The 72089-nt window shown below is 39.0% G+C and overlaps 1 pseudogene; it reads right to left on the reverse strand.

The window, feature by feature from the left end:
- Nucleotides 1–40468: 40468 nt before the first annotated feature.
- Nucleotides 40469–41325, reverse strand: LOC143675619 (ribosomal protein S6 kinase alpha-3 pseudogene; annotated as a pseudogene).
- Nucleotides 41326–72089: the final 30764 nt, after the last annotated feature.

Consider the following 72089-nt stretch of genomic DNA (forward strand, 5'->3'; position numbering starts at 1 on the left):
CAAATGTTTATTTTTGTTCTTTTAAATAATAAACTTTATTTCTAGAGCCAGTTTTATGTTTACAGAACAATTGCACAGAAAGTACAGAGAGTTCCTTTATTCCTCCCCCACCTATACACACATATCACACTCCTAGTTCACATTATATTCTTCACACCTTTTATTAGTGTGGCACATTTGTTACAATTGATGACCCATTATTGTTACATTCTTAGTAACTAAAGTCCATGGTTTACATTTGTGGTCACTTTTGTATTGTATGCTTCCATGTTTATTTTTTTTTAGTAACTATTTTTTCAAATGTAATTTTATTGAGCTATATTCATATACCATATAATTCATCCAAAGTATATAATCAGTGGTTCACAGTATAATTGCATGGTTGTGTGGACATCACCATGATCAATCTTAGAACATCTGCATTACTATAGAAAAAGAAATAAAAGGAAAAAAGAAAACCCCAAACACCTTATACTCCTTCTCCTTCCCCCTTATTGACCCCTAGTATTTCATTCTACCCAATTTAAAGACTTATGATAAAGGTAAGTTAACTAAGACAGTGTAGAATTGTCAGAGATAGATATACAGATCAGTGAAATAGGATAAAACATACAGAAGTAGGTCCATAAAGACACAGGCCTACTTTTTATTTTTTAATTTATATTTTGCTTTACAGCTATAAAATCATTTTCAAACATCAGGGTTAGTGGATTACAGCTCAACAATTTCTGGTATTCCCTTCTAACTATTCTAACACATTAGATACTAAAAAGAATTATCTGTATATTGTCAGTAGTTATAATCATTTGTTAAATCAGAATTTCTGTGTTATACTTCTGCCCTCTCATTTAATCATTCCCTCAGTCTTCAGGGATATTTGGGCAATGACCATTTTAACTTTTTTGTGCTGAAAAGTGGTATTGACCTTATGGGATAGAGGAATGAAATTGGTTGATGTTCTGGGACGAACTGGTACCTCTAAATTTCAGGGTTTATCTGACATAGGAACAATCTGGATGCCCTATGCTTTTGAAAAAATAAACTTAGAAGGTAGACATTTGTAGAGACATAGGTAGAGCCCAGGGTATTCTTTAGGGTTTTCTGGAATACTATTGCTTGGGGCTTGGCATTCTGTGGCAATTTGCAATATTGTATAAGAGAAACATCCAGAATGACCTTGTGCCCTATATGAAATCCCTTAGCCATTGAAACTTTATTTTGTTCCATTTCTTTACTCACTTTTGGTCAAGAAGGCATTCTTAATCCCACAATGCCAGAGCCAGGCTTGTCCCTGGGAGTCACATTCCACGTTGCCAAGGAAACTTACACCCCTGGGAGTAATGTCCTGGGTAGAGGGGAGGGTAGTGATTTTATTTGTGGAGTTGGCTTAGAGAGAGAGGCCACCTCTGAGCAACAAAAGAGATTCTCTGGGGATGACTCTAATGCATAGTTATAAATAGGCTTAGCTTTGCCATTGAAGAGAAAAGTTTCATAAGGGCAAACCTCAAGATCAAGGGTGTGGCTTATTAAATTGGGAGTCCATAATGCTTGAGAGGATATCAGGAATTTCTCAAGTGGGGAAGATTAAGTGTTTCACATTTTTCCCCAGTCCTTCAAAGGGACTTTACAAATACTTTTTTAAAAAATGTTCTGTGTTAACCTGTACGAAATAACAAGATCTCATTCCCTATTCTAGGTCCCGAGTAATTAGATTGTTTAGATAAACTGACCTGACAAGTTAAATTAGATAGTATGCTACAGAAAATTTAGATTTCAGACAAAATAAGCATCTCTTCTTTTGGTCTCACACAGAAGTTGAAGTTGTGAAATACAGACAATATCATCCTTTACCCTGTGTGTTAGTTAGATTCAGTTGTCAACTTGGCCAGGTGAGCATACCTATTTCTGTTGCTGCAGACACAAACCAATGGTACGTGAATCTCATCTATTGCTAATTACATCTGCAGTCGGCTAGGAGGCGTGTCTGTTGCAATGAGTGATGTTTGACTTAATTGGCTGGTGCTTAAATGAGAGAACGCAATGTAGCACAGCCTAGCAGCTTGGCATTCCTCATCTCAGTGCTTGCAGCTCAGCCCAGGCCTTTGGAGATGCAGAAAGAAGTCACCCCGGGGAAAGTTGCTGGAACCCAGGGGCCTGGAGAGAAGACCAGCAGAGACCATCCTGTGCCTTCCACATAAGAAAGAACCTCAGTGGAAAGTTAGCTGCCTTTCCTCTGAAGAACCAACAAAATAAATCCCCTTTTATTAAAAGCCAATCTGTCTCTGGTGTGTTGCATTCCGGCAGCTAGCAAACTATAACACCCTGTATGCTGATTTATCTTAGTTCTAGCCAGATTAGCTTCATTTATGTCTCCAATTGAAGTCTGATCTCCTTTTTAGCTTCTTTTACAGTTGCTGTATGGAGTAATGCTGACTTTCAGAGCTGTAAATCCCTAACTCTGGGTGTCACACATCTACCCAAAGTTCCAGGAAACTATCAAGGTATACATAAAGGGTGCAGCATCTCAGATTTTAGAAATAACAGTTAAAACTCAGGAAAAGATGTGATTGCTGTATGAATTTACAATCTAGGAACCTTTACCATGAGGCTTATTGAATATTCTGTACTCCTTAAGCATTGATTGCCAAATCTCTGCCCACTCTCTATCCCCTGGCAATCTACGCTCTCAAATTCAGTTCTCAGAGTTTTCTCATTATATTTAGTTTATATCAGTGAGACCATACAATATTTTTCCTTATGCTTCTGGCTTATTTCACCTAGTTGCATGCCTCACAACTTGATTCCTTCTTACAGCTGTTCAATATTCTGTTGTATGTACAGTTTGCCTTTCCATTCCTCTGTTGATGGTCTCCTCCATCCATTGCAAATTGTGAATAATGCCACCATAAGCACTAGTGTGCAAATGCCTATTCATGTCCCAGCTTTCAGTTCTTTCACGTATATACCTAACGATGCTTCTTTGGGTTTTGATCAATGTGTAATGTCATGCATTTGCCAACACAGTATCATACAGAATAGTTTCATGGCCCTACAGATGCCCTGTGCTCCACCCATTTCATCTTCTTCTCCAACAAATGTCAACTGCTTGATCTTTTCCCCCTGCCTCTATAGTTTTGCCTTTTCCACTGTGTCTCATAGCTGGAATCAGACAGCATGTAGCCTCTACAAACTGCAATAGGCATTTAAGTCTCCTGCTTGTTTTTTTTATGACTTTCTAGTTTGCTTCAATGAATATTACTCCATTGCATGGATGTGCCATGGTTTCTTTATCCATTATTCTAATGAAGGGCATCTTGGTTACTTTTTATGCTAGACTTCTTAAATTGGTTGCTGCTTTGAGTTTTCAGGAATTTCTTTTAAATGACACTGATGAAATTGCAGGCTGTGATAGTAAATACAGTACTGGTGACAAAAGTGACACAAGTATTGTGGGAGTAGCCTGACACTTTGTATCATAGTTTGTGGTTATTTTTATTTAAGGATAGAATTGAAATCACAGTCTGTGAATCTGTGTAATTAAAAGCTGTGTTGTGTTGAGACTACCATATGTGATGATGGCAGTCATGGCTTTATGAGTGTGGGTATAAAGAATGAATTGAGATGTCCAGGGTAGGTTAGCTATTCTACAGTTCTGAAATTTATCTGTGTTGGCCTAAATATTTTTCTTTTTTCTATTAGTTATCTGCTTAGCACTAGAAAGTCCCTTTCAATCGGAAGATTGTGTCTTTCTTTTATTTGAAGCTACTTGGAGCTCACCTCTTCAAGTGTTGTCTGTCCAGTGTTTCTCTAGTGTATCCTGCAGCTCAAATTAGACTACTGTGGCCTTCTTTATCTCTCCTCAGGGTTCCTAACTTTCCTTTTATTCTTTTCACCTTGTAATGCCCCATTTTGAGAGGATTACTTTGCATCATTTTCCAGTTTAGTAATTTACTCTTCATCATTCCTCCATTCCTGTTTTTAGTATAGTTATTGAATTTTTATTCAACAATTATGTATTTTTTTCTTTCTAAGCTCTCCAATTCTTTTTTTTTTTCATAACAGTCCTCCATTGCTTCATATACTGTATCCTCATTCATATTTCCCAGAGGATATGAATTGCTCTTATTTAAAAGTCTTTTTCAGGATGCTTTATTATTTGCTTTCTCTTTTTCATGGTGTTCATGCACCTTTAATACCTGTGATTTCAGAACTCACTCTTTTTGCCATCGAGATTCCCTGGAGGGGGGCAAAGAAAATCTTCAGGGATGTGTACTGCGTCCTCAGTGAGATGAGGGCATGGGTGGAAAATGCCACCTGGTGGGGACTTGAGCTGCTCCTTCCTTCCCTGTAAACACATCTGTACCCCCTGAGCAGAGGGACACCCCCTCCAAAGGAAAACTCAACCTTTCAATCCCAAAGGGCCAGTGTTTTAGTGTTCAGCCACGTTAGCCTCGTGAGGGACTAGGAACGGGGGTGGGTGGACAAGTTTGTCTGCATCTTTGCTGCCTTTCCCTTGAATGCATGCATGCTGGCTGATGAGGAGAGCCAACCAAATGCATATACTTCCATGTGATTTCATGCTGGAGTTCAGGTTGAATGCAATTTTTCTTTAGGTGAGGATATCACCCAGATGGCTTCTACTCAGACCAGCTTTTGAGTTTTGACACTGACTCTTACTACCTGGGTGTCTGGGGGAAGTTACCTAATTCTTGCAACTCCAGTTTCCTCATCAATAAAATGTAGGTGATGATATTACCTGCCTCACTGGATTATTGAGAGGCTGAATATGAAGCATAATAAGATGATTCTTATGAGACTGTTATTGTTTTAAGAATAATTACTGAGATACTTTACCTTGATCTTCCTCCATTTCATTTTGTCCATGTCTAGATTGTTAACTTTTCCCCATATAATATGAACTCTTTCTAAATGCATACACATTTCTTTGGGAAGTCTAATGGTTTTTCATTACACCACATTACATTACATCGTGTTACATTACACATTAAATCTCTGCTCCTGCCAGTGAAAGGTTAGGAGAATTTGCCTCTGCCTTTAGAGGAACAGTTTTCTATGTGATCCTGCTGGTAAAATCAGAGGAGCACAGCAGTTATCCAGAACCCTGTCTTCCCCGCCTCGGCCCCTTCCAATCACTGGAAGGTCAATACGTACTGCTGAGGTGGCTGGAGTCAGCACTAATTGCACTTCTTCAACAAAACTATGCTAAGCCCTGTGATGATTAGACACTATTTCAGATTTTTTTTAAATATTAGCTTTTCTTTCCCTCTTGCACTCCAATTTGTCATTTCCTCTGATCACTAAAGATGAGAGAGGTAAACACCCCATTAACTCCAGATCCCATTTAATGGAGTCCTTTTTTTCCCCTCTGAGTTCGATTTCTCCACAGGGTACTTCTTTCAGGGACTCCTACATTCTGTCTCGTCAGTGATCCTGCGAATTCAGGATGAAGTCACCACCTCTCTGCATCGTTTTGGGGCTAACCCCTCCCTGCCTTTGGCCTGGGAAGTAAAGAGAACAGGACATGCTGTGCCTGTGAGAGGCTAAGGCAGCGCTATCTAGAAGGCTGTTGGGGATTTCTCCAAGGTGTGTGTTGGGGGGTGGCAGCGTGAAGCCCTGAACTCCAAACTGAATATTTTAGCAAAATCAAAATAGCACAAGTGTGAGGAACCACTGGGTTCACTCGGAAGTGTGGGGTCTAAATGGACACATCCTCTCTGCTTCTTACACTTTTCTTTTCACTCGTTTGTACACATTCATGTCTCACACTTGCTTCTGCCCTTTAAGGTCACTGTGAGATGAGCTGTGAGTCCTGGTCACATCTTAGGGTGTCTGCAACACTTTTTCCCTCGGGAAGGTAAATCCTAGAAGGGGAGGAAAGCTTGTTGGCACCAAACACTTGAAGAGGTTTATCCAGTAGAGACTGTGTTTGAAGTTGGCCCTGCCTCTTTTTTTTGAGAATACACAGCTTTACTGCTGCAGGTTCTTCGTTGGGTTCTAAAATGGGTACAACTAAGTGTCGGCTTTGCCAGTTTACCTCAGGCCATCCTTAGAAAAACAGAACCATTGAGATAACTACAAAATGATTTGGTTGCTATAACTTTCCTACAACTCTGATGAGAATTTTGTTGTTGTCAGAGTTTTTATAAATGGGAACTGTTTCTATAGGCATTTCTTTTCTTTAATCTTTAAATATGTATTTCTATATACAAATTCAAACCTTTTCCTCTTTACTAGTGTTTTCAAATGTGTTCCTTGTTTTCTGGTGGAGATATTGTTGTATTATCTTTTTTAGAATGTGTCAAAATAAAAAGAAGAAGAGGAAGGAGGCAAGAAGGAAAAAGGAGAGAGCCCTCCCCCGGTGCAAAGGGCCTAACACATTGGAAAAGCAGCTGCTGCTGGGCTGAGGCCCTAGTGAGCATCTGGTCTGGAGAGCTTTCCTCGGGAGAGGGTCTGACCCACAGCAGATGCATAGGTGCCGTGGGGGCAGTGCTGGAGGGGAGCTGTGCAGGTGGAAGGGCAGTTAAAGGAAATGACTCACTAAAATAGATTTGTAAAAGAAGCTAAGGGACATCCATTATGAAGCCAGTTGAAGGGTCAAGGGCAAACCTTGAAATGGGAAAGATTTGCAATTCTGTAGCTAGAGGGGATTCAAACCTTGAAATGGGAAAGTTTTGCAATTCTGTAGCTGGGACAAATGGCCACTAAACAGAGACTAACACAGATTATATTTCCTTTGAAAAGGATGGGCCAACCAAAAACTTAATTAAGGTAGGTACCACTCACGGGAGAATACAGGAAGCAAAGTAGCCATGGTTTTATTTTCAGGAATTGAAATTAGGTAAGTTTGGCCCTAGGAAATCCCAGAATTTTTAGATGTAGTACGGATCAAATAGAAATTGTTGGATTTTGTACTATTGAAGCAGGAATATGATTTTTTTGAGTTTGACATTATTTCTGTCATACTTTCCCCCCCTAAAATACTAAAATCTGGGCTTGATGAGGAATCTCCAGCAAAAGTATATCAGCTGTGAGGTCTCATCTCTTGGTCTAGGTTTACTTGGAAATCTTCAGCTTTCTATGTCAGTGATCAACAACTGGGAATCTGAGGGTAAAATAAGAGTGATTGATTTGGACAGCCAGAGGCTTTGAGTAAAAGTTGTCTTTGGCTATTCATGGGGAAAGGCAGTTTTGAGCCAATCCTGTTCAACTTTGGACTGAAGAAGTACACAAAATATCTTTGCTTACATGGTTTTCTGCTCAAATCAACAAATATTTTTTGAATATCTCTGAAATATAATGTGTTAGGCAATGGCCTGGAACCATAGTTGTGGACAGAGACTATACATGATATGTCACAGTCCCTGTTTCCAGGGAATCTACAGTCTGGTTGGGAGATGAGGCCTGCAGGCCTGAATATGTAAAGAAGAAGTAGGAGAAATGGTATGTCAAGACAATAGCTAAAGAGGTGCCCAAGAGGCAAAATTAGTTGCTTAATGAGTTATGAGGATAATAAATGGACACTTGAAGGAGAGGCTTGATAGGCTTTTTTTTTTGTATGCTGTATGGTGGGGTCACATTTCATTATTTTTCCATGTGAGTATCCCTTTATTGCAGCACTATTTGTTGAATTTTTATTTGTTCGTTTTCCTTTGTTTGTTTTTTTGGGAAGTACACGGGCTTTATCTGCATTTTTATTATGGATAAATCCAGTTCAAGCCCTCTCTCCCCCTTTAACCTCCAACCAACAGTGATTTTTCACTACCCTGAAGTGCTAAAACACTGTACCTCTGTCTGTCCTTTGTCTATCTACCCATCTTTCCATCCATCATTATTTTTCTGTCCATTCTCCCATTATCTGTTTATTCACCATTTAGCAGACATTAGCTGAAGGCCTCCAGTATGCCAGGTACTCAGTAATGATTGGGTTATTCAAGTTAAAAATTATGAACACTTTTCCCAGGAGTTCTTGGTCTAGGAGGAGGAAATAGCAACAAAGTCAACAATGAACCCAAACAGTTGTCACCTGATGCTCTGTATAGTTATTCCATGTGGGTTGATGAAGGCAGGAAGCCTGTCTTGCCTCTGTTTCAGTGCTTTGAGTATTGTAGGAGTTCAGCAAGTATAAAAAATATTTTGCATTGAAGACCTTTAGGTTAGTTTTGATCTTTGGGAAAAGAAAGAACTTAGTTATACAAATTTTGAAGGTTTTGCCCTGGCAGGATGCCATGCAGAAGAAATGTGGCCATGGTGGTGGTCCTTGAGGAGCCTGTCCTAAGAGGGCATTGGACTCATGGAGAACTATAGAGTGCACCCTCTTCTTGGGTGGACATTAGTCGTTGTTTGAACACTGGTTAAAATGGTTTCTTGAAGGGGAAAGAAGAGAAGAAATTGCACAAAAGTGTATTGTGCAGGGTGCACAGGTGATTCAGTGGTAGAATGCTCGCCTTCCATGCAGGAGGCCTGGGTTCAATTCCTGCACCACGCACCTAAAAAAGGCATGTGTGGCCTGCAAGGTTATGAAAAAACAAAGAATGTTTGGGGTGATAGGTATAAATGGCCATATGAGATTTGTTTTGCCTTTTTTTTTCCTTTTTAATGCAATTTTATTGAGCAGTATTATATATTCATATACCATATAATCATCCAAATTGTACAATCAGTGTTACAAAGTATCATCATATAGCTGTGCATTCACCATCACAATTGAGTTTTGAACATTTTCATTACTGCCAACAAAATAAAAATAGGAATAAAAGTAAAAATGAAAATAAAAAAGAATACCCCAAACATTCCATATCCCCATTATTTATTTATTTCTTGTCTTTTTTTTTTCTTACTCACCTGTCCATACACTAGAAAAAGGGAGTGTCAGTCACAAGGTTTTTCATGGTCATACAGATTCAACTTAAAAGCACTGTAGTTGTTTAATCATCTTCAAGAATCAAGGCTATTGTATTACAGTTCAACAGTTTCCTGTATTTCCCTCTCACTACACAAAAGCCCCCCAAACTGAAAAGGAATATCTATATATTGCATAAGAATAACTTCCAAAATGACCTCTTGACTGTATTTGAAATTTTGCAGCCATTGAGACTTTATTTTGTGTCATTTCTCTTTTCCCTTTTGGTCAAGAAGTCTTTCTCAATTCCATGATGCCAAAGCCAGGCTCATCCCCAGGGGACATGTCCCATGTTTCCAGGGAGATTTATACCCCTGGGAGTCATGACCCATGTAGGGGGAAGGGCGGTGAGTTCACCTGGGAAGTTGCTTAGAAAGAGAGGCCACATCTGAGCAACAAAAGAGGTTCTCTGGGGTTGACTCAGTATAATCATAAATAAGCCCAGCTTCTCCTTTGCAGCAATAAGCTTCATAGGGGCAAGCCCCAAGATTGATGGCCTGGCCCATCAAATTGGCAGTCTCCATTGCTTTCAAGAATATCAATTCTTCCCCGGGTGGAGAAGTTTAATATTTCCACCTTTTCCCCAGTCCCTCAAGGGGACTTTGCAAATACTTTTTAATCTTCTGCCCATATTACTGTGTGATATATTGGGGCATCACACCAAACTGTACAAACCAACAAGATCTTACTCCCTTGTTTGAGGTTCCATGAAGTTGTGCTGTCCAAATAAGCTGAACAAGCAAGTTAAATTAGATAGTGTGCTGCAAAATTTATAAATTTTGCACCAAATAATCATCTCTTCATTTAGTCTAACACGGAAGTTGAAATTTTAAAATACTGTCAATATCATCCTTTACCCTTTAGTCCTTATCTTAGTCCTACCCAGTTCAGCTTCATTCATATCTCTAATTAAAGTTTGATCACTTTTTCAATGTTTTTAACAGTTGCTATATGGGGTAATGCTGACTTTAATAGCTGCAGAATCTCCATAATCTTTTTTAAAATTTTTATTAATAAAACCAATCAACATACAGCACAAACATTCTTAACATATGAACATTCTGTAGTTGGTGTGCAATCAGTGGCTCACAATATCATCACACAGTTGTATATTCATCCCCATGATCAAGAATCTCCATAGTGATTGAAGGACACATTTGCCAGATAGAGAATTCTTGTGTTTTTCTTTATTTTTGAATTCACTGATTGTCTTAGTTTCCTAGGGCTACTGTAACAAAGCACCACAGAGTGGGTGGCTTAGAACAACTGAACTTGATCACCTCGCAGTTCTGCAGGAAGACATCAGAAATCTAGGGGTCGGCAGGGCCATGCTCCCTCTGAAGGCCATACAGGAGGCCCCTTCCTTGCCTTTCCTAGCTTTGGGTGCTTGTCAGAAATCCATGGTGCTGTCTGCCTCAATTGTCACATGGGCTTCTCCCACCCTCTGTGTCTCCTCTCCCTTCTTACAGGGACAGCAGTCCTATTGGATTAAGGGCTCACCCTGCTTCAGTGTGACCTCATCTTAACTGATTCCATCTGTAATGACCCTCTTTACTCTATTTCCAAATAAATTCACATTCTGAAGTACCAGAGATTGGGACTTCCACATATCTTTTTGGAGGACCTAATTCAACCCCAGCATTAATGGTGTCAGCTCCTTGCGCACTGTCCTCTCATCCCTGAGTTTAGCCCTCAGCTACAACTTGCCTCCTTTGAGCAAGAAAAACTTTTTAGGCTCACAGTGATATTGGTCACATTTTCCTCATCCAGTGTCTGTGGCTGAGAAGATGGTTCAAAAAATACCAAAAGGCAACAATCAATCATAATGTTCAATATCCAAGGGTATGGAATAAAAAAATAAAAGACTGCCAAAACCCATTGGGGAGAGGTGGATTGGCAAGGACATCTGGGATGTCCCTGGGTTCACTGTATGAATGCTGAGCTCATGCAGTGGGAGAGTAAGGTCAGGGATAAGAACCCATCCTGGGAACAGAATCACTTGCTGTCTGATTTGTAGATGGGGGTAGAACTTAGGGGCTTGGTGTTTAATAACTGATGCACTCCCTAGACACATGCTGTGTCTTTCCTTTGCTTGTCTATGCATGTCCATGCAGACCCAGATGACCCCTCCTCCAGGCAGCCCTTCATGACTGATCAAGATTGAGGAGATTTTCTTTTGTCTGGATGCATGGTACTTTATTTGCATCACCTTTTAGTTCATGAATACTTATTTTTTTAACCTCAGAATTATTTATATTCTTTTTTGATGTCTTCATTTGACTTTCATCATTGTGAGGGAAGGATCACTTATTTAATTTTGCATATGCCTTGAATGTTATACATTTATTATATTTATTTAGAATAAATGTCCATTTATTTATTGAAAATCTACCTATAAGGCTGTAGTAGGTTTGGGAAGATCCAAACTTGGGAAGAGTTCAAGTTTGGCCTCAGGCAGGCTGGGCCTGAAATACCAGATCTGAGTTATGAGACCTTGGGAAAATTATGGAACTTTTCAAAGATTCTGTCTACCTATCTATTAAAACATGAATACTATCTCAATGAGTTCCACATTGAGAGGAACTAGACAAGATGCAAATTGCCTGGTTTTTTTTTAATGAATACCAACTGTTTTATTGTTTTTTGTTGTTGTTGTCAAATAAATGAATGAATCAATGTAACTGTTATCATTTTATGCACGTATCTTTAAAACAGGTTCCAAAGATTCTAATTGACTGCTTCAGTTTTCCAGAATCTGCTTTTGGGCTGTAGATAGGCCAGGCTTGTCCTTAGCAGAGTGATCTGAAATAGAGACACTCTCCTGGCCATCATGCTGAGAGTGAGGTGGAACAACCCAGAGAGGAGAGGGCTTATTAGAAGGTAGCTGTGAGGTAGGGAAATTGGACTCAGCAGGCATCTACAAGTGTTTTCCCCTTAGGATAATTCATTAAGCCATTGTCTTAGTTTGCTAGAGATGCTATGATGAATACCACACAGTGGGTTGACTTTAACCATAAGTGTTTATTGTCTCATGCTTTGGAGGCTAGACTAGACATCCAAAGTCAAGGCTTCTTTTCTCCTGGGATTGGTGGCCTTCTGGTGAAGGCCATTACCTGGTGATTTCCCATCCAGCTCATTCTGACCTCTGGTTTCTACTGATTTTTCTGAGTCTGAATTTCCTTTCTTTATAAGACCTCTTGGTCATATGATTAAGACCTACCCTCATTCAATTTTTTCCCCCACCCCCAAACTAATAATAACATCTTCAAAAGGTCTTATTTACAAATGGATTCACACCATGGAGACGTGGATTAAAATGTGAACATATCTTATGCACAGGACATGATTTAATTCCCAAGAATCCACAGCATTTGCAGTGTGTAGTTTTAGTTTACAAAAGAAAACCAAGGCAGAAAAAAGCAAAAACCAAAACAAAAGACAAAACTCAAGTCTGAACAGGATGCAGCAAGTAAATCCCAGACTCAGGCCTTGCCCCGTGAGCCTGAGGGTAGTTCTGCTCAGAACAGTCAGCAGTTAAGACAAGGCAGGAAACTGCCAGCCACCAGCTGCTGGCTAGGCTGATGAAGTAATTCAGTCTAGGCGTGCCAGTCTTGCCATTTTTTTCTGGCTAGCCCTCAGCAGGAATCTGGCCCACCCACCTTCGTCTTCTGGAAGAAGGCTTTGGCACTCTGCTTATCTCCTCATCCTTGGCTTTGTGCCTTCTGCCTAGGCGTCAGCCTCTAGAAATGTGGGCTGATACCAGACAGTCTCTGAATAGGAGGGTGTTTGGGGCCCACCATTACCTTCAAGTTTCCAACCTTCACCTGCACTAACCTTAGTCTGGAGAGTGAGAATTTGGCTTTTTAAACAGACTCTCAGCCATGGTTGCATTTCCTTCCCTTTCTGCTTTAAGACCAGGCAACCTAGAGTAAAGCTTACCTCTTGCTGATTGGACCTTGCTGAAGCCCACAAGAAGTAGTCAACACCCAGTAACATCCTGATGTTTTTCTATCCATCCGGAGGCTCCAGCTTCTGTTGGGGCTGAAATTGCAGGGCACCATTCACCCTTGTGCTTTGCTGCTAACTAACAAGGCTGGCAACTTCCTAATCAGGGAAGGGGGAATCCTCACCATTCCTCATCCCAGCTCAACTCAGCCCAGTTTCAGTATTTTAGGATCCTGCAGTAGCCCACATTTGGGGACCAATTTCTCTTTTTGTCTGGAATCTTTTTTATAACTTCCTGGAATACTATTTGTTCTGGTTTGCTAGCTGCCGGAATGCAATATACCAGAAATGGAATGGCTTTTAAAAGGGAGAATTTAATGAGTTGCAAGTTTACAGTTCTAAGGCCGAGAAAATGTCCCAGTTCAAACAAGTCTATAGAAATGTCCAATCAAAGGCATCCAGGGAAAAGATACCTTGGTTCAAGAAGGCCGATGAAGTTCAGGGTTTCTCTCTCAAGTGAGATGGCACATGGCGAACACAGTCAGGGCTTCTCTCTCGGCTGGAAGGGCACATGGCGAATACGGCGTCATCTGCTAGCTTTCTCTCCTGGCTTCCTATTTCGTGAAGCTCCCTGGGAGGCGTTTTCCTTCTTCATCTCCAAAGGTCACTGGCTGGTGGACTCTCTGCTTCGTGGTGCTGCAGCATTCTCTGCCTTCTCTGAGTCTCTCTGAATCTCTTTGAATCTCTCATTCTCCAAAATGTTTCCTCTTTTATAGGACTTCAGAAACTAATCAAGACCCACTCAAATGGGTGGAGACATGTCATCCCCTAATCCAGTTTAACAACCATTCTTAACTAAATCACATCAACCAGGGAGATGATCTCATTACAGTTTCAAACATACAGTATTGAATAGAGATTATTCTACCTTTATGAAATGGGATTTATATTAAAACATGGCTTTTCTTAGGGGGCATACTTCCTTTCAAACCAGCACACTATTTATAATTAGTCATTAGATTAGACACACATTTGCATGATTGTCTGATTGTCAGATCTTCCCAGGAGGTCATGAGTTCAGCCCATGTCACTTGCCTCATTCTTGCTTCATCTAGTGCCTGACATACAGTAAGTGCTCAATAAATGTTGTGGACTGGATTTTTAAAAAGTGTCAGACTACAGTCTTGGAAATACAAATTTGAATAAGGCGTGGTCCCTGTCCTTGGGGAACACAGGAGGGGAGGAAGATATTTCTAGAAGTATTTTTAGTGCGATGTGATAAGTTCTTATTAAAGAGATCTAGATGAGGCTGAGAGATGATAGAGAGAACACCAGTTCTTCCCAGGGTAGAGGAAATCAAGAAAGGCTTCACAAGAGAATACAATGCTGTCACAGAGCATCCTAATTTAACTGAAGTAATGTATGAGAAAAGTAACCCTATTTTAATACATAGTTATAAATTAGTACAGTAAGATATTATTACTATTATTGCTACTGTCTACTTCTGCTTCAGAGTTTTCCTGCAGTTTATAGTAGTGGTTACCAAATGCCAAACTGTAGACTAGTGAAGCAAAACCCTGGAAGCTGGGACCTGGGTCTCTAACCTGCCTGTTTAGCCAGCTCCCCAGGTGTGGGGGCCACTGCTGGGGAGTGCAGTGCTCCTCCAACGTTAGTGAGCATCAGGGCACTGGGAGTGCTGGTTAAACCACGGACTGCTGGGCTCTGCCCGCAGAGTTTCTGATTCAACCTGCCAGGGCCAGGGCCTGAGCTTTTGCATTTCTAACATTCCCAGGTGCAGCTGAAGCTGATGTGGTGGACCTGTGATCACTCTTTGAGAATCCCTGCTATTTAGTAAGGTGATGATTTCTTGGCACTTCTGAGGGACGCAGTGCCCTACCCAAACAGACTTGTCCAAATAACTAAAGCTTATCTTTCTGAATGCCCAAATTGGTTCCTTTAAATCATATTAAGAGGACACTTTCGAAAATGAACTCTGCGTTTCTTTGCTTTTTTAACCCCAGGACACTGAACACCACCTAACCCTTTCTTGATGACTCAGGATGATCCAAATGAACATTCATTATTATTATGAATAGAATAAACATGGAGGTGACATTTGAATAGCACGGGCCATGGCAGGCAGGGCAGCCCTCCAGCATAGTGATGGAAGTGGGGGCTGGGGGGTTCCTGCTTGGGCAGGCATTACCCTGTTGGCTGCTGGATCGTGGGAAGGCCGTGGAGCTCCCGGGAGAGGGTCTGAGGGGGCTGTGCCTCAGGGGCCACCCAAGGGCTTGGGACAATGGCCATTTACCAATTGCTGCAGACACATTTCAATATTTCTGCGACCATTAGGCCATGCTAGTTAGCTCTGAGACTGCCCAGTTCGATCATGGATAGTCTTGATTGTGTAGTGTTTCTTTCTTCTTGTTATCAAGGCCTCAGCTACCATTTATTATTAACTTTTAATCATTTATTGAACAACTCCACCAAGCACGGTGGTTAAATGTAACGATGCATCAGGCATACAGCAAGTCTGAGCCAAAATGGAATATCAGACAAGCTCCTTCGTTTCTCAGAGACTCGTTTCCTTCTAGTAAAATTTGAATATATTCTTGTCCTAATATTGCAAGTAAGGAACATAAAATGAAAATGAATGTGAAAGCAATCAAAATGGTTAAGTATTACACAAATGAGAGGGATTATTATTCTTTTTATTGAAAGCATTAAAAATATGATCCACAGATAAGTGGCATGATGCTACAGCAGAAGCAGCATTTTCTCATGTATTTTTAGCAAATGCTTTTAAGTATCAAGTTATAAATCAGATCTGAAAAAAGGGCGAGCAGCAATATTTTTTAATAAATGCCCACTCAGGATATAGTAAATAGGCTCTTGGTTCTTGTAAACCACAGCCAGAAGCCTTTTCCCTCCCCAAATAACCATTTTTCATTGCTACCCTCCTGCTTCAAGCTGTTCTGTCTTTAGATGTGACTTCAAGTTAGGCTAGATTGTGAGTGTTGAAGAGAAGTGCTTGTTGGTTCAGGGAGGAAAAAAAAATAGATAAGCCTATAAGAGAGCATTATCAAGTGCAAGCAGGGACCACTGCCCCTCAGTGTATGAGGGGGATTACGTTTTTCTGTATGAATGAAAGGACAAGATTAAATACTTTTAAGGTGCCCTTTAAAAATAGCTTCTCTCCTTTTCTTTCAGGTTGGTTTGCCATTGCACTGGCTTCTGGGTCACACAGAAAGAAGCATATGGCTTATCAGTTTAATCTAATTCTCTTTCAGTAGGGAGCAGCTAAACCAGGCTGTGCACCATTTCCGAAGACCCTGGTGGAAATATCATCCTTTTCATTTTAACTTCCCCATACCCACCCAGAGGTGGTGTTTCCTTGGCAAATTGATTCTTGTTCCATGAACCAGTCGAACTCTGGCTATAATATTGATTTAAAAGAGACTTAATTGAAGCAGACTGTGAAAGAAAGCACAGCATCGTGGTGCATTGGAGAAAAACATAGGAACAAGTCTGTATCAAGTAGAGCTGGGAATTTGATCTCCAGAGCTGCCAGGAACTCACTGAGTGACCTTGATCTAGTTTTTAAATTCCTCTGCATCCAGATTTTTCATTTTGGGCCCGATTTCTACATGGGGACATTTGGTGGTTACTCTATACATGGCAATCATATTTTTCCTGAACACAGTAGTACTGCATGGACTGGCAAAATTCTTTTTCTAACATATATTTATTCAAAATGGAATGTTGCCAGCTGATTTGACTCCTTCTGTAGCAAATTGCAGACATGGCACTTTGAGGGCTGGGAATATAAGATTTGAAGTAGAGGATGTGAAGTTAGGGACTGCCCAAGAAAATCTCATGGTTGCTACAATATGTATGAAAGTTACCAGTTTGCTTTATTTCTCACAAGGAAGACAAAGCCTAAAAGCCTAAAAGGAATGGAAAGAAGTTTCTTCACTTATCTGTTTGAATGTTTATTGACACCTGCTCTGTGCCAGGCACTGTGTTAAGTGCTGAGGATATGCTGGTGAATAGGATATGATCTCTGCTCTTGTGGAACTTAAGGTCTAGTGCAAGATAGAGATGCAGAGAGAGTCTTTTTTCCAGTACAGTGGGGAAGTGCCCCTGCAGGGAAAGTAGAGGAAGCACACAGAGAAAGCACTCAGGCTTGGAGGCTGTAGAAGGCTTCTTGAAGGAAATGATATGTAAGAGTGAAGATTGAGTCGGTCTAAGAGAACCAAGTTCCAGATAAATGTGAAGAAAAGTAGGAGTATTTTAGGCTGGCAGGCCCTTGAGGAGGGAGAGAGAGAAAACTCAGCCTTGTTACAGGATTCAAACTTCATCCTCAAGGAGGTGGAGAATCCTTTGAAGGACTTTAAAGCAATAGAAGATTTCCAAATGAAATCTTGGGAATTTTTACTCCAGTTTTACTAAGGAGAATGGCTTGGAGATGATGGGGGAAGGGAAAGCATCATCAGGAGTGAGATAATGGTGGATGTAGCCAGGGAGTGGCCATTAGGGTAGAAGGAACTGGATGCAAGTAGGAGAACCTTGGAAGGTTGATTAAATGGGAATGAAGGAGAAAGAAGGATGCTGCTCAGTTCTCTGGTTTGGGCAACTGGGTGGATAAGGAACATGAGAGAAGGAGCAGTGCTTTGAGGTAGATAATTACTTTTAGTTTTTAGACATGCCTTGATGTGCCTATGAGAGAGCCAAGGCCAGGTGTCTTGTAGGTGTAGGGTGTAAGGGTGTGGGGCTGAGCAGTGAGAGAGTCAAGGTCACTGGTGGGTACTAATGGGAATCGATGTGGTCATAATAGATGAGGAGCCAAGGAAACTTGGGTAGAGTGAGGAAAAGTGTCCTGAGAAAAATTACTATGAGCATCAACATTTAAGGAACAAGCAGAGGAAGAGAAAGCTATAAATGGCATTGAGAACAAGGGGCCAGAGACTTTGGAATGTGGTCCCACTGAAGCAAAGGAGGGATGGGAGTGTTCCAGGTTGAGTGGTCAGCGGGGTCAAAGACTGCTGATAAATCAAGTAAGGTGAAGGAGTGAAAGGGTCCTTGGATTTCAGAAATGAGAGGTTGTGGGAGACTGATGAGAGCAGTTCACTGAGGGCTTAGTGTCTCAGTTTTCCAGTACTGCTAAGACAAATACCACACCATGGGTTGGCTTGGTCATAGGAATTTATTGTCCCCCAATTTCAGAGGCTGCAAGGTTGGCCTCCTCCTGGGGAAGGAAGGGGGGGGTTGGCAGCTTTCTGCCTGGCCTTGGCAATCCCCAGGTTCCTTGGCTTTCCCATCACATAGGTAACCACACCTCCTCTCATCTCTGTCCCAGGTTCCTGTTGATTTCCGACTTCTCCCTGTGGCTTTCTCTAGAAGGACTCAAGTATAAGAGTAAGACCCTCCCTGATTCAGTTGCCACACCTTGACTAAAAATAACATCTTCAAAGTCCTATTCACATCCACACCCACAGGAATGGAATTAAGATTGAGATCATGTCCCCCCCCACCACTGGGTACATAATTCTACCTACCACAGCTAGGTACCATTGCAGTGCCTGAGGAGACAATGCTCTCTGCAAGTTCAGCTATGAGGGAAGGCTTGGGGAGAAGCATGGGAAGATGCTGCTGACAAATGAATAAAAGCAGATAAAATGGAGTCCTGAAGAGAAATGATGTCTACTATATAAGGATTGGCCATGCCCTTACATGTAAGTTAAAATTAGAATACATAGAGATTTCACAGTGAAACCCATCTCCCCTCGTTCCTTCTAGTTTTTGCAGGATAGCCCCTGTATCTCAGGACCATCACTGCCTTTCCAACAGATCTCTCTGCACCTTGTACTCCTGAGGTGCCTACTGGGCTCTTTTAGATCTTAAGTGGCACCAGACTCCCTCTGCAGTGAGTGCTGCCCAAACCCATTTGTACCCTACTTTGTCCTGGAGAGTGCAACAAACAAACAGATAAGGCTGATTTGGTGCCATGGCCTCTGGGTCATGAGTTTTGAATAAACAGATAGAATCCTAAAGACCTTCTAATACAGTGATGTCAGGATATGACATTATATGGACTACTGCTTTGTGTTTTTCTAAAGTAAATATTCTGGATATGGCAGGCTTTAGGGGAAACTGAGGAAAAGATGATTTATCTTCAGTAACTGTCTTGTCTGCTTCTCTTTGGACACTCTTATTTGCACATACTTAGTTTCTGATGACCTGGCTTCGGGCCACTTGAGCCATGACTCATTCATTCATTCTTCATTCACTCACTCATTTACTCATTCAGCAAAAATACTTTGAAGACCTACTATGTGGCAGGGAATGTTCAGCACTAAGGATTTAAAGATGAATAAGATGGAATTTTTGCCCGATGGGGTAATGTGGCAAACACTGGTAACAGAACCATGTGTATAGTGAAGCAGGAGCTCCAAAGAAGGCCTTAATAAATTTTCCCAGAAGTAGAGAAAGGACAGGGAAGGCCTTAAAGAAGAGGTGACATTTGGGCCCAGCCTTGAAGGAAGAGTTAGAGTTTCCAGATAGATCAAAACTGAATCCCATGTCTGGCCTCTCCTGCTTCTCCCATATCAGTCTCCCTGACACAATTTAAAGGGAAAACAAGGTAGGTATTCTTTCTGAAAGGTTTTTAAAGGAAGAATGTCTTTGAATTATTGTATATGGTTTAGTTTCTAGACAGTATTTTGAATGGGCTCAAGTCAGTGAGATGGGAAATGAAGTTTTGCAAAGTGTACTTTGTAAATTATTTGATAGTTCATGCCTATACAGGTTCCAGGAAATAGCAAATTCACAATAAATATTTGTTAAAACAGATGCAGGAGAGAATGAGCAATTAGAAGTTTCCCTTTGCTTGTAATGACCAGATAACTGTGAAAGTTTGTAGTTACATCAACAGTCTCAATTGTCTGCTTGTGAATTAAGGCTGGGGACTCTTTCTTCTGCTTAGTACATACAGATCTACAATAAAACTGAACACCTGTTGATGTCTTCACCTTTTCTTCAATTTTAGCTATTCTTGCTTTAGGACTTATTAAAATGTGTCTTTGTAGGCAGGCTCAATTCTTTCACCACCCAGAACTATCTGGAAAGCATACATCTTCAAGTAGCTGAAGGAAACCATCTAGTGAGAAATGCAAGATATTTTTCTGTCCACTCATAGATGAGATTCTGGATATTTCTTGCAGGCCTTATTTTCCTGGTATAAAGGTTTAGGAACTAGTCCCTGTGAAAAGAGCCAACACCTTCCTTTCAGAGGATCTTTTGGAGCTCTGATATCCAGTCAAGGTCAAGATTATGATTAGGTAGAAGTATGGTGAGATGGGAGGCTTATTCCATCATCCTTTCAGATCCATGGTCCCCTGTGAAAATGCACGTACTTCAGAGTGTCATACTTGAGCAGATGGCAGCTGACTCCAAATGGAGAAAAGACTCTGGGAATGAGATACTGGTAAGTACATGGGGTTGCTAGGTCCAAGGAAGGAGGAAAACCCACCTTGTCCCCAGATCTTGAGGGAAAAAAGACTTAAGATTTATGCTCCCTATGAAGAGCTTCACTCATTATTGAAAGAGTTAAAATCAAACCAACACAAAAGGGATTTTAAAAGGTCAAAATTTTCAAACTGCACATATTTGGAAAGTACAACTTGAATTATGTATAATACTACTGAAGCATAGTTCTCAATTCGAAATTAATGAAAACCAAAAAAGGCAGCTATCTTCTCCTTGCCTGGGACTTCCCTTTATATTGAGGTCTAGGAAAATGATTGAGTGATTGGAAAACAGGGATTATTCAATTTAGAGGCAGAATATACAGGGGAACTATAAGGATAGTGGTAAACCACTGTCAAGACATTTCACAGAGGGAAAGGAAATCAAAAGACCTTGAAGAAAGATTAAAATTGAAGTAAATGTTTACCTTTAGAGAAAATTGCCTGCCTGTGTCACATGGGAGGATCTGAATGAGTTGCCAAAGGAGATTGCAATCTGAACTTTTGTGAATAATAGAAACAAGTCAACAAGTACGTATTGAATATGTAGGAGGCATCATATGAGGAACTGTCGGGGATACCGAAGGGCGCGAGACATGGTTTCTGACTTAGGAAATGGGATTTGTGGAATGGTAACATCTCATAGTCATTCACTTGAGATCATGGATTAACCCTGCTAACAGTTGTCAAAATTCAGCATGATCAGTATTTTGCTTTCCTGATTTGCCACTGGCCCAGCCCACATTTACCAGCATCAGCATCAGCCCCTCCATCTCTATAACCTTTCCCTGAAGACTCTGGACTCTGAATCTGGTCCTTACCCCAACTTCTTCCTCTTCTTTTTTTTTTGACCCTTCCTATTTTATCTGGATGCACCTGGCCCAAAGACACAAATGTCTGCACTGACCATGGTTTCCAGTGGGACAGGATGAAGAGGAATGAAGCTTCTCATGGCAGAATCATGCACTTTGATAGGTCCAACTTGTTGAAAGAAATTTTTCTCCAGCCTTCCCTGCTGTGTGATCACATGGTTTGTCCTATAGGAATATGAAAATTTGTAGGGTATTTTATCAGCATCTTCTTAATGAGGTCTATTAATGGTTTATCTACATCAAACCATTTCTAAACTCTTCCCTCTCCCAAAGCAATCTTGGCCATATTTTAAAAGACTGTTCAATTAGGGAATTCTCAAGTTTCTCATGCTTTGGCACAGCTCTCATAGTTCCTTGAGCAGATATGCAAGGAAGCTAATTTTACATCTAATGAACTTTAATTTCTGATTGTAGATGCAGAACAATACTGAGATCCCCTTGAGGCACTGCAAAGGAACATCTTAAATACAGAAAGAATAGGCTTTTTGAAAATATGCAGAGACTTATGATACTTTGAGAAATGAAGCATTTGCTTGATTTTGGCACCTGCAATTATAGTTTGCAACTTCATATATCATTTCTTGGGATTGTTCTTTAAAATGCTTTTTCCTTATTTTTCTGTTCCCTACCTATATGGATGGATGCTCTTTTCTGTTTTTATCTTCCTGTAAAGCTCTCTTTTTCTGCAATGATTTCTGAAAATAGCACTACTGGCTAAAGCAACAAGCTGTCTTTCATTACTTCTCAGACATAATACACTCTGTCTACTCAAGTATTGACTTAAAATTTTCAGCTGTGCCAAAGCATGAGAAACTTGAGAATTCCGTAATTGAACAGTCTTTTAAAATATGGCCAAGATTGCTTTGGGAGAGGGAAGAGTTTAGAAATGGTTTGATATTTTTACTAAAAATATCTATTGTGTCTATTTACAGAAAAGGAATTTGCCTGGGCCTCATTTCCTTTTGAGGGGGAAGGAACTTGTCACTGACATTTGTACAATGCCCTGAGCATGGTCCTTGTAAAGCACGAGAAGGATAAAACCAAAAGACAAAATCCTGCACATCCGGCCCTCAAGATCTAAGATTTAGAATTCCAAATACCAAAGTAAATAAAATAGACAACCTGAGAAAAGAAGAACGATGGTAAAATAGATAAACTAGAAGAATAAATGGAAAAAGTGATTCAGAAGAACAATAATACTTTGTCAGGTGCTTGTAAAGATTTATCATGGGCTTTAAAAAGAGACACTGTGAAATTTAAATAGAAGATAGTGTCTCCTCTGAAATAGACATGAAAACTCAGGGTGGGAGGTGAGGGAGATGGAAAAGAAAGGAAAAACTATGTCCACTAATGAACAAGATGCAATGACATATGACCAGGAAGAACTCATACTTTTTATGTTTTTCTGGTAGAGGTAATAGAATTTTTCTGTGGCTCCCACATCTAATTGTTTTTTTTTTTTTTACATGGGCAGGCACCAGGAATCGAACCCAGGTCCTCTGGCATGGCAGGCAAGCATTCTTGCCTGCTGAGCCACTGTGGCCCGTCCCACACCTAATTGTTTTTGTGACAAGTGGTGGTGTTTGGGGTACAGGCTGACTCTAACTGGACAAAGAGGCTGGCCCCATCAGTACAGTGCTTTTCCAAAATATGTGAAAGTCAGTATAGAACCCATCTTCTGTATGGGCCTTGCTGCCACAGTTGGTTCATACACAAGGACAACTCTGGCGTCTCTAAGAAGCCATGGTATTTACAAGTATGAATGCATGCATGCCATTCTTAGCAGACTTTTTTCCTCCTTCATATAAAATAGTCTCCACCAGTTTCTGATTATTGAATTCCTGTTTGTCTTCAAGACCTTGATCAAATATTATTTTCTCTGTGAAACCTTTCCTCACTGTCAGAATGAACTGAGCTTTTCCTAAAAACTGTACTGCATAGTTGTATCTGCTTCTTTAAAGATGACCAGTCACTGTCTTACATTATCATCTTCATGCCTGTTTCTCCCATTGGATTTTAAATGATTTGAACTCTACGACCACGTCTTATTCTTATTTGTGTTCCTGAGGCCCCGCTTGGTTGCTGGTGCCTATGAGGCTCTCAGTAAATATTTGCTGGATAATTAAATTAGTACTAAGCAAAGTAAAAAGATTAGATCTGTGGACAGCAGACCATGTTAGCTCTTTGTGTATTTTATTGTGGTAACACATAGATAACAGAAAACTTGCCACTTGAACCATTTTTTAAGTCTGCAATTCAGTGGTGTTAATTACTCTCACCACATTGTACTCCTTTCACCAATATCTGTTACCAAAAGCTTTTCATCATCCCTAACAGAAACTCTGCACCCATTAAGCAATGACTTCCCATTTCCCCACCTCCAGCCCCTCGTAGCCTCTAATGTACTCTTCTTCCCTGTGAATTTGCTTGTTAGGCATGTTCATATAAGTAGAATCATACAATTATGTCTGGCTCATTTCCTTCTGCATAATGTTTTCAGGTTCATTCATTTGTAACATGTGTCAGAACTTCATTCTTATGGCCAAACAGTATTCCATTGTGTATCTGCACCACATTTTGCTTATCCATTCATTTGTTGATAGACACTGAGGTTGCTTCCACCTTTTGGCTCTTAGAATAATAACTCTAGGACCACTGGTGTACAAGGATCTGTTTGAGTCTCTGCTTTCATTTCTTTTGGCTGTATACCTGGAAATGGGATTTGTTGGGTCATATGGTAATTCCATGTTCACATATTTTAAAAAATACCTCCTGCGATCAAGGTGCTATCTGAATATGGATTATATGTCCTGCTAAGCATGTAGCTCCAGAAGAGGCAATGTCTTTTTTTTGGGATTGGCCCATATTTCCCACAAATGTCACGTTCAGACCCAGTCCCTGGTTCTGTGGGTGTGGACACATTATAAATAGGATCTCCTGAAGATATTACTTCAGTTGATGTATTACCCAACTGAATCAGGTTGGGTTGTAATCTGGATTACTGGAATCCTTTACAAACAGAATAAAATTCAGACAGAGGGAGAGAAGCTGCAGGGAGCAGCCAGAAGTTGGAAGTCAATAGAACCTGGAAGAGAAAGGAGAAGATGCTGCCATGTGCATTGCCAGATGATGGAAAAGCCAAGGAACCCCAATGGTTGCCAGCCAGTCAGAAGATGCCGACCCCAGGAGGAAACCATGAACCAATAAACTCCTGTTGTTCAGCCAACCCAACATATGGCATTTGTTTTAGCAGTCAGGAAACTAAAACAGCCTTGTAGCAAGGAGTGGAAGAAAGTGTCCTACCACTGACCAATAGTACACTGCTGTCAGTGAGTTACTAATGCATTGTGAAACCAGACTGCCTCCTCCATTAAACTGGAGTGGGCAGGGTGGGGGATGCTGGATGGCACTGAAAACCAAGTAGCTGTGTTCAGTGCCTGGCACAATATAGGTGATCAGAACACGGCAGCCAGTTGTTGTAGCTTGAGAAATTTCTCTGTCGGTAGTTGACTGAACTGCCATCATCCCAGGAGTTCTACTTTGGGAAATTCCCTCAACTGGTTTCTATTGCCTTCTGGGCCTGCAGAGTGCTTCCAACTTTTCATGACCAGTCCTTCAGTCATGTTCCTTTGTCCTGGCTGTGAATGCCTCCATCTGTCTGGTCCTGTTAGTTTCACCAAGCGGCCCTCCTCTGTTCTTCACATCTCTGATTTTTTAGCCACCTCTGTCCTCTGGGAGTGCTGGGCTCCTTATCTCCCAGTTGGGGTCCCCCCTTTTCTTCTAAAAGCTGTCTATTAGGACACTATTAGTGAAAGACATTGACTTATTAATAATGTTGTCAAATTTACAAGTTTTTAAAAACCCTCTTATTAACTCTGCTCTAGGATACACCCCACTGTTCATGAATTTTAAAGAAGATTTGTTTTGCAAGGCCTAAGGGTTGTTTTCCTCTGCTACAGCTTGTGCAGTTTCCTGTTCAGCCTGAAGGAGAGTATTGGGTGTTTATTTCCACCTGGTTAATGAGAGATAGGGATACAATGGAAGAGACCTGGGCTAAGAGGAGAGTCTGTGTGCTGGTTTGAATCTGTGGTAGACCCCAGAAAAGCCATGCCCTTTGATCCTCATTCAATATTACTGGGTGGGAGCCAAATGTGACCCTCCCAATTGTGGATGGTGGCTTTTGATTAGATGATTTCCATGGAGGTGTGTCGCCACCCACTGAAGGTGGAGTTGCTTGCTGGAAAACTTTGAAAGAGGAAACATTTTGGAGAGAGTCCCTTTTGGTAGAGCCATGAGAAAGCCAGCAGACACCACCATGTTCGCCATGTGCCCTTCCAGCTGAGAGAGAAATGTTGAACGTCATCGGCCTTCTTGAACCAAGGTATCTTTCCCCGGATGCCTTAAATTGGACATGGCTATGGACTTGTTTCATTTGGGACATTTTCTCAGCCTTAGAACTGTAAACTTGTAACTTATTAAATTCCCCATTTTAAAAGCCATTCTGTTTCTGGTATATTGCATTCTGGCAGTTAGCAAACTAGAACAGTCCGATACTCAAATTCTGTCACCCTACTTACTAGCTTCATGACTTTTCATAAATCATTAAACTTTTCTCAGCCTTAATTTTCTTATATATAAATGAAATAGTCCCTACCTAATTCAGAAGGTGATTATCTACCTTGTAAGCAAAAATGTTAGTACCATTATTAGGAGACTGGGTTAATAAATTAGGTGAGCCATAGAATAGAGTCCCAGACAGTCACTCAAAGATGGTTTAGCACTGTCGTTACTGCTCTGGGAAGATGTCTGCGTGTGTTGTTTCAAAAAAATTACACCATAATCCATAATTCCATTTTTTGTAAAAACAAAGTGTGTGTAAGTATTCTTATTTGTGGTAGTTAGGTTATATAAAGGTGTTGCAAATGCTGAATTAGCAAATACTGAGCCATCGCTCCTTGGAGTTCCCGTGGGTCTCTGGTCAGAATACTTTCATCAGCCAATCAATACATAACCTTGTTTTCTGTGTTTCTGTTAAAGACACTGATTTAATATACTGTTGATTCATTAACATTGAACTCATAGCCAATAGCATTATAACTCATGCCTTAGCTTAAGCTTATTTAATAAACAAGTTCCTAATGCTTAGACAAAGTAGACAGCACTTCAGCACCACCCTTGGGGGGCCATTTAAACAGTGAAATCACCAACCAAAAAGCACAAAAAACATAGCACAGAAAGGACACTTGTTTTCAGTGTGAGCTGAAGCAAGAAGGCAGAGCGTAGTCTTGTTCTCTCGTTCAGCTCCAGCTGGAAATGTGGGTGTCAGGCGACGTAAATGTTTTTGCCACTCTGTGCATATTTGTAAATGACAGAAAGTGCTGAGAGTGTTGATTTTGGGGGTTACAAATAAATTTTACCGAGTAAGAAAACTCACAAATAGGGAGTGTGTGAATACTGAGAACTGATTATATACATATCCACTACCGCAGGCTTGGGGGTGGGAGGCAGGAGGCTGCACCTTGCAGAGACAGGCTGTCATGCTGCAGGGCAGGTACAGGGATGGGTCAGGTGAGCTGCTTGCATATGCGAACGGATGACTCTGTTTGGGGCAGTGGAATGAGGGATTGATTTAATGATGGACAGTTGCTGTCAATCCTGCAGACAGCTAGTATGACCTCAAATAATATGCAAAAGTTGGAATATTTTTATGATACAAAGAAGTATGGCTGAAGCAGCCATACTCAGGGACTGGTGCTCCAGGGGTTGGTTTTAGTTTCCCAGTTGCTACAATCATTGCCCTAATGACAGGTTTCAGAGGCCGGAAGGCTTTTTTCCTCCTGGTGTCGGCAGTCTTTGGGTTTCCTTGGCTTTTCTGGCACATAGCAGTGCACGTGGTGGTGGCTTCTTTTTCCTATGGGTTCCACTGACTTCCAGCTTCTGGCTGCTCCCTGTGGCTTCTTTCTCCATCCAACTTTCACTCTGCCTATAGAGGACTCCTGTTAACCTGGATAAAGCCCCACCTGACTCAGGTGGGCCACACCCCAACTGAGGTAGTGTCCAAAGACATCTTATTTACAACAGGGTCCACACCCACCAGAATGGGGACCAGAACCAAGAACTCATCCAAACTGGAGTACAGAATTCAGTCCACCACAGGGTTGATCTTTTTAGCACGGAGATGTAAAATATTTCATGGAGTTCAAGCCACTCTTGTTTCAAATGAGAAAATGGAGGCCAAAAAAAGTTCAGTGACTTGTCCAGTCCCAAGCTATTTAGGGGAAGAGCAGATAAGGCTCAAAGGGAGTTCTTTTTCTTCCATCATTGACTGAGGAGCTGACTGTCATTGGAATCACCAGTTGATTTGGTCATTTCCTCGAAGGCTGCTATACTTTGACTCCTCAGTAACTTCCAGTTTTAATTTGCATTTCTTTCATTACAAATGAGGTTTAACATTTGACCCCTCCCCCTGCAGGTTTTAAAAAGTGGATGGCTCTTTCTCATCTTAGCAGAGACAGTGGTGTGAATATGAGGATTTGTCAGTGTTTTGCATGTGGGATGATCATGACCAGAGGAAAGAACCAGAGAAGATTCGAACTGTCCCTGCTGAGTCTTTTGCTTTCAAGTTAGGAAACTGAGACCCATGGAGGTCAAATGACTTGTCAAAAATCAGAGCTGTGATTGGAACCTGAGACAATTGACCCCTTGACTACCTTATCACAAGGACTATAGTTCTAAACAGAAGTATCAATTGAATTAATCTACAGAGATAAATATGAAAATTTTAGGAGATTAAACTGGCTGTTCATAACTCTAGGATATAACCTGAAGTGTCTTTATTACTGGTCCCTGGAATCATCTTGCAATTGCCATTTCTTTTCACACATTGAGCACCCTCATTTATTTGATTGAGGCTTCCTGCATGTTAATAATCCTAGGCAGGATATTAATTCCATGCTGCAAAATCTCAGAACCACAAATAATGCTGGATTTCATTGCCTAATTTGTGGCTAATGATTTGATCATGTTCTTCTTGGAAAATTGCTTTTGTTTACTTTTAATAATTTCCTCCCTTTTTGTTTTCTCAGCACTACCAGCTGTTATTTCATCTCTTCATTTGTTATTTTATCAGTTCCTGGAGGCACAGGGTCACGTAAAAAATAGATACTGTGTAAATAATTAATCAGGAGAGCATATATATTTCAAATTTTCCAGAGAAAATTCAAAAGAGCATGTCACTTTTTTGTTGACCAAAGAAATACTAAAGATGGATGGTTTCTGGGAAAACTGGTGCTCTAAAGCAAATTGAGCATGTGGCAGATATAATAGTGTCAAAGCTTTTTCATTAGATTCAAATTTTCACTGCTGTGGAGTCCATAGTAAAAAATTTTATTTACCTTCATGTTTGCCTGTGAACATGCAGAACTCATTGGGTATCTCATTGTCTTCATTTGCCATGACTGCTGTAATAAATACTTTACAATGGATTGGCTTAAATCAGGAGCATTTGTTAGCTCATGGTTTGGGAGGTTAAAATTCTTGGGGTTCCTTGGCTTGCATCTCTGCCTCCTAGTCACATGGCAGTTTCTCGCTCCATGATTTTGTTCTTCTGGTTTCCTTGATTTCCAGCTCCTGGCACCTCTCTGGCCTTCTCTCACTTTTGGCTCCTGATTTCTTCTCTGTATACAGCCTCCAATAACACGGATTAAGGCCCATACTGATCCAGTTGGTCATACTTTAACTAAAAATAATCCTCAAAAGATCCTATTTATGAATACATTCATGCCCGTGGGAGTGTGGATTATGATTAAGAACATGCCTGTCCCTGGCATGCATAATTCAATCTATCACACTCATTATTAAATGTGACATGTCCCAAGAAGAACTCCCCTTCTTGGTAAATGGCCCCATCATTCATCTAGTTGTGGGGGAATAATCCTTGACTGCTCATTTTCTCCTATGCCCCACATCTAACCCATTTGCAAATCCTGCTGACTCTATCTTAGACATATGCTCCAAAGAGAACCCTTTCTCACCACCTTCATAACTAAGGGCTCTGGCCAGAGTCACCACCATCACTCAGCTGGGGTCTGCACTGACCTCCTAACTCCCTCCAAACATTTATTTCTCAGCTCACAGCCAGAGTGATATTTTCCCTCATTTAATCAGATCACATTGTAGTCCTGCTCAAATCCTAAATGGCTTTTTCAGGACTATTTAGAAAAATATCTTGAACTCACCTGGGGTAGATGTGCTGCATGATCAGGCCCTAGAGAGCCTTTGGTTCTACCTGTTGAGGTTCTACCTCTTGATGCATTCTACACCTTCCTTTCTAGTCTTCACATACACCAAACACATCCCTCTCTCGGCCCCTTGTGTTTGTTGTTCTCGCCATCTTGGATGCCCTTCTCCCACTGAGCTTGCTTCCTCATTTCAGTCAAGTACCTGCCCAAATGTCACCTCTTCAGAAAGGCCCACCTTGACCACTCCTCCTAAAGTACAACTCCACTCACTCTCTATCCTTCTTCCCTCTACTGCTCCCTGTGGAATACACTATACATGTACTTCTCTATTATCTGCCTCCCTGCCTAGCTTGGAGGCTCTGTGATGAAGGCATTGTGTTTTGTTCACTGCTTTTGCTATAAGAAATAAATATTTGTTGAATGAATTATTGGGATCATCTGAGCACTGTATTACAACTATTCAAATTCCTATTAAAGCCAAAAGCTTTACTCCACATTTGGACTGAAAGGTCCTAAAAACATTTAAAGGGTAAAACATTAGTCCCACCACACTCCACCCTCATTGCCATTGAATGGGTTGCTGCTGTGGTTCCTCCATTCCTACTTCCCCCATTTATTTTATAACATTTATCTGTAGATTTCATGTGAGCATCTCTGGGAAGACTTCAGTTTAAGTCCTGGCACCAGGGTCTGAAGGTTAGAACCTTACATATCTTTTTTTTTTAAATTTTTTTATTAATCAAAAAAAGAAAAGAAATTAACACAACATTTAGAAATCATTCCATTCTACACATGCACTCAGTAATTCTTAGTATCATCACATAGATGTATGATCATCATTTCTTAGTACATTTGCATCGATTTAGGAAAAGAACTAGCAAAACAGCAGAAAAAGATATAGAATGTTAATATAAAGAAGAGAATTAAAATAATAATACTAATAAATATATATATATATATAAAAGGAAAAAGAAAAAACAAAAACAAAAGATACAAACAAACAAACAAACAAAAAACTATATTTCAGGTGTAGCTTCATTCAGTGTTCCAACATAGTTACATTACACTTAGGTATTATTGTGCTGTCCATTTGTGAGTTTTTGTATCTAGTCCTGTTGCACAGTCTGTATCCCTTCAGCTCCAATTACCCATTATCTTACCCTGTTTCTAACTCCTGCTGGTCTCTGTTACCAATGATATATTCCAAGCTGATTCTCGAATGTCGGTTCATATCAGTGGGACCACACAGTATTTGTCCTTTAGTTTTTGGCTAGACTCACTCAGCATAATGTTCTCTAGGTCCATCCATGTTATTACATGCTTCATAAGTTTAGTCTATCTTAAAGCTGCATAATATTCCATCATAGGTATACACCACAGTTTGTTTAGCCACTCGTCTGTTGATGGACATTTTGGCTGTTTCCATCTCTTTGCAATTGTAGATAATGCTGCTATAAACACTGGTGTGCAAATGTCCATCTGTGTCTTTGTCCTTAAGTCCTTTGAGTAGATACCTAGCAGTGGTATTGCTAGGTCATAATCCATTCTGCCAGTCTATGTCTTTTGATTGGGAAATTCAGTCCATTAACTTTTAGTGTTATTACTGTTTGGATAATATTTTCCTCTACCATTTTGGCTTTTGTATTATATATATCATATCTGATTTTCCTTCTTTCTACACTTTACTCCATACCTCTTGCTTCTGTCTTTTTGTATCTGACTCTAGTGCTCCCTTTAGTATTTCTTGCAGAGCTGGTCTCTTGGTCACAAATTCTCTCAGTGACTTTTTGTCTATAAATGTTTTAATTTCTCCCTCATTTTTGAAGGACAATTTTGCTGGATATAGAAGTCTTGGTTGGCAGTTTTTCTCTTTTAGTAATTTAAATATATCATCCCACTGTTTTCTAGCTTCCATGGTTTCTGCTGAGAAATCTACACATAGTCTTATTGGGTTTCCCTTGTATGTGACAGATTGTTTTTCTCTTGCTGCTTTCAAGATCCTCTCTTTCTCTTTGACCTCTAACATTCTAACTAGTAAGTGTCTTGGAGAACGCCTATTTGGGTCTATTCTCTTTGGGGTGCGCTGCACTTCTTGGATCTGTAAATTTAGGTCTTTCATAAGAGTTGGGAAATTTTCAGTGAAAATTTCTTCCATTAGTTTTTCTCCTCCTTTTCCCTTCTCTTCTCCTTCTGGGACACCCACAACACGTATATTTTATGTGCTTCATATTGTCATTCAGTTCCCTGATCCCCTGCTCAAGTTTTTCCATTCTTTTCCCTATAGTTTCTGTCTTTTTGGAATTCAGATGTTCCATCCTCCAGTTCACTAATTGTAGCTTCTGTCTCTTTAGATCTAACATTGTAGGTATCCATTGTTTTTTCCATTTTTTCTTCTTTGTCCTTCACTCCCATAAGTTCTGTGATTTGTTTTTTCAGATTTTCTATTTCTTATTTTTGTTCAGCCCATGTCTTCTTCATGTCCTCCCTCAATTTATTGATTTGGTTTTTGAAGAGTTTTTCCATTTCTGTTCATATATTCAGCATTAGTTGTCTCAGCTCCTGTATCTCATTTGAACTATTGGTTTGTTCCTTTGACTGGGCCATATCTTCAATTCTCTGAGCGTCATCCATTATTTTCTGCTGGTGTCTGGGCATTTGATCAGATTTCCCTGGGTGTGGGACCCGGCTGGTTGAAAGGTATTTTTGTGAAATCTCTGGGCTCTGTTTTTCTTTTCCTGCCCAGTAGGTGGCGCTCGTGGTGCTCGTCTGTCTGCGGGTCCCACCAGCAAAAGATGTTGTGGCTCCTTTAACTTGCCAATCCAAATCTCGCAGTCGGCCCGGGAAACCGCGCATGGAGGGGGGGGGGTCACCGGCCACCGCGGCTTGGGGGAGTGCCGGTCCAAATTGCCAAGCTGGCCCGAGATGCCAAGCATGGCGGGAGGGCCCCGCTATCCAACGTTCCCAGTCAGACCGGGGAGCCACGTGCGTGGAGGGGACCCCAGTCACCAGCCGCCCCGGCCAGGAAAACGCGCGCCCCTCGGGTATCTCACCGCAGCGGATTCTCCCTGCCCATTCAGCCATTCCAGAATGGGGTACGCTGTCTTTTTGGTCTCTGTTGTGGCTCTGGGAGCTGTTTTGTATTGTTTCTGTTTCTTTAGTTGCTGTTCTGGAGGAGGAACTAAGACCCGTGCATCTTACTACGCCACCATCTTCTCTGGAAGTCCCTTACATATCTTTTTTTTAGTTGTTTTCTAACATCCACCAGACAGCAAGCATAGACAATGTGTATTGATTCTGGGCAGGTTTGAAGTCTAAGTGTTTATCTCCTTTATAGAAATTTTAGAATCAGTCTGTCCTTCCCCCAGTCTTCTCAAGACCCAACAGGAAACATTAGCTTTGGACAATTACTGTCATTATTTGCTTAATTTGCTGTATCACAAGAATTACAAATTGCCCAGGAGAAACCAAAATTGTTGATTGTCCTTCCAGAACTGCCAACTTCGTTAATATTTATGATTAATTTTGAAATGGTGTCTTTTAGCTTTTCTGCTTTCTTTTATCCATGGGAGATGCAGAAATCAAGCATTCTCCTTATCAGGCTGACAATATTGAGGCATATACAGAATAGAGACATTCAAATCAGGCCATAAATGAGCCAGTGCTTTGTCATTGTAAGCTGGGCTCCTTGATAAGAAGAGGGGATGTGTGGGCATTGACCCCTTGGGTTGGCTATGCAGTTCACAATGTGGGCCACCATGGAGGCAGTTTAGAAAACTGGACTACAGATTAATGAAAGCTTTGATCACTTTTATTATGATATGTTGGAGTCTTTAGTTTCCATTCACCAATCAGAAAATCCTTATTTTTTAAAAATATTTTATTGACAAGTCTTCATATACATACAGTCCATACATGGTGGATAATCAGTGGCTCACAATATCATTACATAGTTGTGTATTTATCACATGATCATTTTTAGAAACTTTGTATCACTCGAGAAAAAGAAATAAAAAGATAAAAGAAAGAACTCATGTATCCCATACCCCTTACCCCCCTACCTCTCATTGACCACAAGTATTTCAGTCTATCCAATATATTTTTCTCCTTATCCCCCCTATTATTGATTTGGTTTTATCCATTTTTTACTACTCATTTGTCCATTCTCTGGATAAAAGGAGCATCAGATACAAGGTTTTCACAATCACACAGTCACATTGTAAAAGTTATATCTTTATACAATCGTCTTCAAGAATCAAGGCTACTGGAACGCAACTCAACAGTTTCAGATACTTTCCTACAGCCACTCCAATACACCATAAACTAAGAAGGATTATCTATATAATACATAAGAATAACCTCTGGGATAACCCCTTGACTCTGCTTGAAATATCTCAGCAGTGAGACTCTTTTTGGTCTCATATCTCTCTCCCCTCTTTTGGTCAAGAAGGCTTTCTCAATGGGAGCTTCTTTTGTCCCCTGTTTTTCATAAGTTCTTGGTCATTTATGGAAGCAGGTGTTATTTTATTTTCCCCAGTTTAGGAGGTACCAGGCATTCCCTCCCATCTTGAACTTATTGGTGTAACTGAGTGTCCACCTGAGTTGTATCCTAACTACCCAGTAACCTTTGCCCTTATTTCTCTTCCTTTTCTCTGTTTCTCTCACTGCCTGGCTCCTGTGCTCTTCCTTCTTGGTTTACCTAAGAGTTTTGTCAGAATCCAAGTAACTTTAACATTTTAGCCCTCAGTTTCTTCATTTACAGAACAAGAGAGTTGTATTAGCCAATCTGTAAGGACGTTCATGTATCAAAAAAATATTTATGGACCATCATTTTTTCAGACCCTGGATAACTTTTCTTTGATTTATTCATTCATTCATTCACTCATAGATTCTAATGTTTCAGACAGAATTTAAGGCAACTTATAATTGATGTTTGCTTTTATAGTAAACAAACCACTTTCAAATCTATTATTCTATTTGCTTATTATGACAGTCCTATGAGGGAGGTCATATAAATATGAATAATTCTGTGGTACAAATGGGATAAAAGGCTTTTCCTTTTTGATGATTATATTGATGATTATATTTGATTTGATGATTATATTAGTCAGGGTTCTTCAGTGAAACAAAACCAACAGGATATATATATATATATATATATATATATATATATATATATATATGTATAGTTTATGTTGTATTATATATTAGTATATATTACATTATACAGGATATATATAAAAGAGATTTATTATAGAAATTAGCTCCTATGACTGGGGAGGGATTGGTAAGTCTGAATTCTCTAGGGTGGAGCACAAGTTAGAGATGCTGGCTGCCTGAAGTAAGATTCAGAAGTTCTTTCTGATTTCTGAAATCCTTGGTTCTGGCTTTAAGAGCTCCTGATTGACTGAGAAGACCCCTCATTGCTGAGTGCAGTTGTCTTTGGGCTGTCACGTTAATCACTGACTGAGATGCAGTCAGCTGACTGTGCATGCAGAGCCATCTAGAAGCACCCCCCCCAGTAATAATCAGACCAGAGCTTCCTTGACCAAACAACTGGACACCATCACCTAGACAGACCGACATGTGAGCCAAAGCATCACATTGATTCTATAGTCTGGTTGTTCAATGTGAGCTACTTAGTGCAATCATTCTATTTCAGAGATTCTCAAACATCCATATGCATAAATAGGGAGTGTGTTAAAAAGGGGAGCCCTCTGCTTCACAGAACTTGGAGCACGGTCCGGGACTCTGCACTGCTAATGAACAGTGAGCGGTGATACTGGTCAAGATTTGCCAACTGCACTTAAAGAAAGATCATCTTCAAGGATAATGGTGCCTGCTGCATTGTGGCTGTTTATTACGTGTTTAGTGACCTAATTTATGGACAACAGATCTCAAGTCCATATTTGCCAATGCAAAAAGACATTTAAAGTTTTTAAGCACAAGTAGGTGACAACCTACGTAATGGGTGTAGTGGGCGACTCGACATCATCATGGAACCAGTTAATTCAAGCATCAGGAAGTGAAATTAACTGGTACTCAGTATGCCTTGCTACTGGGTGTCCTTTCCAGTGCCAGAGACCTTCAGGTTTTACACACATGCCACATGTTCTAATCCCACCCACACCACTAATAAACTATCTTTATCCCTCGTTAGCAGACTGTCAACCCCTTTTCTCTTAGATGCCTGACCCAGCCACTAGGGAACAAAAGATGTCCCAACCTAGAACATACACCCCCTCCAGTGGGGTACAGTGGAGAGCTGTATAAAATGATTCTGACCCCTCTCTGGCACAGAACCAAAGAACACTGACATCTGCACAGAACTCAAGAAAGCTCTGTGTTCAGGAGAGCTGATGTTAAACATCAACTCAAGTTTTCTTGCAGCCTATTGAAGGCCTTGGGTAAATGACAAGTGCCCACAGCAGTCAATGAACCGAGTTTTGAGCCTTGCAACTTCCAGATCTCCCTTGAGGACCCCTAGTCTCCTTGGGGACACAGCCACTCTGCCTCCCACTTGATCTGTCACCACTTTGTTAAGAACTGTGTTAAAGGAAATTTTTAAAAATGTAAAACAGTAAAGATTTTATTCAATGCTTTAGTAAAGAGGGAATTAGTAACATGCTTAGTTGGTTCAAAGGAGAATCCCCAGAACTGATGCACTTATAGATCAGGAATATTGAAAGGAATATGCAAATAGAGCAAAACTGGCATCTTCCACAGTTGAACCACCATGGAATATAATTTGTCTGTAGGCAAGAATTATTTTGCATTGCTGTCAGTCATCTACAACTTAGAGAGTAGTGAAATTGTTCAAAGACAATAAAAGGCTAAAATCAACTCCACTGAGACACTCATTTTTCCTACCTTATCTTTATGTACTTATGCCAAACATTCAGTTTGCAGGAGGGGATTTTTTCTAGGTATGGCTGCTCGGAGATTTCTCATCTAGGTCCTTATGTTAATATAGTACCACATCTTCTAATGAAGGGGATTGAGGAGAGGGAGGAACGGGGAAAGGAGGGAGAGGAGGACACATCAGAATCAGCTATAGGGCTAAGAGTGTTTGTGTGTGTTTTGAAAAAGCTTCTCACTTCTTTGTTGAGATGTGTGACCACTCTAAAGTTTTAAGTTCCAACTATTATCAATGAATGATTCATTCGGATCAGTTTTCCCTGAAATAATTCAAGGTGCAGTCAACCTCTTATACCCTTGGTCCAATCACTTAACCTTTGATATTTCATCAAAACCATGGAGAAAGCCCAGCCATACATGGCTTCCAGGGTTATTTTAAGGATCAGCTCAGATAATGTGCATTGAAACGTTTTGCATGTGTGGTGTTCTCTTTGTCGGGTGCTGTTGAGTTGCTTCTACCCTTGTTGATTTTGGAGGAAAAAGTGGTGTCTGGAGGCAAGCAGACACCTCTCCTTCTTACTAGCTGTGCCAACCAGAACAGAGCATTTAACCTCAGTGACCCCCAGTTTTCTCATCAATAAAACCGAGGTAACAAGATTCCCCTTATAGGAGCTTGTAAAGTTTTAATGAAATCCTGTACAGAGTACCTAGCACTTAGTGGGTGCTACACAAAGGGAAGTCAGCCTCCATTCTGCTGTCCATTTCTCCTTGGTCTACAGACATTGTGTTCATCTGCTATGGACTGGGAAGTGGGGGCGGTTAGGTGGTTAAGAGTTGGGCATTTAATCCCCACAACTGCCAAATGACTAAACCACTGTAAAGTTTAATTAACACCCAAAGTGCCCTGTCCCTGCACAATGTGGATTTTGAGTAGGAGAGGAAGTGCTGTGATTCAACTATGAAACAGTCATTGGGAGCAATCAGTAAGATTAAAAAAATAAAAATAAACTGCAATGTGTTTAGTATGAGGGTTTATCTCCTGTGGGCCTCTAAAGAAATGTTAAGGTATAAGCTCTTGCTTTTGAGAGTTTACCTTCAATTGCAAAAATAAGGCTAACGGGTAAAGAAAATAAAAAGGAAATACTCCAAGACTAAAATGTCATCGAGTGCCAACAGAGGGATAATATAAATTTGTAGTAAGCCCATATTTATGTTATCTTGCTTAGGAATGTATTTTGCAGAGTCCTGGCCCTTTATTCCTATTTTTAACATCTAAATAAAGGAAGAGCTTGACTGGTATCCTACTGGTAATTGAAAGGAGCAAAGAATTGAGGTAAATTGTTCTAGAAAAGAATCTAATTGATAACTCATGGAAAAGTGAGTGTGTGTGTGTGTGTGTGTGTGCATACTTCATAGGTGATAGGTGGAAGAATTAATGATCTTAGCAGAATCCTAGACTTCTTGTGTTACAGATTTGCTGTGGAAAAACCAGTTTTAGGAACAGTTTTCAAACAGAAGCTTGGAAGCATCTTCTAATCTGACTGCCTTTTGAAAGGGGGGGAGAGGGCTGAATGGGATTTATCACTTTCCTTCAAGACATATTCCTTTCTTTCTGTTATCTATGTATTTTTTGTTTGTTTGTTTGTTTTAAAATTGATTTTAGAATTAATTGGTGGGAAGAAGGTTACTCCACAGTGGGCAGGTAGAAAGTACAGCTGACCCTGCGGGAATCACAGAGAACGGGGTCAGGAAGGATGGCGTGTGGCAGAGCAGAGGCAAGGCTGTGGAAATGGGAATGCACAGGCCCCTTTTGTTAGCATTTAAAAACCAATTTTCACAGAAATTGAAATTTCACAGAAATTCAATGTCAAGACTGACATTGGACAGTCAATATGTTTTTCAATGCAATGTTGTTAGTGCAAAATGAAATGTTGGGTGATAAATGAAAGTGATTTAATATTTGATTTTGCAAAGGTGAATGCTTTAATTGACATATGTCTGGAGCTAGTCAGTTCTTAGTCAATATCTGTGTAATACTGCTGATGTAAATGGACATTGAAATGAGCAATTTGAATATGAAAGGAATAGCGCCTTTTCTTAAGTTCAAGCTTTAAGTGATGCACTGCTTTTATGCATAGTTTCAAAAAATAAAATTCGAAACAGTGCTGTTATTTTTGCACAGAGCAGAGTTTTAGATAAAGTAAGGTATTGGCATAAGCTTCTGTGTTAGTTAGATTCAGGTGTCAACTTGGCCAGGTGAGCATACCTACTCTTGTTGTTGCAGACATAAGCCAATGGTACGTGAACCTCATCTGTTGTTAATTACATCTGCAGTTGGCTGGGAGGTGTGTCTGCTGTGATGAGTGACGTTTGACTTAATTGGCTGGTGCTTAAATGAGAGAGCACAAGGTAGCACAGCCTAAGCAGCTTGGCATTCCTCATCTCAGCACTTGCAGCTCAGCCCAGGCCTTTGGAGATGCAGAAAGAAGACACCCTGGGGAAAGTTGTTGGAACCCAGGGGCCTAGAGAGAAGGCCAGCAGAGATTACCCTGTAAGAAAGAACCTTAGTGGCAAGTTAGCTGCCTTTCCTCTGAAGAACTAACAAAATAAATCCCCTTTTATTAAAAGCCAATCCATCTATGGTGTGTCGCATTCCGGCAGCTAGCAGACTAGGACAGCATCCTTCAGATATATTGTGTAAGCAATACATCTATATATCCAAAAGCCTAATGTATAGGTACATATACTCCTGAGAAATGAGTAACTCCGGTGTTTGTCCAAATATTTCTCAAGTACTGGAATTTGTATTTTCTTATCTTCCTTGACAGCACATTTACTTATTTGGAAATTTTATGTTGTTTATACTTGTTATTCAAAAGTCTGATCTACTGTAGTAAAATATGGTTTACTGAATGTAAAAATTAAGAGATGCTCATTTGCTTTAAATAAGGGACTTCCTTTATAGGTGCTCTTAAAAAAAATCAATTTTTTTTACAAAAGTAATAACTTAGTGTATTTATTAGTACATGTGTTATTAGCCTATCATATTTATTAGTCTGTATATTATCAGTATACTTATTAATATAGAATTTATTGGTATAATTTTTTTACAAAAGTAATAATTAAAAAAGCCTCAATCCTTCAAACAATTTCAATTGTGTAATTTGTTCCCAGCCTGTCTTTAAATCTGATTTTACAGTGAGTTTGCAGTGAACACATTGAGTTACTTGTTAAAGTTCCTGATGCCTGTATTTGCTTCCTCACCTCCTGTAGTGTTTACACAAATGCCATTTGCTCAGCGAGCACTGTCCCAGCTGCCCTGTGTATACTGCACATACTCCCATTTTACTGTCATCTCTCTCCTTAGTCCTTTTTCCCTTTGAACTATTTAAACAGATTCAATTGTTGATTGATTAATAATACTAGATTCCAAGTAAAAGAAGTCATGTCTACATTAAAGAAAGCATAGCAGTATGGAAATGTACTGCTATGAACTGTTTACAAAAACGTACCAAATGCTGCATGGCACCAACGACCCAGTGCTAACAGGAACGAATCTTTTAAGCTAAGTGCTTAGCACAAACTACCCATTACTGATACCAACAGAGAATATTGAAGGGACATGGAATGTTTCCTATACAAATAGTGTTTTGTGGTACAGAGTACTTTCTTCAGTCTGTTTTTGGGTGGTGGTCTTCTTGTTGATTCATCGTGGTTTCCAGAGCTCTAGGACAATCACATCTGCTGACCATCATTTAGAGGGAGAAGAAAAGCAGGGCGCAGCAGCACTCTTGGTACCAGCTGGGAAGGTGTGTTCCTGCAGGTGTCACCAGAGCTTATGCTATCTGCTCACACCATGAGGTCACTTCACAGAGCTGTGGACATTGCTTTATTTTTTTTACATGGGCAGGCACTGGGAAATGAACCTGGGTCTCTGGCATGGCAGACAAGAATTCTACCTGCTGAGCCACGGTTGCATCACCCAGGACATTGCTTTTTAAAAATACCTTCGGCTGAGCAACAGTAGAGGAGACTACTGGTTCCAGAACTGGCAGCTCATTCCAGGCTCCTGTGCAGCCACTGTGGTCCTCTTTCCTAGCTGTGTCTTGTCTATTCTTGGGAACTTTGGAACTTGGTCCCAGTGGGCCATCTAAGAATGGCCTTCATCTCTGAGGACGATCCATATGAATCTCCTTGATATGGTCCTTTGCAATGTGTCACCCAATGTGTAAGCATCGAGCAAGATTTTCCACTGCCTATTCATGCCAATGTTTCCTGTGGTGAATCACCAGGGCCCTTTGCAGTTGGAGTGTAACCAGTGAGCACTGATCTGGGGGGACATTCCTTCTCCATGTAGCACAAACAGCAGCATAGCATTGTCTTTTAAAAACCTCTGGTGCAACTACATTTGCAGTATAATACAGAGTTGGGAGAAGACTATTTTCTGCTCTTTGCTGTTTTCAAGCCCCAAATCACAATTTTGAATAGCTTCTGGATTAGCAGATTCATTGACATAAAGAATGTTGCTCACTTTCAAGTCTCTGTGACCCACTTGTCACGTGGGAGGATATTCAGCAGTTTTGGTGTAATAAACAGGACACGGCCGGCTTCTTGTTCAGAGAAATCTTTCCATTTAAGAATTGTATCCAGCAATTCCCACCCTTTCTTATGTTCTGCTACAACACGTATGTATGTTCCATCCTCATAGCCTTTAGGGTAATAATGTCTGGATGCTGTCCATGAGGAAGAAGGACTTCAATTTCTTCTCTGAGGATCTCTCTGGCTTTTATCAATAATCTTCACTGCATATTCCATGTTTGTGGTTTTATGTATCCATCACTTGCAAACAGGGCAGGTGCCTATTCCAACATTTTCTTTGACTTCATACCATCAGTAAACAGAATATGTTCTTCTGAAATGCCTGAGCAACTGAATGCACACAACTGTCTGCATAGTTTGACTTTCATCATCTGAAGTGACAGCAACAAAATAAATCTCCCAAAAAGCTGATGGACATTCATACTAGGTGGTATGCCAGGTGGATCTTAAGGAGTTTTTGTAGCAAATTCAAGATCAGAATTATTTTAGTTGCAAGTTGCCACTCTCAAAGGGGACTGGATTGCTTCTTCTGTATAATTTACTCCAGTCTATCACTGAGAAAGATGAATCTTAATTTCTTCAACTCCATCTGCTTCTAGGCCCGAACTGTTCACAGGATTCTATTTGAAAAGCATTCATGAAAGACTCCAGCCTTCAGGATTCAAAATCTGGCATCCCAAGCTTGGCTTTAAAAACCATTTTCATTGTTCGATCTTCATTCTTTTCCTTGGAGCATTTCAAACATTTACACACTCAAGGACCACCAACTAATACTCTGACATGACCTCCACAATTAGCTACTTCTACAAAAACAGTATGTCTTCTTTTCATGACCAATAGACTTTTTTACTTAATCTGTTACACCTTGATGTGACCTTTCATTAGGAAGCTTGTTTTTTTTTGTTTGTTTGTTTTAAGTCTCTATAGATTATTCCCAGGCTCTGAAGATGGTATAAAGCATGTACAAATTCAACCAAGTAGAGTTTGATATCTTTTTCTGCGAATATTGCCTTGTTGGATCAGCCTGTAAACAAATCTCCTCCCCTAAGAAAATCCAAAATAAAATACAGCTTCCCTACCTAATGCATAAAAAGCATAATGCAACTTGATAATAAAGGGATCACTGACTTCTACCAAGATATCATGTCCATTTTTGTGTGAACATGGTCTTGAACTTTGTGTGGCCTTCCTCAATACGTCTGAGCTCTCCTTGATTTTTATCACCGATAACCTCGGGTTGTTTCTCTTGCTTGTCTTTCTCACACTGTCATCTTCACGAGGGTTCCAGTACCTAGGGACAGAGTATGCACTCAGTAGACACTTGAGTGATTCAAAGGCATTTTAATATAGTCTTCACATCCCATTGTTAATGGCAAGTCAAGCATCTCTGCTGTGTTACTGTAAGTGTGGGGTCTCTGTTAGTGTAAGACATTCAGACTCCCCACCCCCAAAGGTGTTTAAAGATTCAGTTGGTAAAGCTAGACAGATCTCTGTACTTTTAAATCCATTGATTAATTAATTAATTTTTAGTAGACTGTTTTGTTAGAGAAGTTCTAGGTTTACAAAAAATTGTTCAGAAAGTATACGGAGCTCCCATAGACTGCCCTCTTCCAACCCCACCTCATGCAGTTTCTCCTGTTATTCACATCTTGCATTATTGTGGTGCATTTGTTGTAGTTGATGAACCAATATTGATATATTATTATTTGTTGAAGCCCATAGTTTATATTTGGGTTCCCTCTTTGTGTTGTACAGTTCTATGGGTATTGACCAATGCATAATGTCATGTATCTACCATTAGGATAGTTCACTGTCCTAAAAATGTTCCACCTTTTCCTCCCCCTTGTCCCTGAACCCTTAGGAAGCCCATTTATTTTTTTATTACTGCCTTGGGATGTCTCCCAGAAGACTGTTTTTTTTTTCAATCATGCCTTCTCTTCATTTCCAAAACTTTGATTCCCAGTTGCAAAGACTACAAAATGCTTAGAATTTCTTGTTTTACATAAAGTGTAATACAACCCTAGATTGTCAGAAAGCTCAATTTCTTTTAGAAATGCTACATTAATCATCTTGGCATAAAATGCACAGGTCAAAATTAATTTCACTTATAATATTTGCTTACTGGGTCCATCATTGCAGTGGATGACAAGATAATTACGTAGGAGTAGATTTTTTTTTCTGATTCCTTCCAGAGTTCTATGTGAGACGTAACAACTGTACTTTTTACATTCAAAAAAAATGTTTCTTCATAACATGTTCCCTTCTTTTTAAAAGAGAAGTCAACTATATGGCAATGTGAAAGTTATACAAGCAATTTATTACTTTATACTCACCCAGAACTGGAACTAAATAGCAGAGAAAAGAAAATGAGCATGGAAACTCTCTATATTCTTGCACTGGCTCTATTTGGTACCATAGAAATCTCTGGAGGTGGAATAACTGTGAGTATATATTTGCTGAACTCGGCTTCCTGGCTGGCCTGACAAAGGAAATATCTGATGGAAATCCCCTTTGTAGTTATTTGAATTTCTCTTTTTTTGCTCTTTTTAATTTACCACCATTTTTATCCCACATTATATAGTACCTAAAACAGATTCTCTTATCATATCCCTCACCTGCTTTTCCTTCCCCAAGTTATCAAATGGTGATAATGAGCAGCTATTGGAAGAGGATTGAAAAAGATGGAGGGATCCAATCTTGATTTTTGGTTTTCAGGAAAGTCAGCAATCCAGCTGCCATTTCTATTCTGGCTTGTTCTTTAACTACAGTATTACTTAAACAGACAAACAACTTAGGAATTGACAAGAGTAATATAAAGAATTCCTCAAGGACTTAATAAATTTATACAGAGGCATCTTCAAAAGCATGTATTATTTATCACAGTATGGTTGTGTTTTGACATAAGCACTTGATAAATAGACTAAAGGATTTTTACTTTAACAGTATTGGCTTATTTCAAATGCTTTGCACTGCAATATGGTTGAGGCTTGGTAGTGGATAAACTTGGTAGATGACACAAGACTGTACTTAGAGGTTTAAGAAAATGTCACCATTAGACCAGTGGGTTAAACCCTATTGTCATTGTAGACTTCTGTCAATAAACTTCTGTGACTTCCCTGCTTTGCAACATTTTGGTGCAGCACTTTTTTGATTTCCAAAAGATACTAGAGTGTATTCTTGTAAGAGATACCCATCAATATTCCTACATCTCCTAAAGCTATGAAATATATTCACTTGTCCCCATTAATTCTTCTGCCTCCACTGTGACAGCACATACACTTGTTGGCTTCCACCCTCTGATCACTTTGGGTGTACCTCTCAGAACTCTTTCTATGGCTTTTCATATACACAGAGCTTTTTTTTAACATTAATTGAATCAAGTTATACATATTTACAACTTTCTTTTTCTCTTAATTTATCCATCATATCTTTCCTTATTTTTACATCTATCATATTTTTGATGATGCAGTATATTCCATAATCTGGGAAGATTACATAATGATCCCCCATTGATAAACTTTTAGGATGTTTGGCTTTTACAAAAATGCGAGTGATCCTTGGATATATGTGTTTTTGTGTGCAGTTTTGAATATTTTTTAGATGAGAGAGCCCTAAGGGTGGAATTGAGTTTTGAATTTTGTTCTATATGTCCACATTACTTTTCCTGAAGGCCATATTACTCTATATTTATATAAACAATCTATGAAAATTTCCAATCTATGAATATGTCCTTTTCTACTTGGCCCCCACAACACTGAATTATAGCAATTTTCTTGGATTGTGCCAACCAAAGGGATGTCAAAGGCTTTCTCATTAGTATGATGGGTGAATTGCTAACTGTTATTAAGGTGAGCACCTTTTAATGTTTCTTCTCCAGTTTTATTAATGGGAGATGAGTTGTGTGACAGATTTTTCTTTGAGCAAAAAATGTAAAGGCCTTTGCATATCAGAGGAAAAGTAGGTGCTGAGAATTTAGAGTTTAATAATAAGGTTAATAGGCTGAAAGCTCTTCCTTTAAAGAGCATGCCAGCAGTGAGGTGGCAGAATAATTAAATATGAATTGTGTTCATATTTAACACTTTGAACATGTGGGCAAAGTTCTAAAGTTCAAACTGAGAGTGGCAGGGGTGGGTTAAGGTTTGAACCAGGTTTGAAGATTTCATGAGGTGGAAGAGGATAATGCAAATGGGAGGACCCAACAACAGTAGAGAACTGTTAGCATAGGGTGCTTTGAAAAGTGAGTTCTCCTATGTGACTCAAGAGCAGGGTCCTAAGGAGGAGGAGTGGGAGATGGGGCTGGAAAGATGCTGAGGAGCAGGCTGTAGGGTGCTTGGGGGATGGAGCCTCCTCTGGGAAGTGCAATGGGAGATCACCTTATCCTGCTCTCCTTGAAGCGTTGTTTCTTATCCTTTGTACTTAAGTATCAACTGAATATAAGATTCCATGCCTTCAGGCCCCAGTTTAGTATATAACTCTCTCTTGCTATTCTTGTGATGTTTCTTCCAGTGGGTCATTCAAATAGTGGTTTTATCTTAACCTTCTGTTCCTTCAGATGGCATCATCAGCCGAGATTGAATTTCAACCACCTTTCCATTCTTGTGCCACTCAACTGGCAATTACTTTCTTCTGTTCTCCAAGTATTTCCCCTGATCTCTGCAAGAATGTCTGAGCAGGATGTCCTAATCCTAAATCCACATTGCATTTAGGTTCAACTGCTGTTTTACTTTGTGTTTTCTATGAAACTTAACTGCAAAATGCCCAGCTAAGGCAGTTTTTGGAAATAAAATAAAGATTAAGGTGGCTGAATTTATGTAACTAAAGAAACTTCCTGAATTTTTTCTAGTAGATCATGTGCATTTTAGTGATGACAGATAAGACTTATCTTGTTTTCTACCTATTAGTGGGTTTTGGTAGTCATAGACACATCACTGATAAATTAAGGAGCTGACAGGTACAAACCCTAAAATACATACCTGGTACATCAGTATCAGCCAATGGGCTTCTCTCTTTCCTTGGGCTTACAATATGGAATTGTCTATGTGTTCCACTAATACGTTTTAAATATATATTTTGCCAGTTTGCATTTCCTCTGGCTATTGCCTAAGATCAATCTGTTTCTGTTTATAGAACTAGCAACTTCCCCCCAAAGGACAGAAACTACATCTATGGAGAAGACAATCCTAATCGTTCCTTGCAGAGGTCTATGGAGATGAAGTCAATGTTGACCTCGTTTGCTGTGGTTGTTTTACCCCCTTAGAACTTTCTTGATGAACCTGAATAAAAATGCTCTCTTGTTACTTTTTATTTTGACTTTTATTTGAAATCATTTGAAAATTTTCAACTTTTTTTGAGGTGGAGGTGTGTGATGGGGAGGCATGGTGTGACTCTTTAAAAAATAAGGTAGATGAGAGAAATTCTTTTTCCCGAGAGTTTCTCTTCTTATCTGAAATGGGTTGGTGAAAATTCTTACTTCTTTGTAGTTTTTCTTGGAAGGCAAGTCTGATAGAATATGCAGCCTTTGAATTGAGACTGCTGAGTCAGAGAGATGCCATGTTACGCCCTCACCCAGTGGCACTCTTGTGGTTGCAGATCCAGGAGACCTTGCTGGGACACCGGCTTTGGGGTCTGTTTTTATCAGAACATAAAAAGACATAAAAAGACAAGGGTGAGGAAGGTGTGAGAGTTGGTCATTGAAGGATGGCATGCAGGAAGGATTAGAGATGCAAAAATTCATTTAAAAGGAGCTGGCGAGTCATAGGTGACAGAATTTATGAAGCATGCCTTCCTTTCTGCTCTTTGCCTCTGACAGAGTTCTGTCCACCAGTCCTACTATTATGACACCGACCACTACTTCCTGGGGTGAAGGGACTCTCTCAGTTCATGTAATGAACATCAGCTTGGTGCCAGGTGCACCAGGTTCAGGGATAAGGAATATCCCTGTTTGAGCTCAGTGTGGTAACTAGATGTGTAAACAGATGACCAGCACTTAACCCCTTGTGTTGAGGTTTGTAGAGTTACGAACTGAGTGCTGTGGTTGTCAGCACTCTGCTAGGAGAGTTAAGGACAGCTTCAGAGACGAGGAGGGGCCTGATGCAGGTTTTTAACTAATTCATACCAGATTTGATGAGGTGCATGTTTGTGGGATGAGGCGAGCAGCTGTAACAAACCCACAATGTTTATTGGCTCAAACATGACAGGCTGGGCTTTCGGCTCACAGAGCATCAAAATGGCCCAGCAGGTAGCTCAGTTCTGAGGAGTTATTTGGCCCCCCAGGGCCTTTCTGGGGTTGCCATGTTTCTCCACATCAAATTGGGGAAAGGGTGGATGTGTGGAGGGAGAGCGGCAGAGGCAGGAACTGGTCTAACCACTGTTCTAGTATCCTAGGGCTGCCGTTAACAAAGTACCACAAATGGAATGGCTTGAAACAACAGCAGTTTCTTGTTTCACAGTTCTGGAGGCCAGAAGAAACTGGAGAGTCAAGGCATCAGCCCAGGGCTCTGCTCCCTCTGAAGGGGAGAATCTATTGCATGCCTCTCTCTGGCTGCTGGCAGGGGCACTCTGGGAATCCGTGTGATTTCCTAATTCAGTCATCATCTGGCCTTCTCTGTGTCTGTCCATGTTCAATTCTCCCCTTCTTAAAAGAACACCAGGCATATTGGAGTAGGGCTCGCACTCATTCAATCTGGTCTCATCTTAGCTAATAATGTCTTCAAAGACCCTATTTCTAAATAAGGTCAGTTTCATAGGACTGGGGGTTAGGACTTGAAAATGTCTTTTTTGGGGGACGAAATTCAACCCAAAAAACCAGCTTGGCTCAGGCTTGGCTCGCATCAGTCTGTGCATGGTAGCATTAGAAAGATGCACTTACAAGCAAGGGTAGCTGGCAATTTCACTCCAGACCGTGGAAAGGTTACTGACAGAGAGCATTCACCATTATATCAGGGGAAGAAAGGGACTATTTTCTAAACAGGACATACTGTGTGTTCATTGTTTGGAAGGATTCCCCAAATCCTGGAATAGTATTTGCTTTCAAAGAGAAAAATCAGACAGCTGGATAGACAGATGGAGGAGAACTTATTCTTCACTCTGTGCCCGTTGGTTCACCTTGACTGTTTCCTTTAATGTGTATTAATTATTGAAGAAACCAGTGTAATTAAAAGACTACCAAAACTGTGTGAAATTCTATGGATATCAGTGAATTTGGTCTTTTTAGGGATGCAAGCATTTCTCATATTCTAGGGTGAAGTAGTAGCAACAAGAGAAGTCATGCCCTGTCTTTTGCTGAGGGGTTTAGACTCCCTCTTGGAGGCCAGGAGGGGCCTGAGGTTGTTAGGCAGCTAGTGTTACCATGGGGGCTGGAGAGGCAGAGCAGGTGGTGACGAGGAGGGGCACTATTTGGGCAAGAGTAGCAAGCCACGTGATGGTCCAGGCTGAGACAGTGGGAACCTGAAGTAGATGATGGCAGTGGGAACTGGGTGGAGGGGCTGCAGAGTTAGGGAGCTTTATTAACTCTCTAAGTTGCTAGTTAAATAAGTTAATGAGAACTTAGTAAACATTGCCTTAGAGGCAGAAAATCTCCGATGGCTATGATGTTTGTGTTCTGAGAGCTTAACTGTACAGCTTATTTGATGGGGAAAAGCAAACAATTCAGTGGGGGATTTAGAGAGTTGAAGGAACAACGGGGGCTTCCAGGTACAAAGGCCCAGTAAGCAGCTAGAAATGTGAGCTCATGTTCATAAGAAAGGTTTAGGATCGAGATGAGCTTGGATAAGAATGGCCTCATCTGGGGTGAATGTGGGGCCTAAGAAGGGACCTGACGTAAGAACTGTGGGAAACCCTGACAGGTGAGCAAGAGCCAGAGGGGAGAACCTGTGTGGGAGGAAATGAAGAGAACATCAATGGCAAGAGGGAATCTTGGGGCAGAAACTTCTAGAAGCAAAAACAAAAGGTGGGGGATACTTCATAAGCCAGATGCTGCAGAGAGTGTTGACAGGAAAAGTAGTTGTGGACCATTTGATTTGGTAGGTAAGGAGTCATCACTGATCTTGAGGCGACCAATTATAGAAGATGCTCACAGAAGGTCACTGTGGTGGGGTGAGAAATGACTGCCTGGTGGTTAGATGTGAGGACAGTTTGAGATACATGTAATTTTTATCTGTCTCTTGGTTATTTTGATCAGATACCATCTGAGTGGACCAGAAAACCTCAATGTCATTAATTATACATGTTTTCTGTAAAAAGATTTTAATTGATGAGTTCTAATGGTGACCTTTACTTTGAATCAATCTTATACAGTCATGATGGAATGGCAATTGATTTTTTTTCCTTGAGCTCTAGAAAACATCCTGAGTTTATCTGAGATACAGTTTTAATTCTAGCTTGATTTCTTCTAATTAAGCAATAATCTTGCTTTAACATGGAGTGCTATGTAGTAAATGTAAGTGTTGCTTTTTTGAAGTTTAACTCTTTATTGAAATAGAACCTAAATGCAGAAAAGTACATGATCACTTTAACATTTTTTAATATTTGTATTGTTATAATTCACATATATAAAATTCACCTTTCTGAAGTGTACAATTCACAGAGTCATGCAATCATTACTGCTGTCTGATTCCAGAACATTTTCATCATCCTAAAATGAAACCTTATACCCATTAAGCAATCACTATCCATCCCCCTCTCTCCCCAACCCCTAGCAACCACTAATCTACATTTTGTCTATAAGTATTTGCCTGTTCTGGACATTTCCTATAAGTGGGATCATACGATATGTGAATGTTTGTGTCTGGTTTATTTATTTTAGCATAACGTTTTCAAGGTTCACCCATCTTTTAGTAGATATCAGTGCATCATCCCCTGTTTATGGCTGAATAATATTCCATTATGTGAATATGAATATGCCACTTTTTTTTTTTTTTTTTTTTTTTTTTTTTTTTTTTTTTTTTAAGGAAAGACAGAGAGAAGGAAGGAAGGATAGAAGGAAGGAAGAGAGGAAGAAAGGGAAACATCTTTTAAACATTTTCTTGTTTTATTGTATTTTGTTTCTCCGTTTTCGTTACATGGGCTGGGGCCGGGAATCGAACCGAGGTCCTCCGGCATAGCAGGCAAGCACTTTGCCCGCTGAGCCACCGCGGCCCGCCCAATATGCCACTTTTTGTTTATCTGCTTTTTGTTTATCCATTATCAATTGATGACCATAATTGCTTTTAAACATGCTTTCATTTGAAAGACTGGGGCCTTGGTTTTTGTACGGGAGGACTGCCATGGCCCTGTGGAGAAGGGTGCACACTCAGCCCAGCCCCATCAGGATGTCAGCTCAGGGGCAAGGGGAAGGGGCAGCTCTGTGTCTAACCCACTCTCTAGGGAATAGAATGTTTCTGGGACCCCTAAGATAGAGCAGAACCTCCAGGCAAGGTATGCTAGTTGACTTTCTTTCCTTGGAACTCTTTAGGTTTGCATGAACATGGAGTGAGCTCTTTCTCGTGGTGAACACAGGCTGCCTTAATTTAAGAGCTTTGGGGATTCCCAAATGTATATACATGTGGGAGAAACTGGCATGTGTGGAGAGCAGCAGGTTGGATTTGTGTAGCCTTTTCTTTATCACCTTGTTTCACCTGTGGGTGATGGTGAGAGACAGGAGAGGCAGCCACAGAACCATCTATTCTTTGGGCCCTAAATACTCCTTTTGGGGTCTGGGCACCTGTTCCATGCTGGGGCACCTTGAAATTCCTGTGTGTTAATCTGTTGGAGGCTGGTAGAAATGTATTACCAGAAAGTGAAAAGAGCAGAAGGCTTCTGAACTGTAGGAGATTTTGACTACAGGAAATCTTTAATTATATAGTCAATTGAATAACATGTGACTGCATCTCCTGGGAGAGAGAATCAGTAAAGTTTAAGTTTTGTTTTTTATCAGCATGATCTTTTGGGGGATTTTCCCTTTTGAAATCATCTAATCTCAAGTTTGATGTAATCCATCCCTGGTGGGAATGTTGTCAAAATTGATGGGATATTAATTGCTTTTTCTTGGGTTGGATTTTCTGTTCATTTTGAGTTTTATTTGTGCAGTTAATGGATCTTGTGGGGTTTTGCCTCCACTGAAAATATACGCATGATGAATTATATTAAATTGTGTCTCTCCTCTTCTTTAATTTACTTAAGCGGTCTGCACAAGGAAAGTATAGACTATTAATTTTAATAACTGTGATTGGATCAGAATCGTATTTATTCTCCCCCTAACTTTATCTTAGACTGACGCCTAAAATGATATCATGTTTACAGTGTTATCATTTTAATGGTTTTATACAGTTAAAGCAAAACAAAACAAAACAAAACAAAACACAGAACTGCCAATAGGTGTGTGCAGCTTTTCTGACCAATTTTAAACTGTTAGCAATGTGTTATTGGTTCCTGGCCATAAAACTTGATATTAGCACTGAAGATTTTAAATTTAGTTTAAGTGGAGTTATGATAGCTTGACTTTGAATGTGTCCTGCCAGCTTCCCAGACAGGACCTGCATCAGTTGGTGAATTCAGAACAATATTTTATGGTCTTGATATTGCTGCTGCTGTCTTAACTTTTATATAATGAAAATGTCAAGTGTTTGTATATTTTACTTCCCTCTGCCCCAGGGATGTGTTTATGTAAAGGTATTTTATGACTTTTCAATACTAGATCATAGACCTATAAAATCAGCCATCAAAGCCTTTGAAGCTGTGGTACAGTGAGGAAAGCAGTGCAAATAAAATTAGTATGACTTTTAAAGCACAGCTTTTCCTGCTACTGTTAGAGATAGTGTTTAGCATTTTAAAAAGATTCTTGATGGTAGAAACCTCACCATCCAACCAGATTAGAGAACCATGTATGTATGTTTTTTTAAAAGATTCTTTATGGTAGAAACCTCACCATCCAACCAGATTAGAGAACTATGTATGTATGTTTTTTTTTAATTAAAAAAATTTTTAAACATAAACATGAACATTCTCACCATATGATCATTCCATTCTTGGTATATAATCAATAGCTCACAATATCATCACATAGCTGTATATTCATCACCATGATCATTTCTTACAACATTTGCACCAATCAGAAAAAGAAATAAAAAGAAAAAAGAAAAACACTCATATATACCATACCCCTTGCCCCTCCCTCTCATTTACTGCTCGTATTTCCATCTATCCAATATATTTTAGCCTTTGTTTCCCCTATTTTTTCCTATACCCCTTACCCCTCCCTTTCATTGATCACTAGCATTTCAATCTACTAAATTTATTTTAACATTTGTTCCCCCTGTTATTTATTTATTTTTAATCCCTATATTTTACTCATCTGTCCATACTGTAGACAAAAGGAGCATCAGACACAAGGTTTTCACAATCACACAGTCACATTGTGAAAGCTACACCATTATACAATCATCATCAAGAAACATGGCCACTGGAACACAGCTCTACATTTTCAGGCCATGTATGTATGCTTTAAGTCAGAATTACAAATGGATTTTAAGGAAAATATATTAAGAGGAACTCCTGCTTTATCTGCAATTCAAAGAATTGGTAAGAAGAGAGGTTGAGGAATTAAGAAATTTTAAACAAGTTTATATTCTGGAATATTTATAATTCCCTGAAGGATTCTTCACCATTGGGCTAAATCCATGATGGCCTACCTTTAAGATATAGATCACTATATATTGATGATGAGATAAGGCAGTCTTTATCAGTCCCATGTTAACAAGGCATTTTTGCAAATACAACGTTTACTAGAAATGAAAATAATCCTTCACATTTTAATATTTTTCTAATCTTAAAATGTGTTCATTTTAGAAAATATGAAAACAGGAATAGGAATAAAAAAGAGATATGTCATCCATAATCTTAAAGCCCAAAGAAGGTAACTGTTATTAACATTTGGTGGTATTTTCTCTAAAAAGAAAAGTGAATTTAAAATGTTTGCTTTCACCAGTTTGCTATATTTGTTGTTTTTCATAGTCACAATATCGTTTTCAAATCTTAAATCAATGAATGTCTCTGGGGTATTGTGTGATCCTTAATTGATTTTTTTAAGATAATACATGTTATTTATTTTTAATACTTTTTAAATTGTGAAATAAATATACAAAATATATTTTTTGTGGCAATACATTTCTAAATATATTTTAACAAGTAGTTATAGAACAGATTTTAAAGTTTGGTATGGGTTACAGATCCAGTTTTTTCATTTTCCCTTCTAGCACCTCCAAGACACTGGACACCAAAGGAAATATCAATATACTGATTCAGCAGTCATACTCACTTCTTAAATCCTGCCTTCTCTGTAATACTCCTATACTCCTCCTTGTCTTTTTTTTGTGGAAAATAACGTATACAAAAAGCAATAAATTTCAAAGTATATTGCTACAATTAGTTGTAGAACAGATTTCAGAAATTGGTATGGGTTACAATTCCACAATTTTAGGTTTTTATTTCTAGCTGCTCTAAGGTACTGGAGACTAAAATAAATATCAATATAATATCAGCACTAATACTCATTTGTTAAACCCGAACTTCTCTGTATAACTCCAACATCACCTTTGATCTTTCTCTGTAGGGGTATTTGGGCTATGCCTGTTCTAATTTTTTCATGTTGGAAGGGACTATCAATAATATGGGATAGAGGAATGGAACTAGTTGATGTTCTGGAAAGGCTGGCCCCTCTAGGATTCAGGACTTATCTGGACCAGGGACCCATCTGGAAGTTGTAGATTTCTGGAAAGTTACCCTAGTGCATGGAGCCTTTGCAGAATCTTATATATTGCCCTAGGTGTTCTTTAGGATTGGCAGGAATGGCTTTGATTGGGGTTTGCGAAGTTATGATAGGTAGCAATGTCTAACTGAAGCTTGCATAAGAGTGACCTCCAGAGTAGCCTCTCGACTCTATTTGAACTCTCTCAGCCACTGACACCTTATCTGTTACACTTCTTTCCCCCCTTTTGGTCAGGATGGAATTGTTGACCCCACAGTGCCAAGGCCAGACTCATCCCTGGGAGCCCTCTCCCATGCTGCCAGGGAGACTTTCACCCCTGGATGTCAATATCCCACAATTGTGGAGAGGACAATGGTATCACTTGCAGAGTTGGGCTTAGAGGGAGAGGCCAGATCTGAGCAAAAGGAGAGATCTTCTGGAGGTGACTCTCAGACATACCTATAGGTAGGCTAAGCTTCTCCACTACATACATAAGCTTCACAAGAGCAAACTTCAAGATCAAGGGCTTGGCCTATTGATTTGGGTGTCCCTAATGTTTGACACAGTATTCGGGGTGTCCCCAGTAATCAAGTTTAATAGTTCCATTGTTTTTTCCTATCCCTTGAGGGGCTTTGCCAATACTATTTTTTTTTAGTAATTAAAAAAAATTTTTTAAAAACATAACAAAGAAACACAAACCTTCTTAACATATGATCATTCCATTCTACATATATAATCAGTAATTCACAATATCATCACATAGTTGCATATTCATCATCATGATTATTTCTTAGAACATTTGCATCAATTCAGAAAAAGAAATAAGAAGACAACAGAAAAAAATTCATACATACCATACCCCTTACCCCTCGCTTTCACTGATCACTAGCATTTCAATCTAAGTTTATTTTAACATTTGTTCCCCCTATTATTTATTTTTATTCCATTTGTTTTACTCATCTGTTGATAAGGTAGATAAAAGGAGTATCAGACACAAGGGTTTCACAATCACACAGTCCTTAATTGATTTTTTAACATTGTATTTTGAAATAATTTCAAACTTAGACAACAGTTGCAAAAATAATACAAAACCCATATGGAGAACTCCAACATACTGCTCTATCCAACTACCCAGATCCACCAACTTTTAGCATTTTGCCACATTGGCTGTGTCATTCTATTTATCCATCTGTCTGTCTGTCATTTCATCTGTCTTTCTCTCTCCTTTTCTTTCATTTCTTTATTCCTATCTATTCTCTAAACATTTGAGAGTAGGCTGTATATATCATGCTCCTTGGATATTTAATACATCCATGTACATTTCCTAAGAACAAGATATCTTTATATATATATAATTTTTTAATTAGAGAAGTTATAGATTTACAGAAGAATCATGCAGAAAGTAAGGCATTCCCTCAGACACACAGTTTTCCTATTGTTAACACTATGTGTTGGCATGGTACTTTTGTCACAATTGGTGAAACAATATTATCATAGTTATACTATTAACTATAGTCCATAGATTACATTAGGGTTCCACTGTTTGTGTTGTACACTTCTATGTTTTTTTCACATTTTTATTCTAACATATATCCAACCTCCAATGTCCCATCTTAACCACTTTCAGATATACAGCTCAGTGGCATTAATTGCATTCCCAATGCAGTGCCACCATCACACTATCCATTACCAAAACAGTTCCATCACCTCCGACAGAAGCTGTATCAGTTAAACGTGAACCCCCAGCCCCTCTGTGCTAAATCTTCAGAGGAGGAGGAAGGTTCTGCATAAATATCTTGCTAGGGAGCAATAGGTTCTATCAGGTGGTCTTCTATAAGAGTCTTTGCTGTGTTGCCATCATGTTCAAAGACAATTCTGTCATTGCCTTTGATACTAGGCTGGCTTTTGGAACATCACATGATTTTTTTTTTTACCACTTGTTTTTAGATTTTAACTGGAGACATTTCCCATGTATGGATTTGTTAGATATATTGAGTTTTGAGACTGAGTTATTCTATAAAAATGTCAGCCAAAAGCCTTTTTACTGAGAGATCTTTATAGTCTATAAAGTTTGAGTATTAAAGTCCAAGAGACGTTTCATGAGGGTGTTTAAGCTCTGTGGTGCATGTGGCCCCATTGGCTCCCTTAGCCCAAGTGGCACAGTGATGGCTCTTGCAGACGTAACTTAATTCTGTCTGCAGATGCAGTTAAATGGCAGGCGTCCTACGGGATGATGGAGAAGCCTGGGTCCTGGGCTCAGCTCTCCCTGTAACCTGCTCACAGCTTCTAGGAATGAATACTCAGGTGTTATTCAGGAATAAAGCAAGCCCAGGAGGCTGCCTGTCCATTAGGACATGGCATGGGCTACCACTATTCATGTCCCCAATTTTTTCCTTTGCAAAGTTGGTAAGTGAAATTTTGTTTTTTCACTGAAGTCATTCTGCCTCACCCTATATAACTCTCTACTGTCTGTCCTAGGTTTACTGTACTCAGGAGCTGTGCTTTACACCAGGTTAATTAGCACAGGACAGCATCAGGGCAAAATGTAATTCTCCCCAGATTATCATAGTATTAAGGGACCTTGAGCTCCCTTAATACTTAGGAGCCTGTGAGAGGTTACTGCTGCCCTGTCTTCACGCACCGGGCATGAAAGCCTGAGCACCATGCCTCCGACTCATGCCTGGAGACAATTTTGCTCCATAGGTAACAGATAATGTCTACTAATTTTAAAAAACATATATATATATATATATATATACACACACATGCAGCATACACAAGGAATGAGTGAAGGAGGATGATAAGAGCAGCAGTTTGGGGGGCAGATGCTTGGCCTATTATTAGCAATTCTCTAGTTCCATACAGTCTAGCTATGGATTATAGGTCCTACAGCTTAAAATGAAGGAAAAATGATTAGATGATTATTTAGGGATTTTGTTTTTTTCTTTGTGTACATTTTAGCCAGTTATAGTTCAAATATGTTGAGATCCCTGAAATAGCTTTTTGCATTAAAAATATTTAGATGAAAACTTAAGGCAAATTAAATGGGCTGTAGACAACAAGAAACCCTGCAGTTATATATGAAAATGGTCTAATAATGTTCTGTAGTGTTGGAATAGGTTGTTTGCCTCAGTGTCACCAAAAGGAGAACTGCAGGCTGAAAACTATAAGCCTCTGATTGGTGAACATCATGCTCATATTACTTTAAAATTACCTTTTTTTCCTCCAAATTTGTTTTCATTCTATTTCTTTTAGTTTAACTATCATGCCAGATTACTGCTAGGTTTTTAATTTGCTATTGCAGTTTAGAATTGTGAGTGTAGTGGCTGATGAAGTATAGCAATCTAAAGAAAGTAAATTGACTTCTGAATTTCTGGGCAACTTCTTTTAACTGGGGAAAGTTATAAATGTTGACAATTATAGTTGGGAGAAGAACCTAAAACACTGTTTGTCAGGACATATTGCTTTTGACAACTGAATGTATCGGTACTTACCTTACAGTGGGAACATGTCAGGGACTTGAACCCAGAAGAATTGACAGGTTATGGCAACTTCATGTGATGAGAGAATGGCTTCTTCCTTGGTGTGGTCTTGTACTGGCCTCTCCATTGAGTCATTTACCAACCTGGATGGAAACTTCTGATTCAGGTTGTTGCCGCCTAAATTCAAATGGGATTCTTTCAGATGCACTTCATAGTATTATCGGATGACCGAGAAAATTACCATAGTAAACAAGTACCCACCACTGCAACGTCCTGCTTTGTATATACATGTTTTCAACAATTAGGCTAGGTTGGTTTATTTACAGTTAAATTTCATCCTGAGAACTGTGAGATAGACTAATACTTTTCTTGAGTCCTACTATGTGTAAAAAATGAAATGAGATCTACCAAATAAAATTTAATTTCCAATTTGAAAAGCCATGATCAATCTTCACTTCAGATGGAATTGTATATTTATTTTAACATTGAAAGTCTCCCAGGCAAAGAGAACATTACTGGGACAATGGAAAAATTGGAATATGGACTGTGGGCTTCATATCAATGCTGATGAACTTGGTGGATATGCTTAAGGTAGTTATGTAAGCAAGTGTCCGTGTTCTCAGAAAATGTACATGGAAATGATAAGTGTCAGAGGAGAAGATTTTCTAAATCTCTCAAAGATTTAGAAAAAGATAGATAGACTGACAGATGACAAAGAGAGAAAGAGGGAAAGATAGACAACACATAGCGATGGATCAGTAGACACATAGATGAATAAATAGAATGATATAAAATTGTGGCAAAATGCTAATAGTTGATAAATCTGTGTATCTGGAAGGGGGATGCATTGAGTTGCTTATTATTTTTGCAACTTTTGTCTAAGCTTGAAATTATTTAAAAATTAAATGTCAAAAAAGTCTTCTGTAAAGACATACTACCATTTCCTTGAGCTATAGTGAAGGACTAATACGGGCTTTATTGGATTTTCCCCCTTTTGGGGGCTTTGCAAATGATAGAAACACTTCCTTACAAAATAAGAAAGAAGGATAATGAGTTAATTTCAGGTAAAGGTAATTTGGAAGAAGAGAGCGCTGTCGTTCTAAGTGTGTAATGTTAATGAGTCATAACTTCACAAGCACTTAAAAATAACCAAACCTGCATAAGGAATGTAGTGTATATATATCTATCCATCTAATCAATCTAAACTGTACTTTACGGGGTCAATGCCAACATTATAATCCACCCCTCCCCATTCCCTATCCTCATTCACATTTAAAATTTTTGCTGCCTTACCTCTCTCCTTATAGAACACTCTATAATTTACTAGTTTACTTTGTGTATTGCTTCTCATTTCCTCTAGAGCATAAGCTCTCTGAGGGTAGGAGCTGCTGTCCATTTTGCTCCTTGCAGTATCCCCAGTGCCTAGAAGGATGCCTGGCACATAAGAAGTTCTCAGAAAATATCTGTTGAATCATACGATACTTCCAGTCAAATAGACCCCCTCAATGACAAGTGCATTTGGGATATTTTATTTCTCACATCTTTCACTTTAGAGATTTAACTTATATAAAGTATTTAGCTCAATGAATTTGTATGCAGCTACATACCTGTAACCAGAATCCAAATAAAAATGTAAAATATTTCCATTAGCCCTAGAACGGTACATAATTCAACTTACCACACAGATGCAATCACTGTTCTGATTTTGATCACTCAGATTTGTTTGCCTTTGAATGTCATATAAATGGAATTCTCCAGTAGGTACTTTTGTTTCTGGCTTTCTTCACAGAAACCTTTGTGAGGTTTGCTGATGTTGTTGTGTGTACCATTTCTTTTTATCACGGTGTAGCATTCCATGGTGTAACAGATCATAATTAGTTTGTTCCCCTGCTGATGAAAATCTGGGTGGTTTTCACTTTCTTTCCTAAGAATAAAAGTCTTGTTTGCATTTTTGTGGCCATGACTTTTCATTTATCATGGGTTAAATAACCAGGAGTTGGATTACTGGGTCATACAGTAGATGGACATGAAACTTTTAGAATCAGTTTTCTAATTTATATTCCTACCCCGTTCTAGTGAACATGAGGAGTCTGTACTGGTGGGTGTGAAGTGGTAGCCTATTGTGGTTTGAATTTGTAGTTTCCCAATAACTAATGATGCTGAGTGTCTTTCCTTGTGGTTATTGGCCATTTGGAATCCTCTTTTATGAAGTACCTGCTCAAGTCTTTTGCTCATTTCGTTTTTACATTTTGTTGGTGCTTTAAGTGCATTTTCTCATCTGGATATAAATCTTGGTCAGATCCATAAATTGCAAATATCATTTCCCAGTCTGTGACGTGGCTATTCCCTTTCTGGATGATATTTTTCAATGAATGGAAGCTCTTTAATAAAGTCAAACCATCATTTCTTTCTTCAGTGGTTTTGCTTTTGTGTTCTGTTTCAGAAAACTTCACCTATCCTGGAACGGTTTTAAAGCCTTCAGTGCAGCTTGCAGAATAAAATAAGGTTAATTGGACACTTTTATTTGAAAGGGAAGAAGAAATAGGTTTTATCCTTTGCTTGATCTCAGATACTCTTGCTGTTCTAATGGTTTCTTAAACTCCAGCCCACCTTTTTCTTCAATTTCTATGCATAAATACCTGAATATATACTGCTGAATATCTCTCCTTGAAGGTTTCCTGGTAATCACAAACTTTCAAGTGTGTTTCAAGTATTATAAACACACCTGCCAAAAAAAAAGTCTCTTCTTTCTCTTTCCTACAGCTTTCTTCTCCTTCCATTCGTTTCCCTCACTCAAGCACCCACAGTTTTTCCATCATAGTTAATGGGGCAGCCATAAAATTGCTCAAGCCCCAAACTGTATCAGTCTTGGCTCCTCTTTCCTCTTTTCCCTGGTGATTTTCCTGTTGATTCCAGTGCTTTAATGTTTCTCCAGAGTGTCTGCTTTTGTTTGTTTGTTTTTACATTTTTGCTACACCTTAATTTAGGCTACCATGTTTCACCAGTTTTTTTGCTGTAAGATTTTATCTGATTCCTTGTGCCAGGCTTCCCTCTTTTCTCTCTCTCTATTCCAACCAAAATGACTTTGCTCAATGGAAACATATGTGATCAGATCACCTTCTTTCCTTCAAATTCTTCGATATTTATCAGATGGTTATGAAGTCCCTATGACTTCACATGGATTGCAAGGCCCTTCATATTTTGGCCACTGCTTTCCTCTTTCATCCTACTTCACCTTGTGCTTGTTCCTTCTGTTCTAGCCAAACTGACCTTCTTACAGCCTCTAGAATGTTCCATATTCATTATGGCTTTGGGGACTCTAGATATGTTGTCCCCAAAGCCAAAAAAATGTCTTTTTGCAGCTCCTTCATTTATTCTTAGTTACCCTCTCCAGTAAAATAGTTTCTACCTTTTGTTATTATAAACACACCTGTCTCCCCAAAAAAGCCTTACAACTAAATCTTTGGGTAGTCCATGATTATTTCCATAGGATAAATTTCTAGAAAAATAATTTTGATCTTTTCAAAGAACTAATTTTTGACTTTGTTAATTTTCTTTATTTGTCTCTTTTCTGTTTTATTGCTTTCCCTTCTCATTTTATTTCTCTCCTTCAACTCTATTTTGTGCTTAGTTTGCTCTCCTCTTTCTAGTTTCTTAGGATAAAAGCATAGTTCATTCATTTTAGACCTTTCCTCTTTTCTAATATAAGCTATACATTTCCTTCTAAGACATACCACACATATTTTGTTATTTTTCTGTTTTTGTTCAGTTCAAAATATTCTAATATTCTAATTTCCATTTTGATTTCTCCTTTTACCCAAGGGTTTGAAGGACATTGTTTAGTTTTCAAATATATGGAGATTTTCTAGTGATCTTTCCATTATTTATTTCTAATTAATGTACTTGTAACCAGGGAGCATCCTCTGTATAATTTCAGACCTTTTAAAAATATGTTGAGAGTTGCTTTATGATACATATTATGGTTTATCTTGTTAAATGGTCCATGTGTATTCTTCATTTGTTGAGTGAAGTCTCCTATAAATGTCACTTGTATCAGGTTGCTTTAGAGTTTTGTGCACATGTTGTCATATAATTATTGATTTTCTTTCTATTAAGTACTGAAAAGAAGTATCAATATATAATTTTGGCTTTACCTATTTCTCCTTGTACAGTTTTGTTTTACATATCTATTATTAGATGCATAAATGTTTAGGATTGTTAAGTGTCTCCTGATGAATTGACCCCTTTTTTCATTATGAACTGCCTTTTTTTTTTTTAACCCTGGTAATGTTTCTTATTCTTAAATCAACTTTACCAGAGGTTGTTGTACTCCAGCATTCTTATAGTGGTCTGCATGGTACACCTTTTTTCCATTTTGCTTATAACCTATCTGTGTATTTATATGTAAAATAGAGTTCTTATAGTTAGCATATAGTTGGTTTTTGCCTTTCGAAAAAATCTAAACTGACAATCTCTGCCTTTTCATTGGGATATTTGGACTCTTTACAATTAATGTCATTATCATTGTGGTCAGGTTTAAATCAACCATCTTGCTGTTGGTTTTCTACTGTCCACTCTTGTTTCTGTTCCTTTCTGTGTTCTTTTCTTGCCCTTTTAAGTATTAATTGTACTTTTAAGTATTCTATTTTCTTTGCCAGGGACTTATTAATGACAACACTTTTAAAAGTGGTTGTTACAGGATTTCCTAAATGCATCTTTTCACTTAGCACTTTCTACCTTCAAATAACAATGTAATATTTTATGTCTAGTGCAAGAGCCATGTTACAGTACTTTTATTCATTCCCTTTCCATACTTTGCACTATTAGTCTCAAATATTTTACTTCTAGCTATAATTTTTACAATATATGATTATATTTGATTATATGTTAAATAAAATATAAATGTCTTCAAAGGAATTGTCTCATTTATTGACATATTTCCAATTTTGGACACTCTCCCTTTGTGTGTGTGATCCAAGTTTCTGTCTGGTATTTTTTCTTCAGTATGAAGAAATTCCTTTAACTTTTCTCATGGAACATAAATTCTGTCAGCCCTCGTTTATCTGAAAAAAGTCTTTATTAACTGTCATTTTTAAAAGTACTATTGCTGGGTATGCCGGTTTGAATCTGTTGTGTACCCCAGAAAAGCTGAGTTCTTTCATCCTCATTCAATATCGCTGGGTGGAGTTTTTAAATTGTTTCCATGGATATGTGACCCCCCCCAATCATGTGTGGTAGCTTTTGATTAGACAGTTTCCATGGAGATGTGTCTCTATCCATCCAAGGTAGGGTTGCTTACTGGAGCCCTTTAAGAGGGACCCTTTGGAAAGAGCCACCAGAACTTACAGGGCCAACAGAATGGACAGAGCCCCAGGGAAACCACTGAAGATTCCTGGAGAGAAAGCTCGCAGATGTTGTCATGACCCTTTCCATTGAAAGAGAAACTCTGAACATTATTGACCTTCTTGCACCAAGTTATCTTTCCCTGGGTGCCTGAAGTTGGACATTTGCATAGTCTTGCCGTAATTTGGGCATTTTCACAGCCTTAGAACTGCAAACTTGCAACTTAATAAAAATTCTCCTTTTTAAAAGCCATTCCATTTCAGGTATATTATGTTCTGGCAGCTTTTGCAAACTAGAACACTGGGTATATAATTTTCAATTGACTTGATTTCTTTTTATGCTTTTTAAAGATGTTGCTCCATTGTCTTCAGACTTGCATAGTTCCTGATGAGAAGTTTGAGAAGATCCTTATTTTTGTTGTTTTCCAGTATGTAATCTGTCTTCACTGGCTACCATTAAGATTTTTTTGTACATTTGAATATGATATGCCTTGAGTTTTTTTTAATATTTATCTTTATGCTTATCTTGCTTGCTGTTCATTGAAGGTCTTGGACCTTTGGGTTTACAGTCTTCATCAAATTAAGAAATATTTTCACCTATTTCCTCTTTAAGTATTTCTTTCCCTCCTACTCCACTTCCTCCAACTCCCCACCCCCACCTCATGGCTCCAATTATACATATGTTACGTCTCCTTGATAATATCTCATAGGTCACTAATACTTTGTTCTCCTTGTGCTCCATCTTGCATAGTTTCTATTGCTATGTCTTTAAATTTCTTTGCAGTGCCTAATCTGCCATTAGTCCTATCCAGTGTAATTTTTATTTCAGATCGTCTGTTTTCCTTTTGTTTCTTTCTTATTTGTTTCTCTTCCCTCAGGGATTACTTTCCTATGCTGCCTGTTGTTTTATATCTGAAAAAAGATGTTTCCTATAATTCCTCTAGTTTTTCAGTGGTTGTAAGCAGAAGGGCTCATCTGGACCTTGTACCACCCACATAGTCAGAAGTAGAAATTCCAACCAGTTTATTTAAACTTTACCTGCTTGTGAGGTTATATCTTCCTGTTTTAATTTAAATTTCTTTGGTTGGTGATGTGCAATTTCCCCCTCTAAATTAGCGTAGACTTTCTAGACTTATCATAGTACAGTTTGTTTGAGGGAGTCATTGTTTGGGTATCTTCTAATTTGGGTTGTTATTACAGTAGTGGAAAATCACCTCTTGCCAAAAACATGGTTATCACACTGGGTTCAGTTTTCTAAATCTCAATGTAGAGTTTAACAGGGGAAGAGACATTCTTTTCTGTAAGTAATATATCTTCATGAATTTAAAAAAGTGCACTAGTTTTAGTTAGAGAATTTACAGAGTGCAGAAGTTCAGATGTTAGTCACATAGGAGACTGCTGAGAGATCACGAGTAGAAAGTGGATGGTGGCTCCACATTTGCCTCTGGCATCTTCTCCACCATCAAGGGCTAAGAGTTCTGTAAGAGGACCTCATCTTCTATTCTTTAGGTGCAACAAGGGCATCATCTTTACCATTTCTTCACTAAAAAATAATTTAATTCTACTTAGGTGCTTTTCTCTGCATATAAATATATGACTGGTTTTTATGTCCTATTGGCTATAACTTTTTTGTGTAAATCAAATACTAACGTGGTATGTTTGAAAAAGAAGCTATTAAAGATTGATAGATATCTTATTTAAGTTCATTTTAAGTATATAGCAGTAATTACTGCTGTATATATATATATTTAGATGTTATAAAAGCATTTATAGACAGGCATTTTAAAGATACATTGCAGTGTCATTTTAGACATTTTATATTCCAAGAAAATCTGAATTGTTTTATAAACCAAATAGGTTTATTCTAGCTTGATTGCTAGATACTGAATTAACTATTTATAGTTGATGCTGGAAAAACAATATAAAACTGCTGAATCAAAAATAACTTAGAGCAAAGTATCAGGACTCCTAGGAAAGTTTTATATGAACTATTTTTAATGATTCAAAATGGTAAGTGTGAACATAAGTGCTTATATAGTGCCTACTTCGGGCTATTTTTTGTGGTTGGGGTTTTAGGGCCCCAGGGGTTACTGTGCTTGATAAAATGTGGGTTTTTACATGTCTGTGCCCTTCCTTGGGGTGAGCTCTCACTTCTGACTACTGACGAGAGTGCCTGCTTATAACAATTTTTTTTCCTTTGTCTCTTCTATGAGGTAGGGTTGGAACTGGTTTGCTAACCTTATTAGAAACAAGGGTCAAAACTAAATATGTGCTTATATATCGAAGGTAGGAGTAAAGTTCTCCTATAAGAAAAGTGTATGTATTTTAGTGAAAAACTTTCTGACATTAACTTGGATTTCTCTAGAGGGCTTTTGATCCCTAAATCACAGCTAACTAGGGGAGTTTGCCAGAGAACTAGTTACAGATAGGTGCTAGTACTTAGCTCTGGGATATAGCTCTATCTTTCCAGCTGGGTTTTCCCTAATCCAGTATTAAATTACTTTTCTTCTTCTTAAATTGTCAGTTTGATTGAGGGTGGGAGGGTGTGTGGGTGGAGGAGAGAACTGGTTTATGTTGTTGACATGTAAGACACAGATGAGAAGATAGATAATTATTAATAATGGAGTTGTAGGTAATAGACCAGTTCTGTCTATTATAAATATAATGTAAACATATTTGTAATTTAATAATATATTTCACTTAACTCAATGTAACCAAAGCATAATTTCAGCATGTATTCAACATAAAAATATTAATGAGACATTTTCCTTTTTTTTCATACTAAGTCTTCAAAATCTGATGTGTATTTTACACTTAACAGCCATCACATTTCTAATGGACCATATTTCGAGTGCTCAGTAGCCACGTGTGGCTGGGGGCCCCTATTGTGGGGGAGCCTTCGTCTCTGGTTGCTTATCTGGTCCATAGTGTTCTCACTGCAGTGTGTCCTGCTGTCCCATGCTTCTGTCTCTTGCTTCAACAGTGTTTGATAGGAACAGACCCAGGGACTCTCTGCTCCCCTCTTCAGCCTCTACCTCCCTCCAGCTGCCTCTCCTGCTGCAACATCTGGGACCATCTTCTTGGCCACCCCCTGCTTCCCAGTACAGCTAATGTCATTTTCTGTGGTTAGCACCTTATTTTCCACCAGCCAAGAGCTTCCAGATCCATCAGAATTACTCCGCTGGAGTGGAGGTCTCTGCTAACTGCCTGGTGGCCCTCCATCTTCAGGCCTCTGACACCTGCCTCTCTCTGCACTTCTCTTTTGACTGTGAAGAGGTGGCCCTGAAGGTGTGGAGCACCTCTTCCAAGAGTTGGCAAAGGAGAAGCATGAGAGCAATGAGAGTCTCTTGAAGATGCAAAACCAGCTCCCTCTTCTAGGATGTGCTGAAGCTGTCCTAAGATGAGTTTGGTAAAACTCTGGACACATTGGAAGTCACCATTGGTGCTGGAGAAGAGCTAAATCAGGCACTTTGGATCTGTATGCCCTGTGTTCTGCCAACACAGACCCTCGTCCTGTGACTTCCTGGAGGACCATTTCCTAGAGGAGGAAATGAAACTCATCAAAAAGTTGGGCGACCACCTGACCAACCTCTGCAGGCCGGGCTGAGTGAGCATGTCTTAGAAAGACTCATCTCTGGGAGCCCTCTGGAGCCCAAAGGCCTTGAGGGGCCCCCTCTGCATTGCCCTCGCATGCAGGCTTCTGCATGAGCTCCTCTCTCCAGCCAGGAGGGATCTTTTTGACCAGCTACCTTGCAGCCTTCTAACAGCTGTGAACCAAGTGTAAACAATAAAGCTTTTTGCAGCTAAAACAACTGTTCTTACTATTCAGCATTCATTCATGCACACACAAATTGTTGTATAAGGTCCTATGCTTATCATTTAAAAATTTTCATTTTAATCAACTTGGACAACTATAATTAGATAATATTTTATAGATTTTGATCTTTGGTTGTGAATTACTACACTTACTAGTACTGTACCCTGGTTACTGATACCCACTTAGGTGAGGACAGATAATCTTTAGAATGCAGTGCCTCAAAGTGATAAAAGTTTGAGTGCAACCTGAAACAGAGCAAATATTTTTCAAGAGTTTGGGTTGTCTGGAAATACTGAAGTTCTCATTTGCTAAATATGGATGTATATGCAGGAAAATACAAATTGTATATACACAGCTGGAAAAAGTGAGTTCCCTGGAACAAGTAATAAAATATGCAAGGAAAGCTTTGGAATTAACCTTAGAGTTTTAAGGTGCAGGAGAAATATAGCTAGAAGGAAAAGGTAGATACAAAAACATTTGACAGCTATGCCCTTTCATAACAGAGAAGATAGTGTGATTACTGAATTAGGCAAAAGTATTTCCTGGTTAGAAATTTCCTTGACAGTGAATTGTGTATTTCTTGTAGTTAGTTACACCTTATAGTTCCTTCAAGGAATTCCTGTTGAGGCGATGGCTTTAGCAAATTCTGCCCCCCCCCCCATAAAATAGTGTTTAGATCACTGACTTTTGACCTTCAAAATTTTGCATAATGATTATTTCAAAACTGAATTTAAGTTGTTATTCTTAGACGGTGAGAGAATAGTTCTAGGCAGAAAGTGAACATATCTCCCACATTGCTTAAGTTGATGGCAGTGCTTTTAATTGCTTTGTAAAGTAAAATGCTAACTTGCATTCTCCCAGCACAATTATTTTTTCTATAACCGTTTTGACTGGGTAATTATGTTGACATTAAAAAATTCCCCCATTAGTCACCCCATTAGTAACATTGTATAGGCTGTTATGGCTTTTTTTTTTTTACCATTACTATGAAACATCTGAAATAGTAATCTCTAAATTCACAGCATGAGCTATGGAGTCAGACAAACCCAGGCCTCAACCCTGCATGTTTCACCTACGAGTTAAGGAATCTTGGGCAAATTACTCAACCTCACAGAGCTCCAATTTTCTCATCTGTGAAAGGGTGACAGTTCCTCTCTTACAGGGTGGTTGTGTGAATTAATAATGATTTTGCGTGGGAAGCATCTGGCAGGTGGTAGGTCTTAGGAAATTTAGTTACTTATTAACATACAATCACTAAGTAAGGTTCCTAACTTTGCAATTTTAGAACGATCCCCCTTTTAAATTTGAGAACTTTATAGTTTCCTTGGTGTTTTCAACCTGGAGGTCTCATCTTAACATTATAAAAGCCTTACTATGCAAGACCTGCAGGCCTGTCACCCATCCAATCAATAAAGCTTTATTGGAACACAGCTGAGCCTGTTTGTTTGTGAAGGGTCTGTCACTGCCTCTGCGTTGTCATGGCAGAATCAAGAGTCCACATGGGCCACAGTTACCCACATGGAGACACTGCTTTTTTAGTGATTAGAGTGCTTGTTCGTTTCAGAGAGTCTCTTTCTACTGGTTACTGTTTTGAGTCTCTTGTTCCTGAAAGACTACATAAGCATATTCATTCTGTCAAGCCAGGCTATAGAATTGCTCACATCATTTTAGCTGATCTTAACTAAATTTTGGCTGAGTGTAGAATTTTAAGAGATTCTCTGTTCTTAGGAACATCACATTTACTGATGTCTTTGAGGGACTTTTTTTTTTTTTTTGCATTTACCAGTATATCCATTTTGTCTGTTTGCACAAGTTTCAGTTTCAGGGGATGTAACCCCAATTCTGCAGGGATTGTAACCCTATGATTGGCCCTCTCTCTTCCCCCAGTATCTCCTGTTACAGGCATGTAGACAGAGTCTGAATGTCAGTGCAATTAATTCACGACTGTGCACACCTGGCTGCCAGCTCATTGGCAAAGCATTTGCAGAGTGGAGTGTGCCGTAGAAACTTACTAACGGTTTAGGACTGTTATGTCAGACATCATTTTGACCTTGGGATAATTATGGCAGGTTTCTGAAATGCTCAGTCCAATTGTTTGTAGTAAGTTTGGTAGGATAGTACATTTGTTTGGAGTGCACTCCAAATAGCATGGGCCTGTAATTCTCTCATTGCTGTAGAATTATTGGTTATAAGGAAATCATACTATATAGATATTTTATTTGTTTGTATTAACATTTCACTTTCATTTAATTGTTCATTTAAGTGAAAACCCATTCATATAAAGGGAGAATTAATCATTTAAATGACTGAAATCCAATAGGCAAAGGAACACTATCAGAAAGTGCCAGGTCTCTTGTCTTTTCTTTCCTGCCATCCAGTCAACTGCCAGTTTCTGTTGAGCAATTGCTTTGGTCTGTTGTGAGATCTGCTGTTGTCCCTCTCCCATACTAGGTTCTCTAATCCACAAGTAGAGAGCCTTTCTTTGTGGGAATGCCTTACCTGGTTTTTACCTCTATCAGAATGTATCTTCTTCTATGTGTAATTTTGTACATATTTTCACTCTTATACCTAACCTATCAAAATATTCTTTCTAGCCTTTACATTTTATGTCCTCTTCAGAGTGTTATATAGGGAAGTAGAACTAGGATCTTTGTCCTTTTTGTATGTCTGTCTGGGCACAGAGGATAGTTGGGTACAATCCTAAGAGAAGGGACATTTTGGGGAGGTCAAAAATAGCTAACCATGTAGCATATGTGCTCATGGCTTTGTCTCACTGCATGGGATGTCCTTCTCCACCTTTACCTTTTGGATGCCTTTGGATGATGATAACTTGCTCAGATTTTTCTGCATACTTGTGAAGGGTTGCATTACAATTGTGGGAGGAAAGAAAGGAAGGAAGTCAAGGGTGTTAGGTTAACATGGCCAATGGTCATAAGCAAATATGACAGATTGATTTGCATGTGACACTAAGATAATGATCAAAGCAAATGAATGAGCTTTTCTCTTATACATGACACTTGACTTTTGTCTGTTCTGAGCCTCTACCTTCCTGGGAAAGATGAGAAGGAATTCCAAGGTAGTTTTCATCTTACACCTTTCAGTATAGGTCAGCTGGCCTTTTGCTTATGAGATGACTTTGTTGATTCATTTTCTCCCTTTTTGTATCATATATTGCAATTGAGCCTGAAGGACTTGACTCGGCATTCTCTACTGTGAAAAAGAGGAATCTCAGCCATTATTTTAAGAGTAGCTTGGAAACAGGAAGGGGAATGATGTCAGAGTGGTACATTAAAAAGCCTGCCTCTGTTTTGATCTTCAGGATCTGTAAAGGAAAGTGGTGGGGAGAGAAGAAAGCAATATGTTAATGTATGTCTTGAGTTTTTGCTCTCTGGAGAAAGTTTCCTCCCTCCAGGAGGGTGTGGAACTTCCTGGCAACATGAGACAGAGATCCTGGAATGAGCTGAGACTCAGCATCAAGGAACTGAGAAAAACCCTAGAATGAGCTGAGAATTAACATCAAGGGATTGAGAGAACCTTCTCGACCAAAAGGGGGAAAAGTGAAATGAGACAAAGTGTCAATGGCTGAGAGATTCCAAAAAGAGTCAAGAGGTTATCCTGGAGGTTATTCTTATGCATTAAATAGATATCACCTTGTTGTTCAAGATGTAGTGGAGAAGCTGAGGGAACTGCCTGAAAATGTAAAGATACGTTCCAGTAGCCATGTTTCTTGATGATGATTGAACAATGATAAAGCTTTCACAATGTGACTCTGTGATTGTAAAACCTTGTGTCTGATACTCCTTTTATCTACCATATCAACAGATGAGTAGAACATATGGAATATAAATAAATAATAGGGGGAACAAATGTTAAAATAAATTTAGTTTGAAATGTTAGTGATAAATGAAAGTGAGGGGTAAGGGGTATGGTATGTATAATCTTTTTTTCTGTTATCATTTTATTTCTTTTTCTGTTGTCTCTTTATTTCTTTTTCTAAATCAATGCAAATGTTCTAAGAAATAATGAATATGCAACTATGTGATGATATTGAGAATTGCTGATTGTGTATGTAGAATGGAATGATATGTCAATATTTTTGTTTGTTGTTAATTTTTTTAATTAGTGAAAAAGTGGTGGATCATGCATGTTTTTTGCCTTATGATGAGTAAACAGAAGTTATTGAAGGTAATACAAAGTCATGGATTGAAAGTAGTGGATCATGGATGTTTTTTGGCTTATGATTAGTCTGTAGATTTACTTGGAAATTTAGCTGAGAATACTTAAGGGTGAATGATATAAATACCATCAGGAAGTCATAATTACATTTGTTGGGAAATTTCCAGGTTATATCACACCACAACTCATGATATTCTTTATAATGGATTTTTGTGTGTGCAGAGTGTGCATGTCGCTCTAAGTGTATCTGAAACAGAAATAACATGTCAGGATAGAAAATGAAGTGACTGGAAACACAACACAATTTGAGATTTATATATAAAAATTCCCTACCTTTTTCATTGCTCATCTCCATCATCATACTCTGGTCATTAGTGTGAATGTCCCTGTCTTAAATAGAATATCTGAAAACTGTACAACACAAAACGAACACTTCCCAGGTTGAATGCCAACTTTAGAAAATAAACCTTGTTGGGGTCTGGCTGGGGAAAGGGCAGGAGCTGCCTGATGAGTTCTGCCCCTCTACAGATCAATTACATTTCCTTTCTTTACCCTCAGATTCATTATAAACCCCTACTCCAAGAGGTTCTAAGAGGTTGAGCTATTGCATTCAAGTGAGAAATAAAACATCTAAGATTGTTTGTAACATATCTGGTTTTGTTTGCATATTTGTATAAGTTGGGAGAATATCAATATCATCTATCTGATCCTTCAAGGAAAATAAGACATACAAATATTTAGGAATCAATGGCAAAATTGTCCCAAACAGAGGAAGTGACTTCAATGTAATTAAACTTATTCTATTATGGTAAAATCTTAAATTAATTAGAAATATTGAAAGTATTACTTCCATATTGAATATTTCAATAAATATTTCAGTGTTAAAAAAAACTGAAGAAAGAAGAATAGCTTTTATTTCTTTTTCTTATTTGTCATGGTTAGAACCTCCAGGGAAAATGCTGAATAGAAGTAGCAAGAATGGATATTTTTACCTTGCACCTGATCTTAGATGGACAGCATCCAGTTTTTTATCCATGTTAACCAACCAATAATCATAGGATAAATCATATTTGTCATGGTCTATAATACTTTTTATATGTTGCTGGATTCAGCTTGCTAGTATTTTACTGTAAATTGTTGAATTCATATTCATAAGAAATACTGGCCTATAGTTTTTCATTCCATGATTTTTTTTTCCATTTTTTTTATTGGAAGTTATTGACCCCATGAAATGAGTTAAGAGATATTCTCCTTCTTCTCTTTTTTGGAAGAGTTATGAGGCATTCTTACTAATTCTTCCTTAAAAACTATGTAGAATTCCTTGGGGAAGCCATCTGGCCCTGGGCTATTTTTTGAGGATAGTTACTAGATTATTAAATCAACCTTTTCATTTGTGATAAATTTATTCAGAACATTTTTCTTTAATCAGATTCAGTAGCTTCTATCTATATGGGAATTTGTTCATTTCCACTGTTATTCAATTTCTGCAATAATGGTGTTCTTAGAATTCCATATAATCCTTTTTATTTCCATTAAACATAATGTCAACTTTTTCATTTCTACTTGTACTAATGTAAATGTTCCCTTTTTTATT

Source organism: Tamandua tetradactyla, chromosome 3 (genome assembly GCF_023851605.1).
Source record: "Tamandua tetradactyla isolate mTamTet1 chromosome 3, mTamTet1.pri, whole genome shotgun sequence".
Lineage (NCBI taxonomy): Eukaryota > Metazoa > Chordata > Mammalia > Pilosa > Myrmecophagidae > Tamandua > Tamandua tetradactyla.